Here is a 72,089-nt window from a genome sequence, read left to right as displayed (position 1 = left end):
TGCCAAGTCCTGCATAAATTAGAGACAAACATGTAAAGCAAAATAAAGTTTTTTAAGTCATTGAGTTTTGGATTTTTTTTCCCACACAGATAAAGATAGCCAGAATAGATCACAAGCTATTTTAGATAGCTGATTAGAGAAGAAAGAAAATAAATCTGAGCAAACTTGACATGGCTTCATTTAGATGATTGATTTTGTTCATATATTACCTAAGTCTTAATAAACTGGCTTTGGGGATATTGGACTAATATAGTTGGTCCTTTTATTGATGCCACAGGACCAGAATAGACCAGACCCTTGTGTGTGTGTGTGCGCCCGCGTGTGTGTGTGTGTTTAGGGAGGGAGTTTCACCAAAAAGAAATGTATATTCACACTTTAAATTATACTATGAAGAGACTGATGCTGGGGCAGAAAATCAAGACTCAAGATGTGAATGAGTAAGAGAGTGAATGAGTGAGCAAGCAATTGAGTGAGTGAGTAAAAGGGAAGATCTTTCTCCTCCCTTTATGGTCAGGAGTCACTTTGGCTCTGACTGACACACAAAGATGCCTGGAGCCCTACTGGTGGTAGTCTTGGGGTGAGCTGCCCCTTCCAGTGGTAAAGTTGAGCTTCCTCTTCAAGTAGTAGAGGTGAGATGCCTCTGGCTTCTTGACATCAGGGGCCATTCCAGTGAGAGCACCTGAACTCGTGCACTAGTCTCCATTTTGAGCTTCCCTTTCATTATTTCTAAACCACTAGCAAAGTTTCCTGAAAAGTTACTCCTGTTCTTTGCACAATTAAGCCTATATAAAATCAAGGGAAAAGACCTATTCTATGCTTGAAAGAAGTAGATAAGAAGATGTCAGTGTTTGACACCAGAAGAGAGATGGTAATACTAGCTTCTTGTGAAAAGCGGTACATGGTAGACCAACCATCTCATAACGTTGATTAGAGGCAAAGGAAGCGTCTTGGTGGCATGAGGCAAAGTTTGGGACTAACTAATCGGGAAGGCAGCACTCTAGGGAATGCTTGTGGAAAGCTAACTCACATCTGTTAATTCTCAGAGGAAACTTCCCATGCTATAACATGGAAACAGTATAAACACACCACTTGTTAGATATTTGACCTTTGGTAATAACATCTCTATGTCTCTCAATTTTCTATTAAGATTAGTGATATCTATCTCATGGAATTTGTATGGTAGGTAAATGAGGTACTATAAATGCATTGGCTCAGTTGAGAATTTCTTGTCTAACAAGGCATTAAATTCCTTAAATAAGTTAAGTGTAACAAAATCATGAAGCACTCAGAAGAATATAGAAAGTAATTTTTTCTAATCTTGGATTTGGAAAGGATTGTCTAAACACAAAAAAAGAAGAAAAACACTAGCAAGAGGGAAAATTAATCTGACTTCCACCAAATTAAAAAAATATTTTTGATATTAAAAATTTAAAAGGAAAGTGAAAATAGAAGACACACCATCAAATTTGATAAGAGCTGAGTATATATAACTCACTTAAGATAAATATAAATATTTAATAAAGTACAAAAGTATGTTCAACCTCACTAATAAAGAAGTGAATTGCAAAATACTCCTATTAAGACTATTCCATTGGCAAATCCCAAATTTGGACAGAGTATGATGATACTGGAGCTTTCTTACTTTGATGGAAGGACCATAAATTGATGACAACATTCCAAACTCTAGAACTGTTCTAGAATCTAGAGAATAATTTGACAATAAATAAAGAAAACTGAAAAATGGTACATAGGTCGAGCCAACATTTCACTTATAAGAAAGTATTTTAAGGAAATAAGCAGAGACACAGAAAAGATTTATATGCAGTGATTTTACAATATTTTAAATAAAAAATAGTACAAATTAGCCACAGTACAATATTTCAAATACATTATCAGTTCAATGGCAATATTACCAATGTGGTATTACACTGCCATTGCAAGCTATTTTAGTAATAGGATAAATTGTTAAGCAACAGATTTTTGAAAGAGAGCAAGTGACAAATAGAAGAAAAATATGGCACCATTCCAAGATATGCATGATAAAAAGACTGGAATAAAACATAAGATAAGAGTGATGGATTTGTAGGTAATTTTTGTTTTCTTCTTTAATTTTTCTATATTTTACAATTTTTTACAAAAATATATTATTTCTTCAAACTGGGAAAAAGGTTTAAATATTAGAATTAATAAGCATTTTGGAATAAAACACACAAAAATAAAAATTTTAAATTTTCTCCTGTAAATACTTTGATTTATAGGTTAAATTGCTATTTTAGTTGTTCTCGCTGAAACTTGTTCAGCTGGAACAACTGAAGGTCTTGTTGCAAGGTCCAACTGCCCCAAGTAAAATTACAATTCAAGGAACACAACTCATGAATAAGAAAAAAAAAAGGTGTTCAGCTGATAAATTTCTACTGTAATAAGAGATCTGCCTTTTAGTATCAAAGTATATCTGAAAACTACCAAACTAAAAGTTTATCTGAGTAGAAGAGTCAGGGTTTGAAAGCATTAATTTTGATCCAGTTGCCAAGACAACCATTTCCTTTCACTATATGCTTAGGTGGTGGCTCATTTGTAACCTGTCTTTTAGGATATCTGGACTCCCCAACCTCCACCCTCCATGGCAGAAGAGTGGACAAAGTAAAAGCAACAAAAATGCTGAATACTAATATGCATGTTTAACTGTAACCTTAACAAATTATAACTTGGCAGAATATCAATTCAATATTAAATGCAGTATATTGGGGGGTGATGTCAGCAAGGTGGAAGACTAGGAGGCCCCAGTGCTTGTCACCCCTCCAAAACAAACAAGAACAATGAATAAACAACTACATGCCAATGGAAATATCTCTAGGAGAACTCTGGAATACAATGGGAGAGTTGCAGAAACACTGTGGAGCACAGAAACCCAGGATACTCTCATATACAAGCATAGGAAGTATTTTGCTTGTGTCATCCCATCCCTCAGCCTGGCATAGCTCAGCACCAAGAGGGGTTCCCTCTGTGCAACCTTCTCCCATGGTGGAAATGGAGAGTAGGAGGATCCAGTAGCCCTCACCACCATGACAGAAACCTGCAGCATTCACTACTGAGGACCCCTACAGTCTTCACTGACACTGAACCCAGTTGAAGGAGCTTTCCGGAGGGCATGCCACTTTGCCACCCACCTTGGAGAGGCAGCAAGCACTGCTGTAAGCCCTTCCCCTCAAAGGAGCTGCTCCTGTGCCTCATTCTCACATCCTGGGGCTAGAACCAACCCTCCCCTCTCCTGCACCCCAGATACCAATGTCACTGCTGCTGCAAGCTCACATGGACCTCAGATCCTGGTGCTACTGCCACTGCATGTACACCTGCAGGCCAGACCCAATGCCAAGCAAGATTCCCTTAGCCAGGACTTCCTCCTGCAAGGATAAAGGAAAACAGCAGGACCACAGAAACCTTCAATGCCACAAATATCCACAGCCTAGGCCACTAAAGACCTCCTCAGTCTTCACCGATGCTGGCTTCAGCTGACAGAGCTCCACAGAGGCTATGCCACTGCTGAGGCCCCACAGAGCCACCACACCTCTCCCAGCTAGTGCCCTCACATACACCCATAAATAAGGTCTTTCCCACCAAATCCAGCCCATAAAGTCTGCAAGAGGTGACTGTTCCCTCCAACTTGCAGACATCCATGCAAGGCTTCAAGAAACATAAAAAATTAAGGAAATATGATGCTACCAAAGGAACACAATAAGTTTTCAGTTACTAAAACTAAAGAAATAAAGATCTACAAAAATTCCTGTCAAAGAATTCAAAATTCTCTTTTAGCTTGGTGAGCTAAAAGAGAACACAGTCAACTCAATGAAATCAGAAAAGCAATACATGAACAAAACTAGAAGTTCAACAAAGAGACATCATAAAAAGGAACCAAACAGAAATGCTGGAGCTGAAAAATACAATGAGTAAAATGAAAAATACAATAGAAAATTTTAACAACAAATTCAAGCAAAAAAAAAAAATTGTTAACCCAAAAACAAGTCATTTAAAATTATTCACTCAGAGGAGAAAAAAGAAAGAAAAAGAGTGAAGAAAGCCTAAGAGATTTGTGAGAAACAACCAAGTGAACCAATATAAACATTATGGGATTACCAGAAAAAGCAGAGAAAGAGAAAGGGGCAGAAAATATATTTGAAGAAATAATGGCTTTAAATTTCCCAAATCAGAGGAGGAAAATGGACATCCAGATTCATAAAGCCCAAAGGTTCCCAAGTTAAGTTGAAACTAAAGAGGTCTACACTGAGAAACATTATAATTAAATTGTTAAAAGTCAAAGACAAAGAGAATTTTGAAAGCAGCAATAGAAAAGCAATGCATCACATAAAGAGAAATGCCATAAGGCTATCCGTGGATTTCTCAGTAGAAAGCTTGCAGGTGAGGAGACTGAGATAATATTTTCAAAGTACTGAAAGAAAATACTACCAATCAAGATTACTATACCTGGCAAAATTATCCTTTAAAAATGGAGGAGAGATAAAGACATAACCAGACAAACAAAACCTGATGGTGTTTGCCACCACTAGAAGTGCCTTGTAAGAACTGAATGTGGAGGACACTATGCTAAGGAAAATAAGTCAGTTACATGTAGAATCTAAAATAAGAGAACTCACATAAGAGAGAAGAATGATGGTTGCCAGGGGCTGGGGGGAGGGGTAAATGGGGAGATGTTGGTCAAAGGGTACAAAGTTTCAGTCATGCAAGATGGATAAGTTCTGTAGATCTAATGTACAACAATATGAGTATAGTTAACAATACTTTATTTTATACTTGAAATTTGCTAAGAGAGTAGATTTTAAGTGGTCCTGGTACACAAGAAAATGGTAAGTAGCTAAGGGATGGATATGTTAATTCGCTTGAATGTGGTAATGATGCACTATACATATGTATATCAAATCATCAAATTGTACACCTTAAATATACACAATTGTTAATTGTCAAAAAAAGCAAAAAAAAAAATCAAATAGCAGTATATTGAATTTTATGTATATAAAATAGAAAGTTTAACATTTACATATAGGCACATATTTATGTATATGGAAAATCAACTTTCATAAATACATTTCAAATTCAATTATTAGTTAAAGTACATATATTTTAAATGTCTAAAATGTCTTTTACATCTATTTAGTTTAAAATGTTCAAAATATTTTTACATCTCATGTTGCCAAATGAAAACTTGAATTAAAAATTTGGAAGTGAACATGTTAAATCCACAATGAGGTCATGAGAGCATTTTCTAATTACAAGTATATTCTTGGTTATATATCCAAAATTTATCTCTCTAGATGCAAGGGTATAGTTTTAAATTTCCCACTTATGAGAATTTCTGTGAAGTATCCAAGATATTATAGAATATATACAAAAATATATTTGTAAATAAATATTGCAACTTTAATGTATTAGATATATTAAAATATTGATATTTTAAATTCCATTAATTGGGATTTTTAGTTATCCAGATAAGGCCTTAGCATTGCTGGTATCTCTAGAAGCCTGAAAGCCAATAACTTCTTCCCTATCCAAGTTTATCAGAAAGCCAAGGCCAATTAGAGACTTTTATTATTTGGTTTAAAGAAAGCCAAGGCAAGTTAGAGACCTTTATTATTTATATAGCTAATATTGAAGAATGTGGTTCATAGCTGCAGGCAAATGAAATACCTAATATTGTTCCCAGAATTAAACATGTGTGCCCATCCAAAGACAGAGTTAGTCCAAGGATCACCTTGTCCTGTTTAAAATGTATGGCTTTGAAGAGCAGAGCTAAATTTATGCTGGGAGCAACTTGCTCAACTTGCTTGATACTGGTATATTTTAAAGCTTTTATCTGTTTTATTATAACTACCACTACTAATGAGTAATTAAAAGTTTTAGATAGGCAGATATATATAGTTACAGATATTTTATCTAGTTCTTATCTAATCTTAATAACACATGTTTCAAATAATTAATAGAATATTAATAAATGATTCATATCTATTTATCATGGCCAATCAGAAAAAACTGATTCTTAGGAACATTTCATTAAAATTAGTTTGTACATCTAGAATAAAAGTATTTCAACTGAGGTAAGAAAATATATGCTAAGTCTTTACAAAGGAGAGTCCCATGATTGTGAGTTATCACATTTCTGATACAGGTGGTCCACTTTCTCTGTGTGTTGTTTTTACTACCATAGTTCTCTAAACACCTAAGACTGAAAGGTAAAAGGAAAAACTGAAACAAATGTTTAAAAAGGCAAGTTTTGTGGTTAAAGAAAATAGTAGGTTAAAAAGTGATAAAATAAAAGTATGATTGAAACAAGTGAAAATGATAAAAGATATTTAGGAGGCTTTTTAAACAACAATACTTAAAGATTCTACATCCTGTATCTATTGCATAGTGTATATTGACCTCTTAGATTCCACGACCTCTGCTCTCTAAGAAAATTTCTTTGTCATCCTCCCCAGTTACCGTACCATGAGTTCATTCACATTAATTTAACACATCATCATCTAAAGGATGTGATAAGTTGGTGTTTATATCTCTCAAGGGACCGAAGAGATGAAAACTAGGCATCACCAAAAGGTATAACTTTAGGTTGTTGGGTACCCTTGCATTTTTCTTAATTATTTCTGACATTTTATCTATTTCACCATGAAGTTCCTTGGAGAATACAGATGAAAAAATGTCTTCGTGACACAGAAGAAGAAATACATCTTCTCTTAATAAATCCCACCTGAAATCATATAGGGGAAGGAAAGAAGGAATAACAGTTAACATTTATCACTCATACTGTTTCATTTGCTAAACTCTTTTTGTAACCTGAAAGACAGTTTCTTTTCAGCATGAAAGAGATTTCAGATAAGGTGTGAGGGTCTGAGAAAAAGAATTTTGGATACACTATATAAGGATCTGTCCAAGGGGAAATTGAGATGTGGAAACAACAAGCACTGCCTGTCCTAATCCTAAACTCTGAAGATAAGACAGCATTTTGTTAATTGATATATTCTTAGCACTTAGCATATGGTAGGTATTCAATAAGTGTATCTTAAAATACTTTGAGTTGCATATGGCATTTCAATTAAGATGTCATGAATCCTTTCAGAAATGTGTGCTAAACCAGAAGAACATACATAAACTAAAGACACAGACTGTGTATCTATTGCATACCACACCTACTGCCCAGGGCAAAACTTACTGTTTGTGGTATGTAACAGAGTTTATTGTTGAATCCATGATTTAAAAATTAAAAGAGCTAAGAAAATATTGAGGCAAAGGCAAAAATACATTTCTTATAAATGGTTTCTGTTAGTTTTTCTTGGCTCAAGAGGTTACAAAAGATGGCAGGACCTCTTCCAAGATGGCCCCAGTAAGCCATGCCTCCTGGTATTAATACTTTTGTGTAGTCACCTCCTATATTGAATCTAGGCAGATAATAAATAGAAGACAGTAGAAGTGACTCTGTGTGACTTTTAAGGTCAAATTAGAAGATTTGTTGTATCTAATAGCTTCCTCTTTGCTCTTTTAGAAGGAGCACTTTGGGGGAAACCAGCCACCATGCAAGAAGACTATCCTGAGACTGCCATGTTCTGAGTAAGTCCAAGCCTGCCACGTGGAAAAGCCCCACACAGAGACAGAGATGCCAGCCAGCTTCACAGCATTCTAGCTTTCTCAGCTGAGACACCAGACATATGAGAGAAGTTATCTTAATGAACTAAGCCAAATGGGTGGATAGCCATGCTTAAACTTGGAATCCGTTATTAAACCTTCCTCTGGGACTTGGGATGGGGAGGGTGAGTATTAAAGGGATAGCTTAAAGGAGGTTCAATTACCAAGAATCAGAACACACTCATACCAATCTCTTTGGGTCCAACAGTACAAGGAGGTGCAGTAAGATCAGCAGGCTTCCACAGGTATAGATATTGGTAAACTTAGGTATAATTAAGGAAGTTCCTATAATTTCATTTAATATTTTAAACTGGTGTTAATATAACTAATATCTTAATTTTAATTATTCTCTATATGGCCTCTTAGATTTTAATTTATTCTGTTATTTTCAATTAATAAGATCTTGTAGAAGTTTATGTTAAGAGTAGGTGTCTGCTATTGACCATGGCTTTATTTTTTCTGGTATGTGTCTGGAAATACAAATCAACTGAGGTATAAAACTTCTCCTGCTCTTTCTGACAAGTTACATGAAGCAAAAAGACCATAATGATGTCACATATGTGAACAAGTATTTTACTAATTACCTCTATTTAAAGGTCAAGACTAACCATGATGGCAAATAATCTCAATAACAGATTTGATATTAGACAAGAACTAGAAGGAAGAGAACAAAAATTGGAGAATATATTTTTCACATCAATTGATTTTTTAAATTGAATCATGCAGACTTTTTTTTATTCAACTTTAATTGGGTAGATAATCCCTATTATCTGTTAGGGATGTTGCAAAATGTAGAGGAAATAACTGAAAAGAAGACAGAGAAAGACTTCGTCCCCAAGGAGATTTTAGTGATGGAGCTGGTGAGTAAGGGCAAGTAAACAAACAGAAAGTCAACATAGGACTTTCCTGGTGGAACAGTGGTTAAGAATCCACCTGCCAATGCAGGGGACACGGGTTTTAGACCTGATCCGGGAAGATCCCACATGCTGTGGAGCAACTAAGTCCATGTGCCACAGCTACTGAGTCTGCACTCTAGAGAGCCCACAAGCCACAACTACTGACCCCTCATGCTGCAGCTACTGAAGTCCACGCTCCTAGAGCCCGTGCTCCACAACAAGAGAAACCATCGCAATGAGAAGCCTGTGCACTGTAACGAAGAGCAGCCCCCACTCACTGCAACTAGAGAAAGCCCTGGAGCAGCAAGAAAGACCCCAACACAGCCAAAAATAAAAGAAAACAAATAAATAAATTTATTTTTTAAAAAATCAACATAAATCTCCTTCAAGGTGTCAAATATTGAAGCATGTTAGTAATTATATGCAATCCTCACATAACTGTTGATAATATAATCCTGGAAAAAATATTCCATCTTGGTTGAGTCGTGAAGGTAATTCATTATTAACAACAGATACTGTGGTATGTATATATTGAATATATTTGGAATTTAAATTTTCTCTTTGTATGTGCCTGTATTTAGGCCAATAATCATATTATGTTCTGTTCTTCATTTTCCTCTTGTGTTGTATTCCCTTGTTCTTTGACCATAGAAGCAATGTGGCAATGAACAGTAAGATAATAAAAGTCTTAGGACTTCATTCTGGATATTTTCTTTTGACTTATCTTCTTGTTTATAAATTCTTTCTTCAGTTATATTTAAGCTACCAATAAACCCTCCATCAAGTTCCTGATATAATTTACTATAATTTTTAGATCTGGAGTTTATATTTTGTCCTTTTTTGTAGTTTTTAGGTTTCTGACATTTTCAATTTTCTTGTTTATCTTCTTGAATATATAACATAAATATATTATCATATGCATCTCTCTACTCCATTATCTTGACAACCTGTGATTGTATTTCTACTGACTCTTATTTTCTTGGTTTTCATTTGTTTTCCTTTAATGTGTTTACAGTTAATTTGGATTGAGGGTCAATAATTTATATGAAATGAAATCTGTTGGGTGGCTAGAACATTTGCAATAAAAAATAACTTAATTGCCCTCAGGCTTTAGTACTTGCTAGGGAGGGTCTACTTTTAGGTTCCCTTCTTCCTAGATAATAGCCTTTCAAAGTCGTATTTCAGAGAGTGTTTTCTGGCAGATGCTGTAATACAGTGTTGATCCTCCTAGTTTGGAGGCTGGTAGAAATTTTTCTCAGATTATTAGTTTCTCAGCTTCTTGGCAGATGAATCTAATGCAAAGGTGATAATCCCCAATATAGTGCATCAACCTGGCTATATGTCTTTTCCTGAACTGTGACTTTGTGAGTCCTCACTGCTTTTTTAATTATCTCATGTATTGAAGCAGGTTTTAAAAAATATTTTATCTAGGCTTTCTAGGTGTTCTCAGTGAGAGGTTGGTTCAAGTCACTTATTCCAACATTACTTAGAAGCAGAAGTTCTGCATTCATATTTCTTTGCATTCTTATGAAAATTTAAAGGAAAGGCAAAATATGAATTTATCACTGTTTAAAATTTTCTTTTATATGTATGTATTAGTTTTCATAGACTACATATAAGATTTTATTTTTTACCGGGAAATTTCAAGTTGTTTTTATTTGATTGTTCACAGGTTCCATGTCCAGCTCTTTAGGACACATTATGTTCAGACTGGCAAAATGTTCAGGTTCAACAGTCTGCTCTTTCCTGTATTGGGTTGGCCAAAGGTTCATTCGGGTTTTTCCGTAACATCTTATGGAAATATATGAATTACTAGTTAAGAACAGAGTAAGACCATCGCAAAATTATTCATTAGTAAATTATATTTTTAAATTATAGTTCAGAGTTCTTTGGTAATATACAAGAGAAACTAACTATGATTGCCAAGAGCCTTGGGCAGTTCCAAGGATTTCAGAAATGGTACCTAATGAATAAACTCTTCAGGGGAACTCTTTGGGTTGACGATAGTCCAAACATTTTTATACATTGGGCCTGTCTGCATAAAACACTTGTTTTGCCTTGGAGTCCTATCAACAAGGAAAAGTATGACAACATTTTTTACATAACTATTTACTGAGTAACCCCCTTTTTTTTTTCAAAAAAAAGAAGTTATAGTTTCCTCATTTATTGTAGAGTCATAACAACTCTGCAAGACAAATATTATACTTTTCATGTTATACAGAAGTTAAATAACTTGTTTATTTCCCTGGAGTCAGAGAAATGAGTAATATTGGTCTGTCTTGGGAAGAAAAAATTGGTTTAAAGACTTTAATGTTCCTAAGATCATAAGATCAGTAAGTGACAAACTGGGATTTCCACTTTAAGTCTTTCTTTTATGCCACATTATCTCCTTACATTTGGGGACAGCCTGTTTTCATGAAATTCAGAAGAAAAAGTTACAATAAAAAGTAAGTTTTCTCTGTTGACCTTAAAAGAACGATGTAATATTGAAAGCAATCTTGCCACTATGTTCATTTTTTCACCTCATCTTTAGGATTATGATCTGTATTGTGTTATATCTATCTTACAAGAACATTAATAGTATTTTTTTTAAATGGACGCAAAATAAAATAGTATAAAAATCTGTATATTCCAGAATACAGCTATTAAATCATGTTACTGGACATAAAGACAATGAGATCTACTACTGATGTGGGATAATGGTAACCATTGATTAAAGTAAGTTATTATAAGCTCATTAATAAAGCTGTGGTTTTTCATACTTGGACAGATCTCTTTAGGGAAACTTCTAGATTAAAAATAAATTTTATTATTTTAGCTAAGAGCAAGCCTTTCTAAAGTCACAGGAATTATATAGCCAATTAGTAGTGCTAGTTACCGGTAATGTTAGAAATCCCCAAACTAATATTCTCTAGCCAAGCTTATAAGAATATGGAATATCCTCAAATGGTTACTTTCTCTATGCTTGGCTTCCAAACATTCTTCAAAAGTCATCTCATCTAGTAGCTAAGTATTTGTTTTATTTCACATGATTTTTTTTTTCATCTACAATGAGGTAAATTTGGTAACCAATAACCGAACCAATAATTTCAATAATTTATGTGTCACTTTATTTATTTAAGGTATGTGTTATTTATAAACTGATGCTTGAAAATCTCTACCTAATCAAAATCATGAGCATGGTAACTATTTTTTTTAGTTTCCTCCATGAAACTAAAAAATGTAATTTTCTACATGTAATTTTCTACAAACTTTCTAAGTCAGATGCTTTATTTTGTCATATTCTTGAGTGATAATAATTTAATTTTAGCATTTCTTTTATTTATATTTTAAAATCTCACATCCTAATAGAGTATTATATTAAAATTATTCTTTTAAAATTATAGCATAGCAAAATTGAGCTATTTGTAATGAGGTGGATGGACCTAGAGTCTGTCATACAGAGTGAAGTAAGTCAGAAAAAGAAAGACACATATATATGGAATTTAAGAAAAAAAAATGTCATGAAGAACCTAGGGGTAAGACAGGAATAAAGACACAGACTTACTAGAGAAAGGACTTGAGGATATGGGGAGGGGGAAGGGTAAGCTGTGACAAAGTGAGAGAGTGGCATGGACATATATACACTACCAAACGTAAAATAGATAGCTAGTGGGAAGCAGCCACATAGCACAGGGAGATCAGCTCGGTGCTCTGTGACCACCTAGAGGGGTGGGATAGGGAGGGTGGGAGGGAGGGAGATGCAAGAGGGAAGAGATATGGGAACATATGTATATGTATAACTGATTCACTTTGTTATAAAGCAGAAACTAACACACCATTGTAAAGCAATTATACTCCAATAAAGATGTAAAAAAAAATTATAGCATAGTGAGACTCTATTGGATAGCTATACACATTAAATCTATTTTCAAAATCTGCAAGTACAAATTATAGATTTCAGTGTACAATTAGACATAAGTGCTTTTTCCACTAATATAAATTTTAGAAATGCTAGATTGTTAAGAATGTAAAACTAAACTATTAAATGCAGAGTTATTTGATAAAAATACATTGATTTTTAAATTATTAATAAGGCTTTTTGTGAAATGAAATAACTACTGGGAATAGGGGCCAAGTGTTTTCAAAAGATGAAACGGTACTTGACTGGAAGGTTCTCCTGGCAAACTTGGTGCATCTTGGTAGGTACATCTGATGTGAGTCAGGTAAGATCCAGAAGTCACACAAGCGATGGACCACAGAGAAGGATGGAAAGGAGAGTACGCCACAATCTTCTATGCCAGCCAGAAAAGGAATACATCCTACAGATGTGAGGGTAAAGTTCAGGGACTTTACATGCTGAGGCAGCCCTAGAATTCTGTTTCTAAATATCATCTAAACACTTATATTTGATTTTTGTGTCATATTTTATGTTCATGAAAGTTTCATTATATCTTGCTAAGGGTACTATTTTTCTGTATTTAAAAGAGAGTGATTTTGCTGTCTAGCAATATTACCTGAGACTAATTACATAGACATTTTAGTGTTTCATTTCCCTGAGATAGTTATTATAATATTACACTTAGGTTATTTCTTAATTCTCTTCACTTAATTCTTACCCCTTAAGGAGTGCATTATTATCCTCCTTATAAAAGCTTATGTTTGGTGAGGTAAATTTCCTTTAGACAATGTATTAGAGGAACCATTTTCTAAACACATATTTTTTTGACTGAAGTCTATCTTTTTTTCAACTCATCACTATGGAAAAAGTATTTTGTTTCCCAAAAGCTGAGAATACTTTCAAGCAATGTGCTCTTTTCTCTACCTAGAGATTGTGTAACCAGTCATCACTCTAAAGTGAGTCTACCTTTAATTTTGTTTTTTTAAATCCTCCAGAGGTGGTTTTATCATTCCCTCTATTTTATTTTTAATTTCTTGTTTATGATGTATTTGGAAAATGGCTGAGTAGGTGGTTGAACACGAATGAAATTGTATGTTTTATTGGGGATTAAATCTGTAAGCTTAACCTCAATAACACCTTGCTTTTAATCTTAGTGGTGCTATTTTTGCACCAAAGATCATTACACATATTTTTCACTATTATAGAATGGCTGAGCCTGGATAGCCCTTGAAAAAATACATCTTTGGCCTGCCACATTTTTTCATTATTTTCTATGGTCCTTCATGTCTTTTTCTCTTTCTCCCAGCCTATTTCATCCCATGTCATGTTTTTCCAGTCTGGTTACCATTTTTAAAATATGTTAACTGAACATATTTTTTAAAATATGGTTTTACTTAAAATTCTGAAGAATGAAACTATAACACTAAAGTATCAAGTGATAGAGTTAGATTTTAGATGCCTTCCTTGGTGCCCCCTTAAACACATATAAGTGGCTGCCTAATCTACTAAACTATGCATTTCTTGAGCAAAAGAATTTAAGTACATTTGTTTTTGTATAAATCGGTATGTGTGTGTGTACTCATATATACATGTATGAGCATAAGACTAATTTTATGCATCACTACATTAACATATATACTAGCAGTTTATTGTAAATGTGTTTGAATAAAAATCTAATTTATCTTATCAACTATCCATAAGACAAGTCCTAATTTGAAATAATTTAAGGAGGACTTTGAGAAAACAAACAAATCATCCTTAACATATACAAAGCAAATATTTCATTGAGGCAGATAAATATCAGAATAAAACTTACAGAAAATATCAGAAGTCAAAAAAATCATAGATCTTTCAGCCAGTTCCACATTAATTTAGGATTAAAAATTTAAAAAGCAAATCTAGGTTTTATTCAGACATCATTCTCATCCTATTATATTCAGTGTTAGTTGCACCATCTAAATTAAAGATAATTAAAATTTTTAGTTCAGCAATTTGTTAATAGCACTCATGAGGAAAAAATTATACAAACTGATAAAAACCAATGTTTTCTTTTGTTATTTCAAAGTTATTTGCCAACAGGAGGTTTAAAAAAGAACATGCAAATGGGAAAACTGTACCAACTAACTACTATATTTAAATGAAATCTATTTACCTTTTATCCAGTCTGAATAGATGCTTTTTAATTATTGCTAATTGTTTAAGAAGGCTTTGCATCCCCGGGAAGATTTAGTCTGAATAAATTTAATTCCTTTAAAATCTCCTTCAGTTACAGGCAAATACAGTAAGAAGCCCCATAGATATGGCTGTAAATAGTCATAAAGGCAGAAACATTTAAATAAGTAGAGCAAGGAAGTCTTCCCCAAAAGAGGCAGAAAAGCTATATGGTTAGGATGTAAGAGCCAAACATGAAACACAGAGTTGAAACATTTGAGATGGCTGTGAAAAAGGTCTATGTTCACTTGTTAAAGAATGCGCTGGGGCAGACGAAATCATATGAATAGTTCTTTCACAGGTCACAGCGTCCATTCAGCCTGTGACATTGTTATTACCCACAGAAATAGATGTGCCTAATTAATATTCTGAACATACCTGGGAGAACATTCTTAAGGAAATCATCCTCTGGTGGTTTGAGAATTAAAAAAAAGAAAGAAAGAAAACAGTAAGCATTAAAAATTGGATCTAGATAACAAAGTCAACTGTTTTCAAAGTTTAATGCCAGCTGCAAATAGGAGTCTTGTTTGTGTACATTTCTTGGTATAAATGGTTGTGCCTTGTGAAATAAAGTTCAACAGTAGTTTGAATTTATTAGTAATTATATTCTTGCCATTTCAACAAATAACAGGCAAAAGTCAGCTACAGAAAGTTTGTCATAGTAAACTGTGCAAATTCATATAATAATGAATAATGTAGCAATTTATAAATTGAGCATTAATTAATGTAAAATGCTTAGAGTGAAAATACAGTATCAGGAAAAAGAATTTAGTATTTTCTTGAAAAAGTAGGTATGTCATTGATTGGAGAAACAATCACCTGGAAATAATGTTTAAGATATTTCTAAATAAATTATTAATTTTCAATATATGATTAAATCTAAATTTCTCATACACAGCTACAATACAATAAGTCATGAACTTCTCAGTTTTTTTATTTTGAACATTTTACATTTACAATAGCATTTATGGAAGATTAATTATACTTAAAATTTTACTTTTGCAAATTGGGATCTAAAACCATAATTAGTTTAAAAATATAATAAAAAATAGACTGTAGGACAAATTTTATGAGCTATTTTAATATATAAATTTAACATATGCATATTTATATATAAATGACATATATAAGCCCACATATATGTATAACGCATACATATATACATATATTAAAGAAAGAACTGAGGATAACACTATAGAATATTCAATAAAACAAGATAAAGGTACTTACTGAAGAATTTAGTAGTTAACGTACTTTATCCTGTTTACATACCTGCATTTAACAAAGTAATACATTCTGAAATGGGAGTCAGGTGTTTAGTGCCCAAACTTAATACAGTATGTATAAAACAAAATCCCTATTGAAATGAATGGAGCCATTCATTTCCCAGACACAAAAAGCTGTAGTTTCTTTGTCTTGCTACTTTAAGGCCCCTTGGTAGCATTTTTCCTTTTTTATGGTGCTTTAGGTATAGATGCTTCTCTGCTCAAAAATCATGAAAAAACTACAAGTAGCAAATACCTAAATATGTAACAGGTATATAAATGCTCCTCAGGATAAATAGATTATGGACAATTAATGGTCATCGTACCTCTGTCTTCATTTCCACTTGTTCCTGTAGTGTACACTAGTGGCTTATTAGGAATATAACCAAAGCAGTAACACAAATTCCAGGTTCAAAGTTAACTGAGGAAAATCTGGTTCCTTGCTTCTTGAGTGTTCCTTGTGAAAAGAACAATAAGCAATGCAGAAACAAAGTCATAAATGAGTATCATTCAAGGGACCACTTACAAAAACCCCATGTTATATTTTTGTCTGGTTGTAAGTATATTTCAAATTGGATGATCAAAGGAGGGTTTAACACCACTTCAAAAGTTGTTAAATGCAATAGGTGGTCCTTGTTTGGATTATGATTCAAACAATTCAAACCAAATGTGATCATGTTATGAAAAAAGAAATCAAAGAAATTTGAGCACATTGGATATATGATGACATTTTAAAAATTATCTTTTTTAGTTGTGAGAATGAAATTGTGCTTTGGATTTTTTTAATTTGTGGGTGAAATGATGTATTGTCTGGAATTCCTTCAAAATAATTGGAATGGCGTGTAGAAAGTGGGTGGATGTATTGTGGTGATATTTGAAATATGTTCAAAAATTCTTTGATATGCCTCCTTTCAAGATGTGGAGCTTGATTCCTCTCTCCTTGTGCGTGGGATGTGTGTCATGACTTACTCCTAGCAAGCAGAGTATGGCAGAAATGACAGTGTGTGATTTCCAACACTAAGTTAGAAGAGTCATTGAGCCTTCCTTTTTGTCCTCTCTCTTGTAGATCCTGCTCTGTGGGGAAACAGTGGCTGTCATGAGAACATTCCAGCAACCCTATGTAGTGAAGAAGTGAGTCTTTCTGCCAACAACCCCTGAGGACCTGAGGCCTCCTGCCAACAACCATGAGAGAGAATCACCTCGGAAGTGAATCCTGTGGCCCTGACCCTACTACAGATGACCACAGTCCACGCCAACAGCCTGACTGCAAATTCGACTGACTCTCAGAGCCGTCCAGCTAAGGTGCTCCCAAATTTGTGACCCACAGAAAAGGCGATGATAAATGTTTACTGTTTCAAGCTACTAGGTTGTTGTTGTTTGTTTGTTTTTGTAGTAACATATAACTAACAGTATCTATGAAACCAGATTCTCTATCTGTTAAGTTTTTGATGCTATTGAATAATGAAACATGAGGAGTTATTATAATATTTCATCTACTTTCATGTATATTTTAATAACTTGATAACTTTTTTATAATTAATTAATTAATTTTTGACTGTGTTGGGTCTTCGTTGCTGCGCTAGGGCTTTCCCTAGTTGCGGCGAGCAGGGGCTACTCTTTGTTGCGGTGCGCAGGCTTCTCATTGCGGTGGCTTCTCTTGTTGCGGAGCACGGGCTCTAGGTGTGCAGGCTTCAGTAGTTATGGCATGTGGGCTCAGTAGCTGTGGCTTGTGGGCTCTAGAGCACAGGCTCAGTAGTTGTGGCACACAGGCTTGGTTGCTCTGCAGCATGTGGGATATTCCCGGACCAGGGCTCGAACCCGTGTCCCCTGCATTGGCAGGTAGATTCTTAACCACTGCACCAACAAGGAAACCCAACTTGGTAACTTTTTAAAACTTGTTTTCATTTTTCTTATTCCAAGCTGTCATTTAAATGGAAATTATAGACATTTTGTTAAAGTGTAAGAACTTACAGTTTTCTTTAAAAAGAGTTCTTTTAAACCTTTTCGCTATTTTTTTCTCCAATAGTCCATAGATACATTTGGATCATACTCACCATTTTCCAGCAACTTTCCGAAAAGTAGATCTCAATGAAAAAAAAAAACACGCTAACAAAATCATGTAGGGCTATAAAATAGAGCCAGCACTAAGCGGGGACTTGGAGAAGTGATTTAGGTCCTCCCCACATCATAATTTTTATCACACTCTCACAAATAAGCATACTCTGTGAGTAAAACAGTGTGTTTTCTTGGCAAACACAGCTTCCAGATAAGACCCCTTGAGCTCTGACTGTACCAAAATAAGACTATACATGTGAAAGACATTATCTTTAAAGATTGCTGTGATATGATTACCTAAACCTCTATCTAAAATGAATATAATCAGTGAATATATATTTAATAGCCTTGAACTAAGTGTTAAATGAAAATGAAATATATTTTAACCTAAGAAAAACAAAGTTTTTTTTTTTTCATAGAGTAAATTCTGAAGGGATTAATTTCTAAAGTTTTGTGTCTTTGGTCTTCAAAAATGTAAGTTCAGCATATCATATTAAATAGAAAATGTATCTATTATCAACTATAATCAGGCTTTTATAGAGGAAAGTAATGCATATTAGGCACATCATGTTTGATACATTTTATTATGTTGATTTCTCACATTTTCCCTGTGAGTTACTTGTTTTTTTCACATTTATAGAGGAGGAAGGAAAACTTGAAAGATAAATTCTCTTGCTAGGATTACACAATTAAAATTAATGGTTCCCGGGCTTCCCTGGTGGCGCAGTGGTTGAGAGTCCACCTGCCGATGCAGGGGACACGGGTTCGTGCCCCAGTCCGGGAAGATCCCACATGCCGCGGAGCGGCTGCGCCCGTGAGCCATGGCTGCTGAGCCTGCACGTCCGGAGCCTGTGCTCCGCAACGGGAGAGGCCACAACAGTACCACAAAAAAAAAAAAAAAAATTAATGGTTCCCTATTTCATATTTGAGCTTCACTGAGTCTAAATTCCCAAATCACAGGGAGAACTGTTATGTACCTAGCATTGTGTTCTGTTCCATGTGGACAGAAAAGAAGACTACAGCATAGCCTCTGCCCTCATTATATATTTAAATGTAAGGAAACAAAATATTAAATGGAAAATATCAGGGCATGAAAATATTAATGGTATACTGCCTGGGTCTGCTATCATTGAAATGGAAATCTACAGGAATTAGGGATGTGTGTGGTCAACAGCAGGTGAAGAAATTTTCATTAAGGAGGTGAGATTTTAAGTAAGCTTTGAGAAAAAAAAGTATAATTTAGATAGACAGAATGTAGTGTGTGGGTATTATTGGTTAACTTAATCCCCACTCCCAGCCACCTTTCAGTTGAAGGAACTGCGTAGAAGAGTTCTAAATGATGATATTTAAGAAAAAGTCAGCTGTGAGATTTCTGGGAAGCCTGTTGCCTTCTTCACACTCCTTTCTCTTTTCGCTTCTTGTTGGAACTCAGATGTGATAACTGGAGCTGCCTAGAGAACATGCAATGCCTCAGGGTCACGTCACTGAGCTGCTCAACTAGCACCAGTAAGTGCTCATCAGAGCCTTCTTGTTATATAACAAAAACAAACCCATGTTTGTTTAAGGCTCCATATTTGGGCTATCTATTACTTCTTGCACAAACATTCCTAATAGATATGGAGTGGTATACACTATTCCAGGTAAGAGAAAAACCCTGAAAATGCACTCATCCTGCGCATAAAAAGTTTAAACTTCCATGACTGATAGTATTTGAATATAACTTAGTCTGATTCCAAGTCTAATCTTTGGCTAATAAATCCTGATGTGTTGCCTGAGAGAATCGGGCTTATTGTTTCCTTTAAGGTCTCATGTATTAATCTTCTCCATATAGTTGTATCTGAGATCATCTGCTGAATATAGGGTGGAATGAAGATTATGAGATTGTGTGAAGTCCTGAATAATCTCTATTTGGAATGTTCAATGGAATCCCTGGACCCACCCATGAAATGAAATAAAAAGCTGGATAAGCAACTGTGGAGGTCAGTTGGAAGTTAGTAAACTAGTATTTATTACTTTCGAGAATTAAGTTCTATACTCAACTGTGGTGACTGGGTTTAAGTTAGTTCGTGTAATTTTCTTACTTCTGGTACATTTGGAAGGGATAGACGACAGTATTAAAATTGTTTTATATAAGAGATGAAGGAAAAACATGACCTGGGCTTCAGTTTAAGGGATTGATAATGTTAATACTTCTGACTGAAAGGAAGCTATTTGAAAGGAGTGTTTGTCTTGGAGGGAAAGAGATAATTTCCCTGTTGGATGTATATGCATTTGAGTACCCCTTATGTGGACTTAGTAAGCTGCTGAGAACAGGCACAGAGACAAAGGCAGTGGGTTATGAATGGAGTTTGACATTAAGAAGTAATCAGGAAGAAAAGCAACAACAACTAGAAAAGTGGCTGATTTAATTAGACCGGCAAGCTAAAATTGCAGGTATCAAGAACAGATGTGTGAGCTTCCATAAGGGGAAGGCAGCAGTGTGAGGAACGAATATCGTGCATGGAGATAGAGCAGCAGTTAGGAAGATGAAGTGTCAAGAAAGCCAAGGGAGGGGACTTCCCTGGTGGTCCAATGGTTAAGACTCCGCGCTCCCAATGCAGGGGGGCTGGGTTGGATCCCTGGTCAGAGAACTAGAGCTTGCATGTCACAACTAAAAGATCCCGCACGCGGCAACGAAACTAAGACGCGGCGCAGTCAAATAAGTTTAAAAACAAAAGGCCGAGGGATACTGGTTGGGGACTCGGGAGAGCAACACAGTCAAGGGTAGGGCTGGGATTCAGGAAAGACCCTGCTGTTAGAAGGCTTTGGTGACCTGTAGGAGAATAGAGTTCTGGTTGTGGTGCGGATGGTGAAGAGCCTTCATTCCAGGAGTGGGGGAATGAGTGCAAGGAGAGAGAATAGACAAAGCCTGCCCAATAAACAGCCGATTCCAAAAAATGCATGTGCAGGATTGACGTGAAGTTTCAGGAGGATGGAAGGGGTTTATTCTCAATGTGGCAGCTGTTGGAGGGTGCAGATCCTGGAAGCATCAACTCCGTTTGACTTAGCAATTTGGGATAATATATTTAAAGTCCTTTGCTTGTTTCACTGTGGTAATTGCTTCTGAATTTTTGAAAAAAATGTGTGAATATTTTTGAGCTGTACAAAGGTTATAAAAAATTATTTACTTCACTTTATAATAATTGCCCTGAATTACAAGGCACAATTAAGGTGCAGAAAGTTGCAAGTATTCAGCTCTTAATGAGAAAGTTTCTTCCTACTTTTAAAGATCAAACAAAAATTTTTACAATATGTTTAGACAGAAAAATGTGTTTTGTTCATGGAAAAATTTTCAGTGTATTTTTAAACTTATGCTTTTGTATCCAACTTTATGAAATGTAACTATTCTTTGCTATCTACATTCTAATCATTATTGTATGGCATCAGAAAGCTGCAAAAACATCTTATTATCATGGCTCCGCACAAAATTGCCTTTATAGGATTGAACACAATAATTTGATTTTAAAATAATGCCACTACTTTCATCTAGTATGTATGTAGAAAGTAATCATGAACAAAATATCTACATTAAATATTAAAATAAAGACAATAAAATGACTGAAAAAATGATCCCATTCCTTATGCTATTCATTATTTTTTATTTAAGGTTCACATGATTAATTCTTCTTAGGACGCCCATGCTAAGAAAACAAAGAAAGTAGCAAAACCATTAAAACAGTGTATGCCATGTGTTTTGTTTCTGATAAATAAACAAAAACAAGGAGACACAATCTCTTTTTGTCTAATGGGAGCTCTAAAACCACCATGTTCCTTGATTCCCCTCAGTTCTCGGGAAGCTCAGTTGAAATTTTTTGAAAGAGCCTCCAGCAGGTTAGCTTTTTTTGGCATGATTATTTCTCCATCCTGGCTTTACTACTTGGCTTTTCTATTCTTTCTCATGCTTTATTGGTTTACCATTCTATGATATCTTCTTTAATATCATCAGTTTTCTTATAGCCATTTTGGAAGGGGGCAAAACATAAATAATGAATTATATCATTGTCAAATCATACTAACGTTCAATAAATAAATTTGTTTTGTTTTGTTTTGTTTTGCTTTTTTTTTGTGGTACGCGGGCCTCTCACTGTTGTGGCCTTTCCCACTGCGGAGCACAGGCTCCGGACGCGCAGGCTCACCGGCCATGGCTCACAGGCCTAGCCGCTCAGCAGCATGTGGGATCTTCCCGGACCGGGGCACGAACCTGTGTCCCCTGCATCGGCAGGTGGACTCTCAACCACTGAGCCATGAGGGAATCCCAATAAATGTGTTTTAGGGAAAATATTAAGATAAGTTTTAAAAGAATTAACTAGTCTTAAGCTAAAATTACAGTTTTAAATACCATTGTTATTTAAATGAATTTAGTTGAATGTTGAAGTCAGTTTATTAATGAAACTTACATTACTATTAAAAATAATCTAGAGACAAAAAGAGGACAATAGATTAGACTATTAATCAGAAATGTTCTAGATTGTATAGGGTATGAAATGAAAATAAGTATAACCAATTAAGCGTAGCAGATAATTTCCTGATCTGGGAGACTGTAAATCCACTTCTTACTCTGACTAGACCACTGAAATGTATCTGATCTTGACTAAGGCTTGACCTTTTGAGATTTCAGTTTTTTCATCTGTAAAATGAATAAATTTGACTTACCAGTAAGGCTCCTTCCAACTCTAAAACTTCTTTCCTGGAATGGTTTTTAAAATCTTTCTATTTTAGATGCACTACTTATCTTTGTTTTGTTTTATCTTGTTTGACTGGATATAATAATGGGTTAGGAGGAGCAAAAAATTGCATAGAAACCACACAGGAAAAAAAATATAGATATCTCTGGTGTTCCAGAATTTCTTTTGAAAGACTATGCTTAATACACTAGTAAACTTAATTTGGAAATGTTTAACTTCCAAAAGTTTGTGAAATTTTAAACAGTGAACCGCACTTAAAACCAGTTGCATTTTGCTGTAAAAGATAGAGGCTGAGAGTCTTTTAAGCGTACTTATGATTTTGGTATCTTATAAATTTACATTTGGTTTGCTGGGTTCTCTGTATAATGTGTTTTTGCACACTTTCTTTCAGAATTTCAACAGATTCAACCAGTGGGAATCTGGAAAACAGAGTTCAATGGAAATGAAAACTACATATTTTAACATCATTCTTCACTTTTTCTCTGAGTTTCCAAAAAGATTTGATTCTAATTTGATTTGGGAGTGAGTTTACTAGATTGCCCATCTTGATTTCAGATTGACAGCTGGAGGGCATTCAACAACCACAGACCTAAGGCAGAACTACCTAAAGTAGAACTATAGTTGGAGGGAAACCAAGGACTCTGCATCAGTAAAATTTCCATGTTACTGATGGTTTCTTGTTTCTGTCCTTTTTCAAGTATTTGAGTGTTTTTTTTTACTTTTGTGTTTTAAAAGCTTTGTGCTTATATAGAACCTCTGGTAAAGGAATGGAATCCAAAAGAGCAATATCATTTTGGCTGAATTGTTATGGAAAGCTGGTAAAAATCAAGTTTTTATAGTATCCCCCTGACACCATCAGACTATTGAGAACTTTCCTTAATAACAATGTACATTTTAATTATAATAGCTCAGCTTCTTTAACATTTTTTTTTTTTTACTATCTTCTAACCTACTGACATAGTTGTTGAGAAACTTATGAATGCTTCAATGGAAGAAGAAAGTCACTACTTAAAACACTAACATAGATGTTAGAACAGTTATTGAAGTAATTGACTTTCTGAAGCTGCATAATTGATAGCCTCCAAATGTTAAATTAATTTATGTAAGAGCTATCAAAAAGCTCCTCCTGAGTTTTCCTTATTTTTCTGGGGAAAAAAATATAATGTCACCACCAACAACCCAAAGATGATTAATAGAGAGAGTTAACAAAACCAAAGATGATTATTTGGGAAAGTCAACAAAATTGACAAACCTTTAGCTAGACTAAGAAAAAAAGAGAGAAGATGCAAATAACCAAAATCAGAAATGCAAGTGGGGACTTTATTATCAATCTTACAGAAATTAAAAGAGAATAAGAGAAATTAAGAGAATAGTGAACTATTGTATACCAATAAATTTAATAATCTAGATAAAATGGACAAATTTTTAGAAGCACAGGATTTAACAAACTGACTCAAGAAGAAATAGAAAATCTCAACAGACATAAAACAAGTAAAGAGATTGATGCAGTAATCAAAAACCTCCCAACAAAGAAAAGTTCAAGACCAGATGACTTCACTGGTGAATTCTATCAAATATTTAAAGAAGAATTAATACTAATCCTCCTCAAACTTTTCCAACAAAAAAAGAGGAGGGAATACTTTCTAACTCATTCTATGGGTCAACATTACCTTGATACCAAAGACAGATAAAGAAACCACAAGAAAAGAAAGCTATAGAGGAATATCCCTTATGAATATTGATGCAAAAATTCTCAACAGAATACTTGCAAACTAAATTCAACAGCATATTGAAAGGATTATACATCAAGTGGGACTTATCCCAGGGATACAAGAATGGTTCAACATAAGAAAATAAAGTAATGTAGTCCATCATACACTTAGAATATAAGATTAAAAACCCACATGATCATCTCAATTTACATAGAAAAACATTACACAAATATGTGTATACACATGTAGACTATTGGAGTATGTTAAGGCTTCAAGAATCCCATCAGTTTATCAAGGGATAACTTTATTTTTTCTAGCACATGCCTCCTATCATTTTCTTCCCCCTTTACTTCTTTATTTTTTTGTCTCTTTATCGCCTAGCCATCCTACAGCCTCTTCATGTGTTGGCTTTTATTGTTGACTTCGTTTTATGATTCTCTAAGTTGCATAGAGGATTTAGAAGATTTTATCCTACTTCATTTAGTACTTACTTCCTAGTGTAGTTAGGATTAATGTTTATTTTTCTTTCTTTCTTTCTTGGAGAAAGGCATCCCAGAAAATCAACCTAATATCCTATATCAACTTTCCTAAAGGCTAGTGATAGCCACATTGTCAAGAGAGATATGGCAAGATATCACAAACTCTACTAACTAAAAGCTCTATTACAAAGCTCTGAGGGGGATGGAGGTCCCTCTAATGAGCAGGAAATAACCTGCCAGCTGCATGGCTGGTAATAATATGGATGTGGAGCTGGGTCCAAAGAGGAATGCAGAGTTCTCAGAGCCTGTTGATAGAGCTTGTTGAACTCTGTGGGGAGGGTGCTTCTAGAGACAGGGCTCATTTTGTCCATTCCGAGATCCAGTCCTACAAGCCTCCTAGGATCTGGACTCATCATGGGGCAACCACGAGAAAATTTGTGTTACAAAGTCTCCCTTCATTTCTTCGTTATCATATTCTTTTACACTTTTTTAACACAACAGGTTCTAAAATCCTGCTTTCCTCATTTTTTCCACATATGACTTTCATTCTCTCCCCTGGACAAGTCATGATTGGTCTTGATCTCTTGCTTGTTAGATAGAGACTTCATGACTAATAATCTCTACATCCCAGTACCTGCTATGATGTCTAGGACACAGTAATTATCCAATACATATTAGTGGATTGTTATAAGATATTAGCTAGTTGGCTTAAATACATCCTCTTTTTCTTTTCAGAATCAATTTCCCAAACATTACTAGTCAACCAATTATGACTGTAAATATTAAACAAGGTGCTTGGCTGACGCTGTAAGGATTTCAAAGATGTACGTCCTTTGACTTTAAGGAAATTGTTTTAAAAATAAAAATACAGGGCTTCCCTGGTGGCACAGTGGTTGAGAGTCCGCCTGCTGATGCAGGGGACATGGGTTCGTGCCCCGGTCCGGGAAGATCCAACATGCCGCAGAGCAGCTGGGCCCGTGAGCCAAGGCCGCTGAGCCTGCACGTCCAGAGCCTGTGCTCCGCAACGGGAGAGGCCACAACAGTGAGAGGCCCGCGTACCACAAAAAAAAAAATTAAAAAATGAAAATAAAAATAAATAAAAATACACTTAAACTATGAGATGAAATTTAGTTTTGTCAAAAAAATATTTACTATGGCTTTATGCTTTAAACCACAAACCGGATCAATACTGAAAAACATTAGAGGAGGCCATTATAGGGTATAAGCAATTAAGTGTTATTATAATTATTATATAATATGATTTTTAAAATAAACTTATTTATTTATTTTTGGCTGTGTTGGGTCTTCGTTGCTGCGCATGGGGTTTCTCTAGTTGCAGCAAGCTGGTGCGCGGGCTTCTCTTTGCAGTGGCTTCTCTGGTTGCAAAGCATGGGCTCTAGGTGCGCAGGCTTTAGTTATGGCATGTGGGTGCACGGGCTTAGTTTCTCTGCGACACGTGGGATCTTCCAGGACCAGGGCTCGAACCCATGTCCTCTGTATTGGCAGATAGATTCTTAACCACTGTGTCACCAGGGAAGTCCCTATAATATGATTTAAATGTGTAGCTAAAACTATTAATGGAAGTGCAAGAGGTAAACTAGAGTTACAGAGAACACTTCTAACAGAACACCTGAGCCTCAAAGGATTGGTAGTTATGACATTAGAATGCAGAAAATGCAGAGCATTCTAGGTGAGGGCAGGAGCAAAAGTTCTAAAGAGAGAATTTACAATGTGTGCTTGGAAAATAGGATATAATAGAACAAGTAAAGGATTCCTTAGAACTCTGCATCTTAGAAACATTCCCTTTAAAAAAAAAAATTATGGCCAGAATGGGTATCTTAAGAATATTTATATATGAGGAGACTCCTTCTCTGGCTTTACTTGCTGGAAAATGAGCTGAGAGACCAACAGGACTAGCTCATGTGGACCAATAGGAAAATGACAAAGATTGCTAGTTTCCTTAATCCCTCTTTTTGCAGGAGAAAAACTTATAAAATGGTTAGATGAAGGAGGCAGGATGTCCTCCTGATGAAAATCCTTCCCTAGGTAAATTTATGTCAGAGAGATGGGGCTGGGCCCAGGAAAAGGTTCACCCCCTGATGGCCGCTCCTTCCCCTGTTCCCTGAAGAATCACGTCCTTTCAGCTGATGCTTAAAAGACCCTTGCCTGACTGGGGTGTAGTAAGGAGAAAAAGTGCCCTAAGGGGAGGGCGCAAAATGTCTAAACAGCCAAGCCAAGGAGGAAAGCAGATGTTATGGGTTGAATTACACTGAAGTCCTAACCCCCAGAACCCCCCAGTACCTATATTTGGAGATAGTCTTTAAAGAGCTAATTAAGTTAAGATGAGGTCATTAGGGTGGGCTCTAATCCAATATGACTGGTATCCTTGTAAGAAGAGGGGCAAAAACACACACAGAGGGAAGACCATGTGAAGACACATGGCCATCAACATACCAAGGAGACAGTCCTCAGAAGAAACTAGCTCTGTTGACAACCTGATCTTGGACATCTGACCTCCAGAACTGTAAGAAAATTAATTTCTGTTGTTTAAGCCACCACGTCTGTTGTACTTTGTTATTGCAGCCCATGCAAACTAATACAGCAGGATCCCCAAATGTGCTTAGTATAGAATTGATTACACCTATTGGCAGAAAAGGAGGTAGGTTGATCCAAGAGTTAAGTGCCTCCAAAAAATTTCATTATGTATCTGTACATTTACCCAAGGGTTGAAGAGGAGCGCGACACTTTTCTGAGGGCAAAGTGAGATAAGACACCACCCTCTAATAAGGGTAAATTTTAATGTCTGCCCATGCTGAGCATATGGCAAGAAGAAGATATATGCAACTGAAGGTACAAATTAAGAGGGAGCTAAATTGTGCTGTATAAGGAAGGAATGAGAGGCCAGAAGACAAATTTTTATGTAGAAAGTCAGAAGTCTGGGAGGCCAAGGCCAAATGGAGGAGGGGGAAAAAGAGGAGAGCCAGTGGTGACAGGTGGGGAGGTCATTTGCTTGGGCTTTGCAGTTGACCCTGCCGACACTATCTGAAATTTCCTAAGAAATTTCTTTACAGGTCTTGATGTGAGTGGACTTATTTTTGAGACTACAGAGAAGTGTTGCACCAGTTGGCAAGTTTGATGCAGGCAAAAACAGACTTTTCTGGGGGATGACTCACAATTTGACCTCAACAGTTAGGGTTATCCGGGAAGTAAGAGGGATTATGTCACAATTTTGTGAGGCACTGGTTTGAACACGTGGAACTGAACAACATGGTGGATGTCAGGCAAATATGTGAACTTGACTCTGTACAAAGGATCTGGGTAAGATTCACACATGGGCTTTAGATGTTGGCAACCTAATAGCGTCTCTGAGAACTCAACTTGTTTTGTGAGCCTCCAGTGGGGCAGCCTTAGCTGTCACAGGAAGCATGGTAACTCCTCATGGGATGTCAGTCCTGCAGCAGATCTTACCCAAACTCATTGGCCAGTGAAAAAAAACCTTTTCCCTCTCTTACCACCCTTGCCTACCCTAAAAATAAACATTAAAAAGTAAGAAAGAAGACCTCTAATACCATTGGGGTGAAGGAAGTATTGCTAATAACCCATCCAGGGCTCTAACATATGTCACTCTCTACTGTAGAAGCCCACACAGCCTTGGGCTGCTGATCTCTATAGGACATTGGTCGTGGTGCCCAGAAAAGCCATGTCCAACAGAGTAATGGTGGCATCTCAGCATCGGCAGTGCCTGCCTGCACTGTGGGGACTTCCATGACCTTCAGAGTAGCCAGGATCCCCAGCAGGCGAATAAGGTGACAAGGAAAAGATGATGAAGCAGGGCTAATTTGAGAATGACATTTGGTTTGTAGTCACTGCATCTGGCTACTTGGGTGCTCAAAGGAACTGTGAGCTTACCCTGCCCACAGGCCTGAGGAATAAGAGTAGTAGAATGAGATAACTATAAATGGGAGCAGGGTAGCAACCTTGCCCAGTGAAAATGAACTCGTTTGAGCAAAAGTGAAACATCCTCTGGGGACTCCTGGAAATACCTGGGTGGGGTATGTGCTTTGCAAGGGGCTTCGGTCCTGTGTAATGCATGTGAGGCCAGAAGGTAGTAAGATGCTAGTTATTAATGTTAATGTGATCTCATTTGCTTCCATAGGCTCTTGTGGCCTGGGGAAATTTTGGTTCTATTGTGTGTAATAGGGAGCTTCTGATTTTTAAAAGCAAAATAGTTGATAGAATAGAAATAGTGTTTTAGAAAGATTAAATTCCAATTTACGAGGAAAGAGAAATGACTTTAGCAGTAGGAAAACATTAGTTACATTGCTTTAAAAATTGAGGAAAAAAATTCACTGTAGGTTTTAAACAAAGCTATCCCGTTTAATATGGTAATTAATATACATACCTCAAAGAAAAAGAAAAATGCTCCAAACTTTGGAATGACTCACAGAGGTCTACAAAACTCCTGCTAATTAAGGTCCTCAGAAGTTCTTTAGCTTGAAGCAAAGCCAACATAGCTTGACTTCTAGTCTGTGCTAACACCTCTGAATAATTGCTAATGTCTTGTTTTCATGTTTATATTGCCAACTTCATGCTCCTTGAGCTGGTTTCTGAATCTTACTATATACACACAGCTTACAATGCTTCTCTTCAAGCTGTATAAGTGGTGGGGAATGACATCGGGCCAGTTCCCTCTGCATAGTATAGGACAAACAAAACAACTGCAGGTTAAATCATTTAATCTAGCCTAAATACTTCTGTTTAACTATCTTAAACAAGTTACTGATTCTCTCTTTGTTTCATCTTTATTCTGTGTAAAATAAAAGGTCCAGATGATCCCCCAAGTTTTTCCATCATAAAACTATATCATTCTAGAAAAATAATGATATAATTACTTGAGAATCACTTTATTTTCCCATGTTGACTAAATCCTCCTGTACTTTTCTCTCAAGGCAGGTTGAAAAGATTCAGAATTTCTCTTTAGTCTAACTAAAATTGCTCTATCTTCCAATAAAAGGCAGACAGCAGCTTTAGCTTACAAAAGGGAGCAGGAAGCAAGCGAGGAGTAACTTCTGCCTAAATGAAAACTTCATTAGGAAAAATGAACTAATCAGTATGCTCTGAGGGAAAGTCATCTGTTCAGGAGGGCATAGCCTCTGCTGCTACACGTACTTAATTTATATTATTATTAAAATTGCTACATAAATATATATACATATATTTTTATATATTTGGAACACAGCTAATGGACCATATTTTACAACTTGGTATTTCTATCAGGAATTACTAGCTATTCTGATATTACATTTGAATATGGATGAGATAACATATTCAAGCAAATATGTGCACTGTGGTGTTAGGAATAGGAAATAAACTCGTTAAACAGAACCTTCTGCAAAGTTCCACATTCTGTGGTGAGTCAGTCAGTACATAATAGCAGGGCTGAAAGATCAGTCCAAGTGTCATCCAATAGCAATATTTTGCATCAAAAGAATATCCTGAACACTTCCACCAGGGAGGAGATGCACTGGTAGTAGAGGTTGAGGCTCTCCGGAGACTCAGGTACTCGATGCCCTCTAGACTAACAAAGGAGTTTCGTGAGAGATCTAGAGATTTTAGACCTCTTAAATTCATCAAAGAATTTCCTAGGTTTTGGAATCATGGAGAATTTAAGAGCTTCTAAATGAAACCATGTCACTGATAGGGCCTTGGTGCTCCGGCTGGGTGTCAGGCCTGTGCATCTTAAGTGGGAGAGCCAAGTTCAGGACATTGGTTCACCAGAGACCTCCCAGCTCCAAATAATATCAAATGGCAAAAACTCTCCCAGAGATCTCCATCTCAACGTTAAGACCCAGTTCCACTCAACAACCAGCAAGCTACAGTGCTGGACACCCTATGTCAAAAAACTAACAAGACAGGAACACAAATCACCCCATTAGCAGAGAGGCATCCTAAAATCATAAGAGGTCACAGGCACCCCAAAACACAACACCAGACATGGTCGTCCCCACCAAAAAACAAGATCCAACCTCATCCACCAGAAAACAGGCACTAGTCCCCTCCACCAGGAAGCATACACAAGCCACTGAACCAACATTAGCCACTGGGGGCAGACACCAAAAACAACAGGAACTACAAACCTGCAGCCTGCAAAAAGGAGACCCCAAACACAGTAAATTAAGCAAAATGAGAAGACAGAGAAACACGTAGCAGATAAAGGAGCAAGGTAAAAACCCACCAGACCAAACAAATGAAGAGGAAATAGGCAGTCTACCTGAAAAAGAATTCAGAGTAATTATAGTAAAAATGATACAAAATCTTGGAAATAGAATGGAGAAAATGCAAGAAACGTTTATCAAGGACCTAGAAGAACTAAAGAGCAAACAAACAAAGATGAAAAACACAATAAATGAAATTAAAAATTCTCTAGAAGGAATCAATAGCAGAATAACTGAAGCAGAAGAATGGATAGGGACCTGGAAGATGAAATAGTGGAAATAACTACTGCAGAGAAAAATAAAGAAAAAAGAACAAAAAGAATTGAGGACTGTCTTAGAGACTTATGGGACAACAATAAATGTACCAACATTCGAATTATAGGGTCCCAGAAGAAGAATAGAAAAAGAAAGGGACTTAGAAAATATTTGAACAGATTATAGTTGAAAACTTCCTTAATATGGGAAAGGAAATAGTCAGTCAAGACCAGGAAGAGCAGAGAATCTCATATAGAATAAATCCAAGGAGAAACACACGAAGACACATATTCATCAAACTATCAAAAATTAAATACAAAGAAAAAATATTAAAAACAGCAAGGGAAAAACAACAAGTAACATATGAGGGAATCTCCATAAGGTTAACAGCTGATCTTTCAGCAGAAACTCTGCAAGCCAGAAGGGAGTGGCAACACATATTTAAAGTGATGAGAGGGAAAAAACTACAACCAAGATGACCCTATCCAGCAAGGATCTCATTCAGATTCGACGGAGAAATTAAAACATTTACAGACAAGCAAAACTTAAGAGAATTCAGCACCACTAAACCAGCTTTACAACAAATACTAAAGGAACTTCTAGGGGCAGGAAAAACAAGAGAAGGAAAAGACCTACAATAACAAAACCAAAACAATTAAGAAACTGGTAATAGGAACATACATATCGATAATTACCTTAAATGTAAATGGATTAAATGCTCCAACCAAAAGACATAGACTGGTGGAATGGCTACAAAAAAAAAGACCTGTATATTAGCAGTCTACAAGAGACCCACTTCAGACCTAGGGACACATACAGACTGAAAGTGAGGGGGTGGAAAAAGATATTCCATGCAAATGGAAATCAGAAGAAAGCTGGAGTAGCAATTCTCATATCAGAGAAAATAGACTTTAAAATAAAGACTATTACAGGAGACAGAGAAGGACACTACATAATGATCAAGGGATCAATCCAAGAAGAAGATATAACAATTGTAAACATTTATGCACCAAACATAGGAGCATGTCAATACATAAAGCAAATGCCAACAGCCATAAAAGGGGAAATCAACAGTAACACAGTCACAGTAGGGGACTTGAACATACCACTTTCTCCAATGGACAGATCATCCAAAATGAAAATAAATAAGGAAACACAAGCTTTAAATGATACATTAAACAAGATGGACTTAACTGATATTTATAGGACATTCCACCCAAAAACAACAGAATACACTTTCTTCTCAAGTGCCCATGGAACATTCTCCAGAACAAATCAAATCTTGGGTCACAAATCAAGCCTTGGTAAATTGAAGAAAACTGAAATCGTATCAAGTATCTTTTCTGACCACAACGCTATGAGACTAGATGTCAATTACAGGAAACAAACTGTAAAAAAATACAAACACATGGAGGCTAAACAATACACTACTTAATAACGAAGAGATCATTGAATAAATCAAAAAGATAAACAAAAAATACCTAGAAACAAATGACAATGAAAACACGACAACCCAAAACCTATGGGCTGCAGCAAAAGCAGTTCTAAGAAGGAAGTTTATAGCTATAAAATCCTACCTCAAGAAACAAGAAACATCTTAAATAAACAACCTAACCTTATACCTAAAGCAATTAGAGAAAGAAGAACAAAAAAGCTCCAAAGTTAGCAGAAGGAAAGAAATCATAAAGATCAGATCAGAAATAAATGAAAAAGAAATGAAGGAAACAATAGCAAAGATCAATAAAACCAAAAGCTGTTTCTTTGAGAAGATAAACAAAATTGATAAACCATTAGCCAGACTCATCAAGAAAAAAAGGGAGAAGACTCAAATCGTAGAATTAGAAATGAAAAAGGAGAAGTAGCAACTGACACTGAAGAAAAACAAAGGATCATGAGAGAGTACTACAAACAACTATATGCCAATAAAATGGACAACCTGGAAGAAATGGACAAATTCTTAGTAAAGCACAATGGGTCGAGACTGAGCCAGGAAGAATAAGAAAATATAAACAGACCAATCACAAGCAATGAAATTGACAGTGTGATTAAAAATCTTCCAACAAACAAAAGCACAGGATGAGATGGCTTCACAGGCAAATTCTATCAAACATTTAGAGAAGAGCTAACACCTATGCTTCTCAAACTCTTCCAAAATATAGCAGAGGGAGGAACACTCCCAAACTCATTCTATGAGGCCACCATCACCCTGATACCAAAACCAGACAAAGATGTCACAAAGAAAGAAAACTACAGGCCAATATCACTGATGAACATAGATTAAAAAAATCCTCTACAAAATACTAGCAAACAGAATCCAACAGCACATTAAAAGGATCATACACCATGATCAAGTGGGGTTAATCTCAGGAATGCAAGGATTCTTCAATATACGCAAATCAATAAATGTGATACACCATATTAACAAATTTAAGGAGAAAAACTATATGATCATCTCAATAGATGCAGAAAAAGCTTTCAACAAAATTCAACACCAATTTATGATAAAAACCCTCCAGAAAGTATGCACAGAGGGATATAAGGCCTTATATGACAAACTCACAGCCAACATCGTTCTCAATGGTGAAAAACTAAAACCATTTCCTCTAAGATTAGCAACAAGACAAGGTTGTCTACTCTCACCACTATTATTCAACATAGTTTTGGAACTTTTAGCCACAGCAATCAGAGAAGAAAAAGAAATAAAAGGAATCCTAAGAGGAAAAGAAGAAGTAAAGCTGTTTGCAGATGACATGATACTATACACAGAGAATCCTAAAGATGCTACCAGAAAACTACTAGAGCTAATCAATGAATTTGGTAAAGTTGCAGGATACAAAATTAATGCACAGATATGTCTTGCATTCCTATACACTAATGATGAAAAATCTGAAAGAGAAATTAAGAAAACACTACCATTTACCACTGCAACAAAAAGAATAAAATACCTAGGAATAATTCTACTTAAGGAAACAAAAGACCTATATGCAGAAAACTATAAGACACTGATGAAAGAAATTAAACATGATACAAACAGATGGAGAGATATACTATGTTCTTGGATTGGAAGAATCAACATTGTGAAAATGATTATACTAAACAAAGCAATCTACATATTCGGTGCAATACCTATCAAACTACCAATGGCATTTTTCACAGAGCTAGAACAAAAAATTGCACAATTTGTATGGAAGCACAAAAGACCCCAAATAGCCAAAGCAATCTTGAGAAAGAAAAACCAAGCTGGAGGTATCAGGCTCCTGGACTTCAGACTATACTTCAAAGCTACAGTAATCAAGACAGTATTGTAATGGCACAAAAGCAGAAATATAGATCAATGGAACAGGATAGCAAGCCCCAAGATAAACCCACACACATATGGTCAACTTATTTTTGTTAAAGGAGGCAAGAATATACAATGGGGAAAAGACAGCCTCTTCAATAAGCGGTGCTGGGAAAACTGGACAGTTACATGTAAAGGAATGAAATTAGAACATTTCCTAACACCATATACAAAAATAAACTCAAAATGGATTAAAGACCTAAATATGAGGCCAGATACTATAAAACTCTTAGAGGAAAATGTAGGCAGAACACTCTATGACATAAATCACAGCAAGATCCTTTTTGACCCACCTCCTAGTGAAATGGAAATAAAACAAAAAATAAACAAACGTGAACTAATGAAACTTCAAAGATTTTGCACATGAAATGAAACCATAAACAAGACGAAAAGACAACCCTCAGAATGGGAGAAAATATTTGCAAATGAAGCAACTGACAAAGGATTAATCTCCAAAATTTACAAGCATCTCACGCAGCTCAATATCAAAAAAACAAACAACCCAATCCAAAAATGGTCAGAAGACCTAGACATTTCTCCAAAGGAGATTACTGTTTGCCAACAAACACATGAAAGTATCCTCCACATCACTAATAATTAGCTAAATGCAAATCAAAACTACAATGAGGTATTACCTCACACCAGTCAGAATGGACATCATCAAAAATCTACAAACAATAAATGCTGGAGAGGGAGTGGAGAGAAGGGAACCTTCTTGCACTCTTTGTGGGAATGTAAATTGATACAGCCACTATGGAGAACAGTATGGAGCTTCCTTAAAAAACTAAAAATAGAACTACCATATGACCCAGCAATTCCACTACTGGACTTATACCCTGAGAAAACTATAATTTGAAAAGAGTCATGTACCACAATGTTCACTGCAGCTCTATTTACAATAGCTAGGACATGGAAGCAACCTAAGTGTCCATCGACAGATGAATGCATAAAGATGTGGCACATATATACAATGGAATATTACTCAGCCATATAAAGAAACAAAATTGAGTTATTTATAGTGAGGTGGATGGACCCAGAGTCTGCCATACAGAGTGAAATAAGTCAGAAAGAGAAAAATATATAATGTATGCTAACACACATATATATTTGAAATGAAAAAAAAAAGAAAATGGTTCTGAAGAACCTAGGGGCAGGATAGGAATAAAGACACAGACATAGAGAATGGACTTGAGGACACGGGGAGTGGGAAGGGTAAGCTGAGACGAAGTGAGAGAGTGACATGGACTTATATACACTACCAAATGTAAAATAGATAGTGGGAAGCAGCTGCATAGCACAGGGAGATCAGATTGATGCTTTGTGTCGTCCTAGAGGGGTGAGATGGGGGGGGTCAGAGGGAGATCCAAGAGGGAGGAGATATGGGGATATAGGTATATGTATGGCTGATTCACTTTGTTATAAAGCAGAAACTAACACAACATTGTAAAGCAATTATACTCCAATAAAGATGTTAAAAAAAACAAAAGAATATCCTAATGACTTCTATTTATCTACGTTTAGACATATCTGCAGAAAAATTCAGTACACAGAAATAGGAATGCAAAATATTTATGAACAGTTATTTGGTTTGTCAAATACCCAAATTCAAACCTTAAACTGCACTGGATTTCACAAAATCTCAGTGAGTGTGCTTTAAAAATTTTTTAAAAAGAAGAAGAAAGGAAAAGAAGGAAGAAAAGGAAAAAAAAAAGAAAGAAAAAAGGCAGGTGCAATCATAATAGATATGGCTCTCAAGAAACATCGGAGAATTGTGCTACAAAATAAGCAATTTAATCGTGGCATAAATAGAAGATAAACTTTATAGAATGCAGAAAATAATTTTCTAAGTATATTCCTCTAATTTTACAGGAGAAATGGGAGCAAAAGAGAACTAATATTTATTGAAGTCCGCTATGGACTTGGCTCCTTTATTTAACCCTCAGCACCATCCAGTGATGTCAGTATTATAATTCCTTTTAAACTGAAACATAACAGAGAATGACATGTGATAAACATTATAGGAAACCACATCTGAGGACCAGAGGGAGATATGGATACATGCGAACATAGGTAACGAGGACAAACTACTTACAAATTGAACAAAAAAGAAAACAATCAAAATCTTAGCTTATGCATATTTCTCCCATAAAAATAAGAAGTACTAAGACAGCTAAAACAAGCAGAAGAGGCCAATGTTAAAAAGGTCTTTGGAACAACATTGAGTTGTTTTTACTAAAGAGAAAAATATAATAAAGTACCTGGAAAGGATCAGGCAAACATCATTCAATGAAAAGAGGAGGGATTGATTTTCTTCTCCCTCCTTATTTCCTCTTTCTTTATTGAAGGCAATCTTTTGTCCTGTGGATTATGAAAGAAATGTTGTTTAGGCCACCCAGACTATGGTATTTTTTTTTACAGCAAACATGGCAAATTAAAGTAATATTAATGGCAAAATGGAAGCCAATAGACCAAATGCAGTGTGTAACCAAATTAAAAGACAACAGAAATCAGAAGAATCACTTTCAAAAGTCTTTGCAAAGTATTAGTAAAGCAAATGTTTAAGTCAATTATATCAGTAATAGTGGAAGCAGAAATATGTAGACACAACAAAAGTTTATATGGAAAATAGAACTTATGAAACACACACACACACACACACACACACACACACGGGAGAGAAGAAGCAAAGCACTGTAAAGGAGAAAATAAGGTACAGTTTAATTTAACTAAAAGTTTTCTAATAATTAAACCATTTATTTTTATTCTACCATGTAAGTGTAACAATCTAGTTTATTACTGATAACTCTTTAATGATAATAAAATCATTGTTTCTTTTTTATATTAGGAAATATATTTTTCTTTATTACACAGCAAATATTCTTGTAAAATAGATAAGCAAATACAGATAAACAAAATCAGCTCTATATTAATTAGACTAGGCTAGGTTGTGCCATGGTAACAAAAAATTCCCCATATCTCAGGGGCTTAAAACAAACAAATCAACCAAAAAGATTTACTTTTCTCACTCATGCATTACTGCTCCTGTGAATTATTGTGTCAGGTTTCTTAGGCTGCTATAACAAAATACCATAGTCTGTGTGGCCAAAGCAACAGAAATTTGTTTTCTTACAAGAAGTCCAAGATGAAGGTGTTTTGGTGGAGTTGATTTCTGAAAAGAGAAAAAGTGGAATATTGAAAAATACCCCAAATGACAATGACACTGTGTATAATTTTCTATTGTAACATTGTTCTTATAACTAATCTAATAATGCTATGATAAAAATCACTTTGTCTTGTTATGATCTGTCACAGTACAAAGACATTACATAATTATTGACTATATTCCTCATACTGAACATTTCATACCCATGACTCATTCATTTTTCAACTGGAAGTTTGATCATTTTTAAATGTATAGAAATATTACATCACTATGTTGTGTAACAGGAAATAACATAGTATTGTAGTTAGCTCAATTATACTTCCAAAACCAACAAATATAGAAAGATCAGATTTGTGGCCACTAGAAGAGGGGAGTAGGTGGAGGGGGAATTGGATGAAGGCAGTCAAAGGGTACAAACTTCCAGTTATAAGATAAATAAATACTAGGGGTGCAATGAACAACATGATAAATAGAATTAACTCTGCTGTATGTTATATATGAAAGTTAAGAGAGTAAATCCTGAGTTCTCATCACAAGGAAAAAATTCTTTCTATTTCTTTAATTTTTTAAAAAAAATTTTATTTTATATTGGAGTATAGCTAATTAACAATGTTGTGATAGTTTCAGGTGCACAGCAAAGCGACTCAGCCATACATATACATGTATCCATTCTCACCCAAACTCCCCTCCCATCCAGGCTGCCACATAACATTGAGCAGAGTTCCCTGTGCTATACAGTAGGTCCTTGTTGGTTATCCATTTTAAATATAGAAGTGTAGACATGTCAATCCCAAACTCCCTAACCATCCCTTCCCCACTCCACCCACCTTGGTAACCATAAGTTCGTCCTCTAAATCTGTGAGTCTGTTTCTGTTTTAATTTTGTATTTATATGAGATGATGGGTGTTCACTAAACTTATTGTAACAATTATTTCATGATATATGTAAGCCAAATCATTATGCTGTACACCTTAAACTTGTTCACTGCTGTGTGTCAATTATACCTCAATAAAACTGGAAGGAAAAAAGAGAAATAAAGCATTAAGCTCTCTTGACACTTTTTTTTAAAGTTGTGTTAAAATAAATATAACATAAAATTTACAATTTTAATCATTTTAATGCCACTGTACACTTCAGTGGCATTAAATACATTTACATTCTTGTGCCACGAGCACCACTATCCATCTCCAGAACTTTTTCATCATCCCATATTGAAACTCTGTACCCACTGAACACTAACTCCCTAGTCTCCCTGCCCCCAGCCCCTGGTAACAATTGTTCTACTTTCTGTCTCTATGAATTTGGCTACTCTAGGTATCTCAGGTAAGTAGAATGACATAGTATTTGTTTTTTTGTAACTGGCCAGAATAAAATTACTACTAAAGAAAACTTTCCAAAGCATATTCTTCTAGTATGAATTCCAAATAAAAAAATTTTAGAAGGGAAATAGATGTATTAAACAGTGTGAAACATTTTGAGCATTTTATTGTGTCCTGGCAAATATTTTTCCTGAAATATATTGTAGAATCATCCCAATTCCTTAAATCCTTGTGAACATTAGACATTACTTAAGAATAAAAAGAGAAGGGCAAGGAGGAAAAAGAGTTGAGGAAAACTTTTTGCTAAGTATACCATCAAAAACATCACTTCTTTGTTTTAATTTTTTTTAACCCCAAAATCCTATTATTATCTTTTTGCTTGCATATACTTTTAATGATATGGATAATGTAGTCACTATTTTGGTTAATTTTTTTTTTCTCAGAGAAGCATTTGCTGTTCAATTACAGACATTTTACCCATTCTAAGTTATTCGCTACTTTGAGGAAGAAGTCTAAATTCTAACATATTTAAACATTTGTGCATACATATGGGCCAAAGATTCCATACAAGAAATTGATATTTAGCAGCACCTTATCCTGACAAAGTCCCAATGATCAAGGTTAAAAAGTAGATGCAATATTGTCTTTCTCTGAGCCTGTTTTTATCATAAAGCCAGAAACTCACATGCCATCACCTGAAAGAGCACATCTGTACTATCAGAAAGGATGCACACTTTTTCCAAGAATAGTATTAGAATGTGACAGATGATTAAACATCTCTGATCTTCATCAGAGCATCTTTACCTCTTTACCTCACCAGAGTGCTGTGTTAAAGGTGGACAGCCCCTGAAGAAGGTACAAGCCCATGAATCCACCAAGTGCTGAACTTCTTCCTGGCCCTAATGTGCTCGGTAGACTTCAGCTGGATGTGAGCTCTTGCCTCAAGCTATTTACACCGTGATCAGCCTAGTAATTAGCAAAATGTTTAATATAATATAGAAGCAATTAGGAGGTGATAACATGCAATTAAGATGTGTTTTCAGATTAAAGATTTTATAGTGCTCTTTTTCTTGAAAAGATAAAGTGCCTATCTCAAAATGTCAAACTGCAGTGATTTAATCTGAATTATTTTCAATTAATATGCATGTATTCTTGCGATGTGTTCACCGTTGTTATTGACATTGATAAATTAAGCTCATCCCAGCTGAATTTATCCTTGAGTCACTCTATATTTCCTGAATGTCAGCTCTTCATTCGTATTTTTTTTCTTTGCCTACAAGCTGTGAGTGATCTAACTCTAAGTCCCTTGATTCATCCCTGGGATTACAGTGATGTGTCAGTCTGGAAGAACAATAATCTGAAAGGGCACTGTTATAAATAGAGTGTTAGAATATAATTGTTTGTCATGTCATTTCTCTTCTTTAAATTCCCTTGAGTCCTGTTGAAGTAATTTAGACAGCTAAGATGACAAGAGTCTTGAGACTGTACTTATAGAGTTGTCCAACACATCTTTAGCCTATTCTGCCTTTTGAGACCATCTTGTCTGCAAAGTAGGAAAAGCAAACATCAAATGAGTTTTGACTACAGTGTGGATTTAATTTGAGAGTTTACACAGGCTACTCTTTGTACAGTACAAGCATTATGCCTCCTAATTCATCTGTACGTGTTGGGACAATGGCTGTTAAATGGCATTTAAAATTAATTAGAAATTGTCATGAGTGAGCACTGCAGCCGTTGAAGATAACTTAGAGGAATTAAATATTTAATGTGTAGGAGTTTATTGGTGTTGTCTTTTTTGTAAAGACAATGTGCAGATGAATGGGTTGGGAGTAAAATATTTAATTTTTAGCTGTTATTATTTTATATCAATTTCACTATTTGTAAATTAAAACTAATATTAATGATTACAGCAGTAATACATGCCCTATAATATGGTGATAAAATTAGAAACAAATCTAATATTTCTTTCTAAACAAAATGTACAGAAATGCCTCACATCTGAGAATTATTATTTATTAAGAAGCACTTCAATTTACAGTTGGTTTAGTACTTAAAATTGTATCTTTACAAATTATGAATGAGTGTAATTTAAGAGGTAACAGTTCATAGAATAATGAAAATACCTTATGCCATGATGGATTTACAAGTACACTTATTAGATCTAGTAAATAAACATTTATCTTAGGTTTAACTGAATTTTTTTACCTATCCAAGTTCACTAAAATGAAGAAAATGAATGTTTTGACAAAAATTGTCATCTTTGTAAAGAAAGAATTTAACATTCTTTACTTGATAGGTTTTGTGAGTTTGACATTATCAATGTTTGTGGCCTATGGTCTTTGAAGTGGGGTGCATCCCCCTAGAAGAGCCAGACAATCCTTGAAGTATGCAAACAAAATATTATATTCTTTAAATTATATTTACATTTCATCTAAAAATAAGAAATACATTTAACTTTCAATATGTAAATGACATCCCTGTCCTCACTCTGTCCTGTGTCAAGGGCTCACACAGAGGCCATATGTTATATATGCATGTGCAATGTATCCTAGGCAAGAGAGCAGTTCACAGCGTAGAGGTATCAACGGAGGAATCATCAAGGCATTTGTTTGCTTGTGTTGTATTTCCATACAGAGCATAGTTAAGTGGATTTGTGGACTATGTTAGTTTTAATTAAGCTAGCCCTCAATATTGACAAGTGACTTTATAAGTTTCCAGCAAAGAAAATGCAGCTGAATATATTCATCATGCCAGTGTGAGTGAATTTAAACAAAAATCTTGTCATAATTGGAGATGGGATTGAAAAATTAGCATCCTGATTTAGTAAGAGGGACCAATAATGTACCTCTTCCATTTAGGACTACTTGTCTTTAAGAAGTATCTTTTTTAGTGGTGACAACCATTAAGCAGGTATCAAAATAAATTAAACTTATTTATAATTTATAAAAAATAAGAATGTATATTCATAAATGTATATAAGTATATATAAGCATATGTATTTATAAAAGTAACTAAACATTTATTTTTTCTGTACAAACAAAATGTCATTTCTTCCATTAAATATCGTTCTAGTGATAAAAATAAGATTTGTAACATTAATAAATAAAATGAAGTAGACATTTTAAGTTTTTTTTTCTAGATGAATTTCATTCTAACTTTCAGAGTATCTTTTATGCATTCATAGAACGAATATGCATAAACAACAATAAAATATATTAGCTCAACTAGATAAGTGCACATATTAAAACCAAACAGTCATTTTTGTAAACATTTGGTCTAATCAAGCAAATAATGTTTGATCAGGAAAGTTTACAGACTACTGTTATAGACAGCCAATCCTTTGCCCATTCAATATACTGAGGTATGTAAAGTGTGTTTAAGTGTATGTGAGCTTAAACACACACACACACACACACACACACACACAGGTGCACAAAAGTATATTCCAGAACCCATATATAAGCTTATGTAGAAATGTACTTTCATTTAATATACCTTTATTAAATATCAAGGTACTGTACTAAGTACGGGATAGAAAATATGCAATGGGTTTTGCTTTCAAAGGAAACACAGTGTGAAATTCTCACATGGTTGCTGCAAAATTATTTGAAAAAACATGATGGAGAGAAGGTCAGTATAATAGTGAAAATTATGTATTAGAAAAATATCTGATAATTATCCTGCTGTAGGAAGTAAACACATTTTTCTGTACAAATTATAATAATAAATTATTATTTATATTATTTATATTTATACATTAATTATTATAAAAATATATATGAAAACAAATATAGTTAGGCCCTATGCTATTGGCATCTTTTCAGGTCAAAAACTGTCATATTGGTGATGTATGTCCACTAAACGTCATAGAACAAAGTTTCCCTTGACTTTATACAGCCCCCATTTCTTTCTAAGACTGTAAAAACCTAGAACAATGTCTTGCCTATGGTAGGTGCACAATAAGTATTTGTTGAATATTTATCAGCACTGTTATTAGCACAGTATTTCTCATACATTGTTATTACCTAGTCATGCTAATCACCTTCTCCCTACTCTCAACCTCTTTTTAGAGAACTTATTGCTTGCTGGCCACAGCTGATGGACAGCTAACAAGTGCCCAGTTTGAATGTCTCTCCAAAATGAGAAACTGGCGTCCAAACTAGGCAGGGGCAAAGCATCTAATTAAGCTTGGTGAGATCTCCTGGGACCCAGACCACGACGAGGATGTGAAGCACTTGGCAAATTCAGAGAATTAGGATGATTAAACATGGTTTTGTAAAAGTTGCTTTGAGGATTCTGATGAATAGTATCCTGGGTCACCAAGTCACATAGACCTTAAGTCCATGCTTTGCACTGGACTAAGTTTAACTGGCAGTCCAGAGACAGAGAATGGGCATTCAGACTCTAGCTATTTGATTTTTACACTTCAGTGAATGATGTCCTAGTGTAAGAACGTTTCTCTGTGGCTGATCAAATCAGACTTTACTTAAAAATTTGATTGAGCTGGTTTTCTAGCTTCAGAAAATTTCTCAAATGGTTTTTACTGCTTAAAGGAATGTAGATAAATACTGTGTCTGATGTGTACGTCCAATCTCTCAGTTCTTTCTGATTCTACAATGTACTTACAGGTAATCTGAGGAAGACACACCAATCAACAAATTGTGTTGGCAAAATGATAAAGAATATTGATCCATTTGAATGATACATTTAAATAGATTTATTTATATACCAGTCATTCAAAATAATCAATATAAATTTTTTAATATTAACATTTTGTGCATTTGATAAAATCATCTTGAATTCAATCAGATCAATAAAGTATTGCTTAAAATTTCTAACATTTAATTTTTAACTGGCAAAATAGATTCTTTTAAGTTTATTCATGTCAATAAACAAAAATGTTTTATCTATAAATCATTTCACACATTTAAAAGTTTATATTTTAGATAAGTGCCTCAATAGAATATAATTTCTGCCATTATGTTACTATTAAACAAGAAAGTGTGTTTTGAGGTTAATTTTTAGAAAATGTTCTGCAATTATTTTAAACAATCTAAGCATAAGATGCTATATGAAAATTGCCATTACTTTTATCAGAGAAAGAGCACCCATCAAACACTAAAAGCAGTTTCTAATATTTGTATAATTTGAGGATAATTTTTCAGCCACCTTCTTATATGGAGGTGATCATAAAAAGGACACTCAGCCCTTAATTAGTATTCTGCATATTATCAAAATGATGAATAATCTACTGGTATTCAGGATAGACTCATGATTTTAAACTTATGTTTATCTGTTTGTTTTTAACCAGTCAATAAGGAGTTAAGTTCCTCTCCACACTACTCAGGTTTTTGGCTCATTGTGGCTAAACAAAACAATGGAACAATAATACTTATCTTCTTAAAATAAATGTATATTAGATATTTTCATAAACACTTGAGAACATGCAGTGTTTTTAACAATGAAATATTTCAGTGCATCAGCAGCTAAGCTAAGAATCTGTAATGTAGCCTTTTAAAATTTTCCTGATCAAATTTAATTCTACTGGGTGATATAAAGGATCCATTTACATTTCCAACATTTAAGGAAAATTGAAAGAAGAGTTTTAACAGCTGTGCAGTTTAGTTACAATTGTTTGCTAATAAAATATTGATTTTATTTCAGAGCAAGTAAAAATTACCAATAGCAGCAATGCCCCCAACTAACACACAGACTTCATTATGTCCTACCTAGACTTATGCATGTGTTTATAAAATGTGGGCTTTCCGCTTTACAATACGTCAAATAACTAACTAATTTTGAAAATCCGATCTTAAAACCTAATTCAGGGGGAAAACCTCTCAACCTAACAAAAGGAATTATTGCCGGAGATTAAACTGCTTGATGCTCTTCATTGTTCTAGTTGAGTCAGGAGGGAATATTAATTGAGATGTGCCATGGATTCCGGTGTGTGTTCCATAGTGGTTCACAGGTTTCCTGGTGGTCCTTCCAACAGGAATAGCATAAATGAGTGGAATAAGACAGATCATTCTGAACCACAGTAGTTAAGCCATTGTTCTGTTTGGCACAAAAGGTAATGGTTGGTTGATTTGCTTTATTTCTGTGCTGTTCTGATTTTTCCCTCATACACCCTAATCTCTGCCACTTCCTCTGTGAGTCATCAGCAGCTGGACCCAGTGAGACCACAGGAAATGGATCCTAGAAAAGAGCTCTAATGGAGCTATTACTCAAGTTCAATTCTCTTTAAGTCTGGTAAGAACTGAGAGTAACAGAAGATAGAAAAAAAGAATTATTTTGCATTTTCTGCTTTGAAGAGCCTCCAAATCATGCTGACCTATTTATATTTCTCTGCAGACACACGATAGATGTATTTATCTCAGTAGTTCTTATGCACAAATACACTGTAGATGAAAAAAATAAGAATATTTTACACTATTACCCACAGTAATTTAATTATTTCTGCTGGAGTTTTTTTGTTTATTGGTTTGGTTTTGTAGTAGTTTATTTTCTTTTGCAAATTCCAAAAGCAATATCTTAGTACTTTTTTTCCCATGTAGAATCTATCCAACAGTTTCTGCTAGTCTACATCTGATACAGTTACTATGATAACCTCCATTAAACATAAACATCCCTATTTTCTCACCACACGAGGGGATCTTGAATTGGATTTACAAAGAGCAGCTTGATTTATGGTTGTTTTCTCTCCACCTTATTTGAAAACAAAAACAAAAACTTAGCATGGCATCAGGCTTTGATATGAGGGAGTTCCCATAGTCTACTGGCAAAATCTCTAGCTTATCTTGACTAGAGATTAGGCTAGAGATTTTACTAAAGAGGAAGGTGTCAGGTACACCTGAAACTGTGGCTATGGTGCTAGGCTATTTAACAAGACTCTGAATAAGACAGCCCCATATCTCAGGCTTCTACTATCCCTTTACTCCTCAAGTGGAATCTCAGTCTCCTTCAACTAAAAATAGATATTTAAAAATGCGCAAAATATTAAACAAAGCTTATTTGTTAATACATTTCTCCTACACATGGTATAAAGGAAATCTGTAGGAATTACAACCACAGATGATAGTGTCTCTTCGTTGACCAGAAGTATAGGGAAATAAGATGAGATCTCTGAAAACAATTATGGACATAGAGAGAGTGTGCAGTCCTCTAGTGCTGGAGGCCCCTCTCCCCACTATACCCTCTCTACCCATGCAGATTTGCCTTTTTCTATTACTCTCACACAGTACCTCTTTGCTGCGGTCCCTACATCTGTCTTCTCAGCATGCCATGTGCAGAACAGAAGGCTCTATCTATTGAACCCAACCTGACCTTCATTCCACAAGGGTCATGTTTCCTGAAACTCTTTAGGCATCCTTCCCTTCCCTTCCATACTTTAATGGCAAAATTGTTGTAAAAGATCTAATGATTTGCTCTACTTAGGAATATCTTCAGCCAACAGAAGACTCCAAGAGTTTAAAAAAAGGCAGTATAATTCTCTCATACATCTACATTTAAAATCTATTCCCCCTGAAGGGGATTAAGTCTAAATTATTGTGTCAGTAAGAAAATGACTTTTTTAGCCTTAGTTATATTAGGAATTGGGAAGTTTTAAATATCGTATATGTTAGTATTAATTCATTCTAAAAGTGTATTTTTAGTACCACAGAAATGCCTACAAAAATGTAATGTTACTTTTCCAGAGAATTTTATGCTCTCTATCTAATTTTAAAAAAATCTTTGGGAAGTTGTGAAATATTAGGGGATCTAAAGATTCAATATTTATAAATCCCACATCTGTCTTCAGCGATGGGTGCCTTTAAAAGTAACAACCTCAAGTCCTGAAAATAACTCTGTTTTTTAAAAATATATGTGTTTTACATTTTATGGCATCACCAGATATTCTGACTCATAATTACATACCAGAAAATATCACTATACCTTTCTCAAAATGAGTGACATGGTAGACAAGCCCAGTTTCACCAGTTTAAATGTAAATTAGTTTTTGGTTAGGAAAAAATAATTAAGATTTATTCATGTGTTTTGGAGAAATTCACTAAGTTTTATAGCATCTCAGTGCAAATTAATCCCTGATTAATGCTCATTTGCTTTCATGCGTGATCTCTGGTACTAGGGACTCAATACTTTCCCCCATATGTTTTAGCTTTTATTCATACAGCATGGATTAGTTTTACATAATAAGACATCTGACAGTTTTCAATCTTTTGATATAATGAGAGGTTAGGATAAGCCTGAAAGCCTTCCGGTTATACTTAGTTTTAACAGATTTGTTTGTTTTACAATGGAAATGGTTTTTTTCTTTAAAATTTTGAACTATTTACAGTTGCTTGTTTTCTTTTACTATTATAATATTTACGATAACATTTGAAATACTCTAGAATTATAAAGTGGCCTCAATGACCTTTGTTTTACATGAAACACAAAACAGATCACAATGAGAATTTCCAAAAGGGATGCATGTTTTGTAACCCGAGGAATAATGGTGATAGAAAATGACCCTGTATTAATCACTAATGCCTTTTTCTCATTACTTACTCATTTTCTCCATAAAGATTTGTTAAGCATCTGTAATATATAAGGCATTTTGCGAGGTACTTTTTACTTAAACACAAGCAGATAATACTTCAGCTTTACAAAAAATTATTAATAAGAGAATAACTACCTTGATATTTGCTGTATAATTCTTTTTAAAATGTCCCTTATCCTCCTGAATAAGTTTGCAAATATTTTATTTCATGGAACCTCTGTACTCCAAGAAAACAGAAAGGAAAACTCTTCTGTTATCTTCTCCAAGCTCTCCCACCACAGAGCTTTTGCCCATGCAGTTTTCCCAAACTAAAATGTCTTATCCCTTTACCTTTTCTTTACATTCTAGCAATAGACAGTGTGAGGGAATTAAGTCTCAGTCTCTCTTGTCACTCATGATCAAAACGATGATAAGTTAAAACTAGAAAACAGAAGGGGTCCTAAGAAGCCATCTCTTCCTTCTGGTACTGTTTTGTATCTATCTCAGCAAAGTAGGGATGAAGACCAGTGATGACTCTTGGAATACATGCTCTTCAGCAACCACTCCACAGAGAACCAGGTATTGGCTGAAGTCATAGACAAATAGTTTGGTAATAACGGGTTCAGTGATGAGTTTGGGGGTGGGTAGTGTAGAAAATTGGAGCAGGAAATTTGAGTAATGGAGGGGAAAATGCTAGGAAACTTTCAGGTTACCACAAATGGGATGCTCTCACCATCACTGTCTGTAAAGACCTGCTTTACTTTGTACCAGTTGTATTTTTTGGATGCTAAGGCATACTATAGAAAATATGAGCCTAAGAGATATTTGGTCAATAAGGGATTTGGGCACTGAATTAATGTTGGAGACAATAACAACATAAGAATAAACTTATGGGGAAATTCCATATTTATTGCATTTTAGGAGGAATAGGACAGCCTTCCAAATATATTGAGATCTATTGGGAGAAAGGAAGCTTTCCAAAGTGTGATAAAGATTCAATGCAGGGCTTCCCTGGTGGCGCAGTGGTTGAGAGTCTGCCTGCCGATTCAGGGGACACGGGTTCGTGTCACAGTCTGGGAAGATCCCACATGCCGCGGAGCGGCTGTGCCCGCGAGCCATGGCCGCTGAGCCTGCGCGTCCGGAGCCTGTGCTCCGCAACGGGAGAGGCCACAACAGTGAGAGGCCCGCGTACAGCAAAAAAAAAAAAAAAAAAAAAAGATTCATTGCACCCATTACACACTTAGAATAAGAATGACAATATGGAGTATGGAAGTATTACCTATGAGACTACAAGTTTCAACTTACAGTCATCTATAAAAATATCAATGAATATGAAGTCATATCATAAAACCAGGGAAATTAGAAAGGGTGTCTCACAGGAAGGAGCAGTAAAGATGTAGTTCAAAGCATGAATCTAAAGTCAGACAGGTCTAGGTTTAAATCCAAGCTCTACCTTTATTAGAAATGTTACTTTGGACAAATCACTTCTCTGTTTCAGTTGCCTCATCTGTGCAATGGGAACAGTATTAGCCCCTGCCACATAAACTAGCAGTGACTATGCAGTGATTAGCTCAGTGCCTATGATGAAGTTGTCACTACAGACAAATCTTTATTACTGCTTCTCAGAATTCCCACAGCAATTTATTAGTACCATTGCAATGTCTATATTGCGTTATAGTTATTTATGTATTTACCTTTCAATTTCTACAAAATTCTTGCTGCAGCTTTAATCCACATCAGTTTCAGCTTTGAACCAACACATTGCCTCAAAAACTGTCTTTTCCGGAAGAATTATTTGAAGTCGTCAGAGTAATGTCGCTGAAATGGCAGCATAGAAGACCTCAGCCTCCATCCAACTTTAAGAAGCTAAGAGGTCATCCCAAAATTTCAATCCAAAATGTTCTTCTCCAAGACACATTATAATAAAACTGTTTAAATCAAAGACAGAAAGCAAATTTTAAAAGCAAGAAGAGAAAAAAAAAACCCATCTCATACAAAGGAATCCCCCTGTGGCTATCAGAAGATTTCTCATCAGAGACCTTGCAGACCAGGAGAGAATAAGATATATTCAGAGTGCTGAAAGAAACTGGCAACCAAGAATAGTTAACGCAGCAAAGATATCCTTCAAAAATGAAGGCGAGGACTTCCCTCGTGGCGCAGTGGTTAAGAATCTGCCTGCCAATGCAGGGGACACAGGATCAATCCCTGGTCCGGGAAGATCCCACATACTGTGGAGCAACTAAGCCTGTGAGCCACAACTACTGAGCCTATGCTCTAGAGCACACATGCCACAACTACTGAGCCCACGCCACAACTACTGAAGCCTGAGCACTCCAGGGCCCACGTGCCGCAACTACTGAGCCTGCGTGCCTGGAGCTCATGTTCTGCAACAAGAGAAGCTACCACAGTGAGAAGCCCGTGCACCACAGTGAAGAGTAGCCCCCATTTGCCACAACTAGAGAAAGCCCATGCACAGCAACAAAGACCCAATGCAGCCAAAAAAAAAAGAAAAAAATTATAAAAAAAAAAAATGAAGGCATGATAAATACTTTCCCTTAAAAAAAAAAAAGCTGAGCTCATCACCACTAGACTTACAAGAAATGCTGAAACTTCTTCAAACTGCAACAAAAGGATGCTAATTAGTACCAAAAAAATGTATAAAAATATACAACACTCTGGTAAAGGTAAGTATGTAGTCAGATTCAGAATACTCTAATATTGTAATATGGCAGTGTGTTAACCACTTGAATATAAAGGTTAATGGCAAAAGTATGAAAATAGTAATAACTACAATAATTTGTTAACAGATACACAATACAAATAGATGTAAATTGTGAAATCAAAAATATAAAAGAGGGTGTAAAAAGACTAACTCACAGAAACACAGAGTAGAATGATGGTTACCAGGTGTTGGGGAATGGGGGAAATAGGGAGTGTTGGTCAAAAAATGTATTTGATAATTTGTTGAATTTTTTAACAATCTCTTTTCAAAAAGGATTTGAAGAGACATGAAGAATATTTATAATTTCATTTAAAGAAAAGTATGTGTTAAAGTATAATCAATATTTATTTAATGAAATATTAACAAATATTTGAATTCATTAACCAATCAAATAGGTTGTATTTATGTAATAAAAGGGTTGAGTTAGAGCTGAGAACACCTGATTTTGGATCTAGGTTCTGCCCCTTATTTCAGTGTTTGAGAAAAGGCTTTATAGTTCCTGAACCTCAAAAACTGTGAAAAATAATTAAAACTGAATGAGATGCCATTATGTGAAAGCAACCATTCATAGTGCCTGGCAACCAATGACACTTAGGAAAGTTTTAGTGATACTGCCTTTAAATGGATACACAAAATATCTCAGAATTATTTTATTGCATTGTCGGATTTTTATGTCTCTCCCACAAAGTATGTATCCATGAAGCTAACTCATCTATGAGGCTGTACACAAATAATTTGAGATTAGTTATGGAAGAATAACAGGAAAATGAGAAAATTCCCCAAAACAAATAAAATGAGATAGGATGTTTTTCTTAGATCCTTTCATTTCCTCCAAAGTAAATTCATCCTGTATCTATTGATTAGAATATGCTGATACATTTTAACAAGACTCTTAACATGAAAATATAATTTATCCTATATTTTATTAAACAGTTATTTACTCAGTATTCTATTAGTTTCCTAGGACTGCCATATCAAAGAACCACAAACTGCGAGGCTTACAAAAACAGAAATCTATTCTCTCACAGTTCTGGAGGCTAGAAGTCTGAAATCAAGGTTTCAATAGGAACATGTTTCCTCTGAGACTCTGGGTAGAATTCATTTTTGCCTCTTCCTAGCTTCCAATGCTAACTATCAATCCTTGACGTTCCTTGGTTTGAAGCTGCAACACTCCAATTTCTGTCTATGTTGTAACATGGTGTTTTTCTCCTGTGTCTATGTCTTTTCTTATAAGGACACCATTTTATTGGATTTAGGGTCCACCCTAATAAACCTCATCTTAATTTAATTACATCTGCAAATACCTTATTTCTAAATAAAGTTACAGGGCTTCTGGCCGTGCTCTGCAACAAGAGAAGCCACCGCAATGAGAAGCCCGTGCGCCGCAACGAAGAGTAGCCCCTGCTCACCGCAACTGGAGAAAGCCCACATGCAGCAGCGAAGGCCCAACACAGCCAAAAATAAATAAATAAAACAAATATAAATAAATAAATAAATAAAAAGTTACATTCACAAGTACCAGAGCTTAGGATCTCAACTTATCTTTTCAGGGATACAGTTGAACCCATAACACACCCCTATTATATAGCAGGTAATATTCAAGGCATGGAGGACTAAACAGTAAAAAAGCCAAAAAAAGAAAGTCTTACAATAATAATATCCACCTCTGTTTTGGGAAAAGAAGGTTTGGGCTCCATATCTGCTCAGGAGTTCCTCCTTGCAGAATTTCTCCATCCCAGCCATTTATCAGATACACCAGTGTTCTTTACAAATTCAGTTTCCTTCCAGATTTGTAGATTAGAAAAAATGGCTCTCTTTTTATGTTCAGCTTAGTAGGTGAATATCTAATAGTAGATTAAAGCTAAAAAGTATCAAGAACACATAACCACAAAATTCTCTTGTATCTGTTTAACAGATGTGGAAACTCTACCCATCTTATTACTCTGATTGTATCACACTTGTTAGGCAGTAACAGTGGTGTGCACAGCCCTCCAATTATAGAATTAGACATGTCCTGACTCAGTTGGCAAGTTGGACAAAGACAGTGCAAACAAACATCAGGAGGATGTGAGTAATAATAGGGAAGAAAATTCAATGAATTACTGTTTGTTGCCAGTATTATTCCATATTATAAATGTCAAAATTCTGAGAGTTAAATGGAAAAAATGAAAAATCATATTTAGATCATTAGAGGAATCAGTACATACTTCTTAGAACATTTCAAGAAATTTATAGGAAAAGCTAATTTCTCCCTAATCACCTTTCAGTTCCATACCCTTTTTTGTGTGTTGTTGCATGGTTTTATGTGTGGATATGTGTATTGTTTTAAAGAAAACAAAATAATGCCATTATTGTGTACAATTTACAACTTGTTTTCTTTTCACTAGCAGTTCTATCACATACTGAGAATGATATAAGATCACCAGTGATTATGAATTTATCAATTTATCCTATTGAATCTGTCAGGTTTTGTTTTTTATATTTTGAGACTATATTATTAGTTTCATACATATTTAGGATCACAATAACTTCTCAGTAGATTAACAATATAAAATCATATGAGTTTATCATATAAAATATCTGTCTCTAGTCCTACTAATACTTCTTGCCTTAAAAACTATTTTCTCTGATATATGAAAACTAAATAACTTTTCTTTTAGTTAATGTTTTATGTTGTATTTTTTTTACCATCTTATTTCTTTCAAACTTTTTGACTTTTTCTGTTTAGGGATGTCTATTATAGACAGTATACAAATGAGTTTTGTTTTTATTTTATCTAGCTTTATAATTTTTAAAAATCAAGTTATTACATATTTAATGTGATAATAATTTAGCATTAATTCTACCCTTTTAGTATTTGTTTTCTATTTCTCCCACCGAATTTTTTTAAAGTCTGCAATTTTATTTTAATTAAACTTTTTATTTTGAGGTAACTGTAGATTCACATGCCTTGTAAGAAACAATATAGAGGGATCGCATGTACCCTTTACACAGTTTGCTGCAATGGTAATATCTTGCAAAACTATAATACAATACCACAACAAGTATACTGACATTGATATAGTCAAGACAGAAAACCTTTCCCTTACCACCAGGGTCCCTCATGTAGCTCTTTTGCAGCCACATCAACTTCCCTTATACTTCCACCCCTTCCTTAAACCCTGACAACCATATATGTTCTCCATTTCCATAATTTTGTCATATCAAAATGTTATGTAAATAAAATAATGTAATACCATGTAATCTTCTGAGACTGGCTTTTTTTCACTCAGCATAATTCTCTGAATATGTATCCAAGTTATTTTGTGTATCAATAATTTGCCTTCTTTATCGCTGAGTAATATTCCTAGAGGATATGCTGCAATTTGTTTAATCATTCACCTGTTGAAGAACATCTGTGCTATTTCCAAACTGAGGCTATATATGTTCATGTATAAGTGTTTACGTAAACATAAGTTTTTTAGTTCTCTGGAATAAATACCCAGAAATATACAGTTGATCCTTGAACAACATGGGGGTTAGGAGCGCCAGCCCTCTATGCAGTCGAAAACCCACTTATAATTTACAGTTGGCCCTCCATTTCGAAGTTCTTCCATATCCATTGTTCCGCATATACAGATTCAACCAACTGTGGATTGTGGAGTACTGTAGTATTTATTGTTGGAAAAAGTCTGAGTGTAAGTGGACCCTCAGAGTTCAAACATGTGTGGTTCAAGGGTCAATTGTAATTGCTGGTCATATTGTAGTTGCATATTTAGTTTTCATACATTTTTTAAAACCGCCAAGCTGTTTTCCAAAGCAATTGTACCACTTTACATTCTCTCCAGCAATCCAGTGATCCAGTTTTTTTTTGCATCCTTTGATAAGTTTATAGTGATATCTCACTGTGGTTTCAATTTGCATTTGCCTAATGGCTGTGATGTTGAGCATCTTTTTCGTGTGATTTTTTTGCCATCAGTATACTTTCTTCAGTGAAATGTACCTTTATGTTTTTTCCCCAGTTTTAACTGACTGCTTTTATTTTTACTATTGAGTGTTGAGAATTGTTCATGTGTTCTAGATATTAATCTTTTGTTGCATGTGTGATTTGCAAGTATTTTCTCCCACTCTGTAACTTGCCTTTTTATTCTCTTCACAGGCTGTCACAAAGCAAAGTCTTAAATTTTGATCAAGTTCAATTTATAATTTTTTTTTCCTTTTATAGATCATGATTTGGTGTTAAGTCTAAGAACTCTCTGCTTAATCCTACATCCCAAATATCTTCTGGTGACAAATTTTTCTAGTTTTCCTTCATCTAGGAATGTCTTAATTTGTCCTTCACTTCTAATGGATATTTTCACTGGATGTAAGATTCTAGGTTGACAGTTTTCATAGAGCATTAAAATTTTTTCTCTTTATAGTTTCATTTTAGAAATTTCTATTGACATTTCTTCAAGCTCACTGATTCTTACCTCGCCTGTGTCCAGTCTATTGATAAGCCCATCGAAAGCATTCTTCACTTATGTTACAGTGCTTTTGATTTTAGGCATTTCCTTTTATTCTTTCTTAGTTTTCATCTTGCTGCTTACATTTTCCATCTGTTGTTGAACAAATGGACTATTGCATGTAATTGTCTATTATATGGAACAGATGATGTCCACTTTTTCCATTAGAGCCCTTGTCACATTAATAATCATAGTTGTTTTAAATTCTCAGTCTGATAATGACAACACCTCTGTCATATCTGAGTCTAGTTCTGATGCTTGTTCTGTCTCTTCAAACTTTGTTCTCTTTTCGTATGCATTGTCATTCTTTTTGAAAACTGGACATGATGTAGTGGGGAAAAGGAATTGCACTAAGTAGGTTTTTAGTATGAAGTGTTTTGTTTATCTGGGTAGAAAATTAGGCTGTATTTACTGTTTACTATAGCCATAGATGTCAAAGGCAAAAATTCCTCTGGTGTCTTTGTTTTTCTCTCCCTTGTTGTCTTTGGTTTTCCATAGGTATGTTTCCAAATATGTTTCAAATGACTTACCCTACTTTGTGGCTAGCTTTTTCACACCCTTAGAGTTATCATGTGACCAATGGAAGTTTTTTTATTTTAATGTAGTTCACTTACCAATGTTTCCTTTAGAGTTAGTGCTTTTTGTGTCCTGTTTAAACATTCCAACTCTGGGTTCATGATGGGATATTACTACATTCTCTTTTGAGTGCTTTATTTTTTTTCCCCCATTTATATTTAGTTCTACTATCTGCTCAGAAGTGGTTTCTGTGTATGGTGTGAGATAGCAATCAAACTTCATATTATTTTTATGTGGAAAACCTCTATGATTTATTCTCCAAAATGGGACACTCTGAGAGTGAAAAAGGATGCAAGAAGTGATTACATTGGACCAAAACCATCCCCCACAATATATTGAAAAGCCCCTCCTTTCTCATTTCTTAGCAGCACAACATTTATCATGTGACGTATGTGTGATTCTGGTTCATATCTGTCTATCCTTGTGTCAGTACTACCCTATATGGTACACTACCCCCTTATAAGAGACCTTGATATATTCTAGAATGAACTCTTTAATCTTCAAGTGTGTCTCGGGTGTTCTTGACACTTTTTATACAAATTTCAGAGTTGATTTGTTAAATCCCACAAAAAAATCCTTTTGGAACTTTGTGAGATGTGCTGATTTTATATGTAAATTTTGGAAACATTGATATCTGTACGATGTTGAGTCTTCTGATTCATCAGTGTGGTATATCTCTTCATTTGTTTAGGTTTTGTTTAATTTCACTTAATAATGCTTTATAATATTCTGCATTTTTTCATATCTTTGTTAAATTTATTCTTAAGTATCATATTTTTGCTATCACTGAAAAGTAGAGAAATGTTATCTCTTTAAAACTTTTCAAAACTATTTTCTATTTGTTGCTATTATGAACCTGTGTGCATTGATTTGCTTTTAGTAATATTAAGTTCTCATTAATTAAATCATTTATGTGTAGAGGGTTTTGGATTTGTTCATGTAAATAATTATTTCACTTGAGGATAACGAATGTTCTCTTTCTCCCTTTCTAGTCCTTCTGTTTTTTTCTGCTTGTTATTCTGCACTAGCTGGATATTCCATAATTTGTAGGTGAAGGTAGTATTCTCACTGTTATAAGGATTACTAAATCCATTATAAGATATTAAGTGGCTTTTGTCTAAGGTCACTGAAGTCATGAACATGTCTCTAGTGTTTTCCACTATACCACATCAGCTCTGTCAACAATGACTGCATTCTTAGAAAATTAGAAAGATGTGAAAATGAGCAGTTAATGTACTGAGTTGTAACACCTCACTACATCTACCACCACAACTACCACCATCCCTATAGGGGATAAATTAATGTCACTTTTAGTGACTCTATATTTTGCTTTATTTCTCCCATCCTGACCTTTCTGAATGCAACTAGATTCAGCTAAACTGGAAGTCCCAAAATGAACCAGCACTGTGACACATTGCATTTGTACTCTTAGTGTTAGAATAAATACTCTAGGTTGTTTTTTTTTTTAGCTTTAACAGTTCAAAATTATCCCTTTTATTGAATAAAAATTTACCTCCTTGTAATTTTTTTTTCTGAGAGAATGTCATGATACAGAGAAAAGATATTAGTCTTTGGAATTAGAAATCATGCAGTTCACAGTGGGGTCTGCTGTTGGTAGGCCTGTTACCAGAAGCTCAGGCATATGTGGATCCTGTCTGGTTCCTGGGTGTATGGGACTGCCTCTAGGACTTTGTTCAGAGGGTTTGGGGACAAGAGTCTGTTCCAGGGTCTGCAGTTGGGTCCACAGACAGCAGGGCTGTTATCAGTTGTATAGACGGTGTGGCCCCTGCCAAGTCCCTGAGAGTGCTCCTGCCAGGTCACTGGATGGTGCCTGGGCAGGCAGGACTGGCCCAGAATGAGTCCCAGGGCTGCTTTAGGATTAACAGCCCAGATCAAAGTCAACCAACCTGGCTCTAGAGGCACAGACATGAAGGTCTCCCAGCAGGCCCCTAAGTGGGCTGGACCACACCTTGAGCACAGCTGGGAGAGCCTGGAGCCAAATTAAAGGACCATTTCAGGATTCACAGGAAGACCAAGGTTAGTGTGTTCACCTCCAAGGACACTTATGGGTGTTTCTCCTGGTGAGTCTCTGAGTGGGCAGAACTGTTCATGGACCACAGCTGGGAGGTGCTGGAGCTGAGTCACAGGGCTATTTCAGGATCTGCTGTCGGATGGAGATTGGTTGTCTTGCTTTCAGAGGCACAAACAAGCATGTCTCCCTATGGCCCCCATGCTGGCAAGACTACTTCCTGGACTGTGGCAGAGAAGAACTAGAGCCCAGTTACAGGGCCATTTCAGAATGGGAAGTTAGACTGAGTTTGGCAAGCTTGCCTCAAGGGGGTTCCAGATCACAGCTGAGTGGGGCTGGAGCCCGGGCCAAAGACTGTGGGTCTATTGCCTGATGCATGGGTATGCATGACTCCTCCTGGGTCCCTTGGCATATGTTGCTGGTGGCAAGACCAAGACCAAATGGGATTGTAGTTTAGTCCACAGGGGTATGGAGCTGTTCCCCGGTCTGTAACTTGGACCACCCAGCTGGGCACAAGTTTGCCCTCTCAAAGAGCCCTCCTTGGTCTTGGACTCGACTGAGTTTCACAGTCTCCTCTCTAGATCCCAAAACTCCCACAAAGGCACATTTCTTCTGTGAATGGCTGCCGAATTATTGTTGTTGAGAGGGGACATGAGTGAGGGACCTCCATCTATTCCATCATCTTGCTGACACCACTCTCTCTCTCGAGGAAACTTAAATGCATATTAGTAAATGAAAGAAGCCAATATGAAAAGCTACATACAGTGTGATTCCAACTATATGACGTCCTAGAAATGGCAAAACTATGAAGATAGTAAAAATATCAGGGGTAAAATTTCCACTGGTTAGGGGAGAGGGACGGATGAGTAGCACAGAGGATTTTCAGGGCAATGAAACTACCTTGTATGATACTATAATGGTGAAGACATGTCATTATATATGTTTGTCCAAACCTAGAATGTACAACACAGGGAGCGAATCCTGATATAAACTATGGACTCTGGATGACAATGATGTGTCAATGTAGGTTCATCAATTGTAACAAATGAACCACTCTGGTGGGGGATGATGATAGTGGAGAGGCTATGAATTTGGGTGGGCAGGGGAGATATGGGAAACTCTGTACCTTCATTTTTGCTGTGAACCTAAAATGTCTCTAAAAAATAAGGTGTATTAAAAATTATCTAGTCCAAAACTTTATGTAAAGTGTTTTTTTCCCATTGGTCATGACAATATATTGAAAAAATTATGAAATAAATTTCTTAATATTAAATCACCCTTGCGTCTTCTGTTTGTGTTTTTTTGTTTTTTTTTTTACAAAGCCCAACTAGATGATGCTGAAGCAATGGTACCTGGATACATTGATAAGTTCAGTTTATTTCTTTAGTTCCTAGCCATTTTACTGAACAATTGCTTTTCAGATGAACTTTGTTTTCCTGGGCAGAAAATCAAATTATTGATCAATACAAAGTATTACTCCTCATTCTTAATATTTATACAGTTTCTTTGTTTTCATAAATAATTTTATTGGTTAGAAACTTCAGAAAACATTACATAATAGTAGCTATAATAGTTTTCTTTCTTTTACTTTCGTGGAATTCCTTCACACTTGTTAATATTTCATTTAAGTTTTTACATTTATTATATATAATTTTGTACCATAGTGTTTTTGAACTATATTGCTTATATTTTATCAGTTTAGCTTTGAAAACAAATGATGAAATTTTAATTTGTAAAATAACCTCTCAAAGGTTTTAAATAGAAAAATTCTTTTTAGTAGTGAAATTCTTTGTCCATTGCCTCCTGGAGGGCTGTTGTTTTTTTGTTTTGTTGTTTTGTTTTTGTCCATTCCACCTATTAAGGATTTTTTAAAATCCCTTATTGAAGATTTAGAGTATCCATATTTTGCTATAAATATGGTCCACTTTACCACAGTTCTCACATTCACTTAGTGTGTGTACATGGTATTTCTCCAGAGGGATGCCAGCTCTACTGGGATGAGAAAGTGCCTCTTCCTGTATCACAGACAGAAAGTCCCATTTGCTATCCTCTTCCTGGGGAGGTGGTCTCACTGCTATTGTAGCACTACATGTTTCACTTAATATCAAAAGCTGAAAGTAGCAAAAAATAAAGGCAGTAACATTACACAAAATACAAAAATCAGGTAGGACACCAGCTTGAGGGACCTACAACCAAACTAAAGAACAGTGGAAAAAGGTAGCATTGACAGGCTAGACTAGAAATTGATTGATTGCAAAAGAACACATGTTGTAACTGACATATTTATTCCTCTGAGCTCTATTTTCCTTTAATTTACTCTCACACTGCATGATTGGGGCACTGAATACGTATTTGCCTTTACCAGCTTTGATGCATTCACTTATATTTCAGAAGCTATAATTTGACAAGCAGTTCTTCTGAGTAAGCTTAAGAGTGACCTCTATTTTATTGTGTAATAAAAACAGTGACTTAATTGAGTTTGCAATTCTGCAAGGCCAGTATTTACAATAAAAGTACCTTTGTTTCTATTTCCCTCTCCTCTCTGTTGAAGTATATTTTTGATTACCGATAAGAGGAACCTTAAAACTTGGGGCAGAAGGCTCTTTGAAAACTCTACGGAGGGATTGAGCCTTTGAGTGAGTGATCATCAGACTGAGCCCATGACAGGCTCTTCCCCAGCTGGGGAAAATCGGAAAGTTACTGTTGAATGGAAAGAAACTTCTGTGAGTCAAGTCTTGAGGATTAAGGTCTTTGCGGTTGAGGAGAGATCCTAAGGGAATCACCTCTGCCTATGTGACAACTGTGGATTATCCCAGCTCCCAAATTTCATCTCCAACATCTGAATGCAGCTGGTGAACCAGAAGAGACGAAGTCCCATATATGGGTGCCGCACACACATAGCTGCATATGCTACTGTACTTTGGTTGAAGGACAGTTAGCATGCTTATCATCTCAAGTTAGCTGACATTTACCTGAATACAAACTAGAATTTATTCTCTCATACCACTCTATTTACTCCCTTCAGTCTTAGCTCATTCTATACTAAAATGGACTGCTAATTTGGCTTCTGCCAATGATAGCAAATATGGCCTGGGATGTAGAAGACCCAAAATGAAATTTTGATTAATGGAAACTTATTCTGTGACCAGAAGTCCCAGAAACTAACACAAGCAAGTGAGGGTTCTGATTTTCCTAACCAGGAAATGACTAATCATAAGGATTGACATGTCAATAAATTCTTACCAAACTGATAAATAAGGAAATTAAAGTGCATTCTTCTCTTCATCCAATTACGGTAATTTTATTTTATTTTAGCTAACATTTTGATATGATCATTGTGGCTAGAAGGTAAATAACAGACCAGGCAGGGAATCATTTTAGGGAAGAGGTTATTTTCTTTACTAGCAAAATATTTCTGGAATCTTTGCTGGCTATAACCAGAGCAAACTTAACAAAGATCATGTTTATTAAAAGTCCCTTTGGTTTATCCCAGATTACTTTTCAAGATCTAGTACTTTACTCCCCTTACTATTTCCTCTTTACCATGTTTTCCCTCATTTTAAATTCTCCATTGAGACTGCTTACCAAGTTGATTATCCCCAAACTCTCACTTTATAAGTTAAAAAAGTTGTATATTCAATAACCCTAGAACAAATATAATTTATAAAAATAATAATTTGCAGTGCCAGCTCTTGGAGGGATTCTTTTCCCTCCTCTGTGAATGTGTCTAATGAGACAATGTGTATCAGGAGGGGAATATACCATTCGGGTTCCCAGATTGCTTGCCCTATTTAGCATTATTATTTTCTTAAAGTTGCAATTAGTATTAGCCTTAAGAAATGAATGAAAATTGGCGATGAATGAAAAAGTTAATAGATGTTAGTATTGTAATTAGCAAGGGTCTGATCTTGCAAGAGCAGTTTTACAACTGCCGTCTTTGGAGGACACGCAAGTCTCCAGCCTGTCTGCCTGGAGCTTTACGCCACACATGAGGGAAGGGTTTCAGTGGAAAAAGGATGAATTGCCCTCCTCTGCCTCTTATGATGATGGGGATGCAAGGAAATGATAGGAAGTCTGAGCCTCATTCAGCTTCACAGACATAGTCCATCTTTTCCCCAGACAAGTGAGAACAGAGTCCATTAGAAGTTTAATTGGGCTGTGGCAGCAGACATAATGTAATTGAGATGATGTTTTTATCACAGGACAAAAAAAAATGGGACTCTTAGGTTGGAGAGAAGAAACATCTAAATAAGTTGCTGGAAAAGAGTCAGCCCTTTATGGAGAAGAAACAACCTGAATTTCCCTTTGTGTATTTTTTTCTACCATTTACCCAGAGGGTATCTTTCTCCTTGCCGTCAGTCCTATGTCTGAGTGGCCCAGGAAAAACGTTTAAAGTAAAAAGTACTGGAAAAGAAGTCTAGAGAAAAAGATACAAAGGCCTGGGAATACATAATGTCATAAATATTTGTTCTAAATTTGAGTGTGAAACTTTACAATTGGAAAATATATTTAAAAGTAACAGCACTCAGCATTGGTAATGGTGCCAAGAAATGACATCTCTTGTGTATTGCTTGTGGACATGTAAATTGTTACAATGTTCATGGAGGGACACGTGGCAGGGCTAGAAATGTAAAGTATTAAACACAAGAATGCTATCTGACCCTGTAATTACAGTACAAAATAATCTACCATAAGGAAAGAGACATGGCTAAAATAATGTATGTAAAATATATGCATGTTCTTTCCAACACTGACTAGAGTTTAAAAAAAAAGGAACCAAACACAATAACCAGTGATTAGGATAGGCTAAAAAAATTATGATCATCAATAAAATGGAATACTATGCACTATTTTTAATAAAAGAGTTTAAATATAGGGGAATTTATTCAAAGAAAAATAAAATTGTAGAGGCTGAAAGCCTTTCTAATTAAGATACAAAGTAGTTTTTACTACCTTAAAATTTAAAATGTTTGCCTGCAGAAATGGAAATGAACAGCATCAGTAAAGAAATGGCAATCTGGGGAAAGCTTATTGTAACACATATGACAGGCAAAACAATATTAATGTACTTAACATGTAAAGAGTTCTTGTAAATCAATACCAAAAACAATAAACACCCAACAGTAAAATGAGAAATGTTCATAAACAGTCAATTTTCAGATAAAAAAATGCAAGTTGTCAGTAAGGATTCTTTACTTATGATTTGCAAATTTTAGTTAAAACAACGATGAAGTACCACTCTATCACATATAGTGGTGGAGATTTTTTTAAATGGTTGTATACAGTGTAGTGAAGGTAAAAGAACGTAAATGGCTTCATTCCATTTTTATGCATAGGGAAAACGGTAACATCATTGGTAATCTACATGGTAATAGCTGTAAATATTTTATTTATTTTTAAATTTTAAATTGAGGGCTTTATTTTAAGAAGCTCCATTTGTCTTAAACTTTGGAGCTATCGTTTGATGGGAATGTCAGATCTGCTCTATTCAGCAGGTTCTGTTTCCTGCATAAAGAACTGACTCACATAAGAACTCAATTTTAAAACACTCTCTAATGGCTGACTATTCATGTTCTTATTCTTTTGAGGGAGGGATTTGGTTTAGTTAAAAGAACAATTTTTGTACTACTTTTGTGAAGATACAAACTTTGATAAAGCGTTTAAAACAAGTTTGTGAGAATACAGTGTTGGTTTTGTTTTAAATTTTCTGCAAGTTATTTTAGAAAAATACAGTTAAATGTATTTACATTTTTACCCCACAATTGCATTTCTAGGTATTTATCTTGCAGAAATACTTACACATAACTTACATTTATATGCAGGAATATTGATTGCAACATTGTTGGAAAAGCTAAAGATAAAAAATAAGCTAACTATACTCAAGCAAATTGTAGAACCACCTTTCAATGTGATACTAGGTTACCACCAAAAAGAAAAAAGTAGATCTATATTGTCAACGTTTGATCCTTTGAGGGTCTGTAAAAAAATGGATTATTAATGGAAAAAACTTTGTTTATGATATATTTTCATTTGTGTAAACACTTGGAAAGATACACAAGAAAAAGAGCCTGAGATAGGAAGAGGATGAATTTTTCACTCTCCACAATTTTGTTCTGTGTAATTTTTTCTACCATAACCATGAAAGTATTTTTCAACATAAACCTTATAATTAATAATTTATAAATATATAGGAAAATATACTTAATATGTTTAGTGTAAAATTCATTTCCCAGTACAATCCTTTTTTCTTGAAATATATACTATATATTTTATTGTATATTATATTTTATCACATATAATATTAAATTATATGTTATATATTATATTATACAGAAAAATTGAAACAATGTTAATAATGATTATCTCTGGTGGAGTTATGAGTGAATTTTTTTGTGTTTTTTTTCTTTATATTCTAGGTTTTATTTATCTTTATAATAAAATAAATATTTGTTTATATTGAAGCTATTGGTAGATGCTTACATGACTAATTCTGACATTTTTAATATAGTAATTCAAGTCTTTCATTTCAGGAAAGTTTTCTTGCATTATATATTAAAATATTTCTTGTTTCACTATTTTGGATTACTTTCAATCTTCATTTATGTATACATTAATATCTTTTCCCTCTCTTCTATAAATATCACTTTTCCTAAGACATTTTAGCTCCTTATAAATTTCTATTTAATTTTGGCTACTTTTAAAAATTCTTCTTGTATCTTGCTGTATTTTACATAATTCCTATTTTCCTTTGTTTCCCTGTATTTAAAAAAAACTTTATTTTGTATTATTCTTTTACATTATTTCCTCTTCTTTGGGAGTTCTGGCAGACTGTATTTTATTTTACTTTATTGACTTTCCATTTCCTCCCTGAATTTCTGCATTTCTACTTTGAGGTCTTCCTTCAAATAGGCAATTACTTCAATATTGAAAAAAACCTGGGTAATTATTTTTCACATCATTTATAAGCTGAGTAGCAACATTTTTCTGGTAAAGTAGCCTTCCTCTGTTGGAAAGTTCTACTACTTCTTTTCTGTTCTTTTATAATTATGGTGATTTTGTATCCAAGCTCTGCTTTTAGAAGATTTTGTATCCATTGTTAAATTAGCTAGGACCAGCTATTTGCAAGATGTTCCTTTGGGCAGAGAGGTATCTTAGTAGTATCTCAGATGGTTGATTTTCATAATGTGAGTCTAACTTTGTGGGTTGCTCCACATTCTATGTCTCCATGATAATTCATAGAACCCCACTTTTCCTGTTTCTATAAACTAAACCAGATCTAGGAGTCCTGCTGCCCACAACTCATCTCTGTTCCTGCTCCTGTTGTTCAGAAAAGGGATATAGATATTTCAACTCTGGTTATGCCCTTCATATTCAGAAAGTACACGTTTGCTAGTGTTGCTGAAATCTGTTGTGACAGCCTCTCGCAGAGTCCTGTCTCTGTTGTTTTTTCCTCTCCTCTTCCTCCTATGAAGCTCCTTTATTACATTTTCAGATTTCCCAAAATTAACTTGAAGTCATCATTATTGGAACTGAAATAAGCTAATACATAAATGTAATAAACATTGACTTAAAAATGACTGAGTCCTATTATTGAGTAAGCTTCAATGCTCACCATTCATCATTTTGTAGCACAGGTTTGCAATTCATCTAAGACAGCTGGATCATTGTTCAATTAATATATCCTCAGGAAGAATATATGGATACTTTCTCAGATGCTGCATATTTAGGAATATGTATAATGAGTTATATTTCCCCTCAACAGTCAGACTGTGTATGACAGATTTTGTTTCTCAAAATATAGAAGGTAATCGCTGTTGACTCCTTGCATTTAAAATGATGACAAGGATGTCTTAGTTAAACTCAAGTTTTCTTTATTTATATGTAACCGAATTTGTTCCCTGGTGGCATTGTCATTTTAAAAGATGGACAGATTAGATGGACATAACTGCATTTACTATGATCCTATCACTGCTGTATCCACAGAACTTTATCGTAATTTCTTCTCCAGGCTCTAGGATTTTTCTTTACAGTCTATCAGTTATATATATTTGTGGGGATGTGGGCAGGGATCAGCTAAATACCTGTGTTTATAATGCTTGCCCACCTGACATCTATACATTTATTCAAATGAAGCTAAACTTTAAAACATTTATGTAACTTTTATTTTAGAGTAACCTTCCTTTATGATAAATGTTAATACCTGTAAATGATTTATTTTTTCCAAACCACTAGATGAAGAACATAAAAAATCACATTTTAATCTCTACAAAGGAGTTTATGATGAAAATGTCCAGAGAATTTCTTGTTTGACTAATAATCTTACTTTTAAGTTAATTCTAAAACATGATTCTCAAATGTTCTTAATTGCTGGAATCATTATTGAGGTAAATATACGGCATCTCAACATTCTTCTCTTTACAAATAGCAGTTCTGAGGGGTTTTATGTTCAAATATGCATATAAAAATCAATCTCCATACTTTACAGTCATATCTCAGGTAAAATTACACAGAAAATGAATTATTTAATACTTATGAATCAGATTCTTCTAATTCATACACTATTCACTGTTTTAATGAAATGAATAGACCTCTAGTTGCCTGAAAGGGTTATTCAGCTTCCAAAAGTGCTTGGCTTCCTCCCAGAAAGGAGTTTATACAGTGACACTTTATGAGTGATAAAGTGATATGAAGAGGTACTTACACACTGACAGGACCACACATCTGCTAATAACTGGAATTGCTCTCAGTGTCTTCAGCAGCTTCTTTGAATGTCTTCAATACTGCAAATTTTCACCTTTTTAGGGTGGACCTGCTTTTTGGCATCGTCCCCTAGGAAGAAATGCCCAGTAGCATTGTACAAATTCCAAAAGTCACAGAAAATCTTCTAGTAAACTAAACATAAATGTATCTTATACCAAACTGCACATGATAACTTTAGGACATTATTGGAAATGCAAATTAAGAAACTATAGACATTTTAGGATATAGAGTAGATAATCCTTTATGTTTAAAAACATTTCCAAAGCATGATACAATATCTTAAATTGAAGCCCAATAATAAAAAAATAAAGATTTACCTACATCTTATCTAGTAATGAATTTTAATGCCCTATGGCTACATACACTATAATCAATCACAGTTAACATAAAATTTAATTGAAACTAATTACAAAGGGTACATATTCATGTTTAAATGTAACTCCTTTTTACACTTTTTGGTTTACTAGGAAGTGTGTCTTTTCTCTTTTATACAGGTAAGCTATACCTATTGACTCCTCCTGAGATCTTCATTCTTCCATTACTACCTTTCTTTTTAAGATAGCTTTAATTTGTTTCTCGAGAATGTAGAGTTATCCTCTATGCTGAAATACCTTTCACTTTACGCATGACCCTGAATGGCCAACCCCCTAATCTCTTTGGGGCTTATAGATCAGTAGAAAAGAGACAAATCATTCTGAGTCTTGTATGCTCTATTAAATATTTTAGTCATTCTAAAAACTTAAGGCATTTAAAATAGGCAAGAGGAGGTACTGAAAGTAGACAAAGTTATATGATGAGTCAAAATCAGTTTTCTGTATTCAGTCTTATTTCTCCTTAAACTCTGTTTGATGATGATATTAAGTACTCTTTTTTCTTGTTTATTATTTCTTTCTAATGCCATAGCTCACTTCCTTGGTCCTTTTCTGGTTTCTACCTAGGGTTTCCTTCTTCATTTGGTTCTCTCTTCCACTAGTCTGTCTTACAATTTTTCTTTGTATTTGCCAAGATACCTTGAAGACCATAATAATTGCTTAGAATACTATTGATACTATCACTGCAGCTTAGAATACTATTGATACTATCACATACTAGTGGCAGAACAATCTAACACTGATAATGCTCTTCTAATTTTTTTTTAATTTTACCTACAGGAAACACATTTTTCATTGTATTTCTCATTAGTTAATAATTTATGGATGAAACTGTAAAATCTAAGTTGTTCTAATAAAAATCTTAATAACACAAGAGTCCAATTTTGAGAAGGCCTAGAATATTCTAATCAATCAAGATTTAGAACCACTGATTTAAACAAAATTTTCTTTCAGATTTTCAATTATGTGATGACAACAAAGTTTGAAAACTGATGTAATTTTGTATTTGAAGAGAATGTGAACAGGAAGAGTAATATTGAGCTCCTAGTGTAGGCAGATATTGTCCTAGTTATTCTATGTGTTTCTCATGTAATCTTTTTCTTAAATTTTTATTGGAGTATAGTTGATTTATAATGTTGTGTTAGTTTCAGGTGTACAGCAAAGTGAATCAGTTATACATATGTCCACTCTTTTTTAGATTCTTTTCCCTCATAGGCCACTATAGAGTATTCAGTAGAATTCCCTGTGCTATACAGTAGGTCCTCATTAGTTATCTATTTTATAGATAGTAGTATGTATATGTCAATCCCAATTTCCCAATTTATCCCCCCCTTTACCCCCTGGTAAGTATAAGTTTGTTTTCTACATCTGTCAAATATCGCATGATATCATTTATATGGGGAATCTCATTTAATTTTTACAAATTTCTCTTTTAGGTAAATTTTACTATTTTTTGTTTCAAGTCAGGAAATTGAGACTGGTTAATCATTTTTACTCAAGATGTAAAGCTAATAAATTATAAAAACAAGATTCAAATTTAATTCACTAAAATTTCTAATTATATGCTTTTCTCACTATTATACTCAGCAGGTTTTTTCAAAGTTGCACAATATTTCCAAAGACAAGAAAGTATAGATGGTCACATTGAGATCCTAATACTTTATTCAAGAATTGAACTGTAAAAGAATTTCCACAAGTCAAAATTTTAAATAATTTAATTTTGTTATATTTGGTAACTTAGTATCTGTGTATATTTTATAGTGAAAATGGATGGTTTTCTTTTGAGGACATACCTAACCATGGGAGTCACTGTGTTTCAAATACAATGAAGTCATACATTAAACTTTGGCTCAGAAATCACAATGCAAATTATTCCATAAATAATCTTCTCTAGCTATCAAGTTCTAAGCATCAGTTTTTAACCTTTCAATTTCATTAATGATTAACTATCAAAAGACCAACCCTCCAGTTGCATCATTATAGTAGTTTGTGCATTTATAGTTACTAATAATATAGCCTTTTAATATATAGCACATAAAAGAAAGGCTTGTGATGTCAATTTTCCTTATTTCAGGATGCTTTTGTTACTTCAAGATTCTGTACAAAGTGAAATCATTACTATTGTGTGAATCACTGTTCCCCAAAATCAGGCATTATCAATAACATGACAAATTCAGTTTACTCCTTAAGTAAAGGGTAGGGGAGAACAAAACATCTCCTCAACAGGTATGATTATTTTTGAGCTGATATCAACAGTATCAAGTTGATATCCTTTAAATGTTTATCCTAAGATTTAAAATTGTGGTTGTAAGTGCTAAATGTTAAAAATTAAAACAAAAGAGACTGATAATATTGTGTATCTTTAGAAAAGAGACTAGGTGAAATTTAGGACTTTTTGACTTTTTTCTGTTGTTTCAAAACTTTGGTGATTCTTGGGACTTAACTGGTGGTCCAGTGGGTAAGACTCCACACTCCCAATGCAGTGGGCCTGTGCTCGATCCCTGGTTGGGGAACTAGATCCCGCATGCATGTCACAACTAAGAAGTCTGCATGCTGCAACTAAGAAGTCTGCATGGGCAACTAAAGGTCCCGCATGCTGCAACTAAGACCAAGTGCAGTCAAAATAAATAAATAAATAAATATTAAAAAAAAATCTTTGGTGATTCTTGCAATAATGTATATTTAGAGTTTACATATTTCCCATACTTAATAGAAAATAAGTGTTTTCTAAAACTTACTAAATTTAAAATAGTTCATTTTCATTTTAAAATTTAAAATAATAGACTCAAAAATGGATTCATAAACAAGGATTTCATGGATAAAATTTACATTACATTTCTGAAACTAATGATTTTTCAAGTAGCAATAGGTTATTTAATTGTTTCTGTCTTTTGGATTTTTAATAATTCATTATTTTTTGTTCATAGGCATGAGTAGTCACCTAACTACATACCTGTTACACATGTGTAATACATGCTGTTTCCTTAGTGACCAACAGTGATTATGTGTTTAAAGTATATTGTAAATTATTATGAAAGTGTTTAAAATATACCTACAGTAAAATATACTGAGTTTCCATTTTTGCCATTTTAAAGTGAAACCAAATCTTTCAGATTAAGAATGATTTTATATTTAGGGTCTATTGCAATTTATGACTTCACTCCACTTCTTTGTTTTGCTTTCCTGTTCCCAAGTTACTTTAAGGAATGCGAATCTCATTAAGTTACATTTATTTTGAAATAAAACTATAGTTCAAAACAAGTTTCATTGCCAGTGGAAATTTTCTAAAGTTGTCTGTATTTTTTTAAGAAACTGTGATTTATTTACACATTCCCTCTCTGTAAGCCACTCTGTTCTATCATAATAAAACCTACAAATAAAGGATCTGCTCTATGGAGCAAAGTTGATATAATACTAAGAGTACAAACACAGGACTTGTTTGTCAAAAGAGTTTCCAAAGATTATTTCATCAAAGTAAAAATATAATACTTAACAGAAATTTCCATTGTACACTTGAAATGTTGAAAATATTCATGGAAGATTACAATAACACATTTTCTTGCACGTCTAGTTAAGCACTGCTACATATCGATCAGAGAAACTAATAATTTTATTGTATGTTAAAATGACTTTGAAAAATAACCTGACTTTTCATCTAAAATAATTACTTTCTCATTGAATTGGCTTCTTAAACCGTTCACATGGTTTTTGCCATTTATCCAGAAATTTTAATTTCACTTTCTGGATTTTGAGAGAAAAATTATCGGTCCAACTTCACTTTCAAATCTAAGCCAGAACCACATAATAATATATATATGTGTACTTGTGTTTGAATTTAAGACATGAGTAGTACAGTTGACTGTTTCTATTCTAAACAATAAAATATACTAAGTCCTACTTTTTTTTATCTGGGGAATATCAAAATAATTTTTTTTCAGAGTTACTAGTTTATAATCAAAATTTTCAGTTCAGCTAACTTGAATATTCTCCTTTTTATGTTGCACAACACAACCAAGCATGACTAAAAAACTCTGATTAAATTTATATCATATTTTATGTGGTATTGGTACAAACTCCTTAGAAAATCAAAGGCTAGGTAGTGAGTAAAGAAGGTAGAAAAAAATATAAAATCTTTATAAGCATAATCATAGCAGAACTGTAAAAATGTAAGTGAGAGCTCTTTTAAAGCTTGTTGGGGATGTTCAAGTTGAAATAGTCTGAGTAAATATTAACAAGGTGAAGTTAAGAATCAATGTAATATGCAAAATTACCAGGCACAAGTATCTGGACTATAGGAGGTATTCAATAAATATTTGTTGAATCAATTGAAAGAAGGTGCCTTAGTAATTAAGAAGTATTTGTATGTATTTTGAATGTATGTATGTATGTATTTTAAATGTATGTATTGGTATAGCTTTCATATGTTTGCATTTTGAGAGTTTCAATGAAGGTTCTTTCTTTTAATTTACTCAACTTTGCTTTAACTGATTTTTCAGAGAATTCCTTATGGTGGCAATGGTTCCTCCGGGTGCCAATTTTGAATCTTGCTATGCTTAATTTTTTAAAAATCAACTTGCTTAGGAAAATGCATTCATCAATCTAGGAAGAAAAATATCAAAATATTTCCTTTTAGACTGATACCTAAATGCTGCGAGATTTTCTTCTCCTAAATTAGGCACTTTAAAAGTTTTAGTATACTGTTTATAGCATTTATATCTCATGTATTCATCAAAGGTATACTTAAAATTATTAATGAAGGCAATATTAAGTGAGGTTGACATTGAAGTATGTTCTGACTGATTACACTGAGAGAGATAGAAATGGTTTCCAGATTGAGTTGTGTCCAACAGTGGGTTTTGTTTGTTTGTTTTTGTTTGTTGTCTTGGCATTCTCACCTACTTTCCCCACTTGACTCAGACAAAAGCAATAATTCATTATATTGTGTGCAAAGAAACTTGGGTAAATAATAGGGATAACAAATAGAAGATTATATATATGTATATAAAACATATATATCTTACAAAGTGCTTTGTTAAAAGAGAAATCAGTATAGGGACTTTCACCAATATTATCTAATTTAAACCTTATGCACTGTTGTACAGGATGGAGCGAGCTCCTCTTGGCCCATAAGAGATGATTGTTAAGTTTTCAAGAATGTCATGAGCTGAGTTGCTGAACACAAATATTATTATAACATAAATAAACTATAAAACCATGAAATAAATTATACTAAAAATGAAGATAATAAACTCATCAATTCCTAATTATTTTAATATATTCCACTATTATTGAATATATAGTATTATACATACATAATACTATATATTATATATATAATACTATATATTTGCTTTTGAGGGTTTTTGCAATTACTACATCTGAATGGTGAAAATAATATCATGTAAAATAATATAATGTGAAATGCT

At 34.6% G+C, this 72,089-nt stretch overlaps 1 long non-coding RNA gene across 3 annotated transcripts; it reads right to left on the bottom strand.

Moving 5' to 3' along the window:
- Positions 1-15,049: 15,049 nt before the first annotated feature.
- On the bottom strand, positions 15,050-66,360 carry LOC137224725 (uncharacterized). 3 transcript variants are annotated; one of them, XR_010943476.1, is made up of 5 exons: positions 66,234-66,360; positions 37,849-37,887; positions 36,977-37,076; positions 16,265-16,395; positions 15,050-15,081 (listed from the first exon to the last, which is right to left on the bottom strand). It is a non-coding gene; the product is annotated as an uncharacterized lncRNA (long non-coding RNA). The 3 variants fall into 3 exon arrangements; XR_010943477.1 differs by lacking the exon at positions 15,050-15,081 and adding an exon at positions 49,416-49,649 and having other exon boundaries at positions 15,741-16,395; positions 66,234-66,347; XR_010943475.1 differs by lacking the exon at positions 15,050-15,081 and having other exon boundaries at positions 15,741-16,395.
- Between the last annotated feature and the right edge of the window lie 5,729 nt (positions 66,361-72,089).

The sequence above is a fragment of the Pseudorca crassidens genome, chromosome 5 (assembly GCF_039906515.1).
Source record: "Pseudorca crassidens isolate mPseCra1 chromosome 5, mPseCra1.hap1, whole genome shotgun sequence".
NCBI lineage: Eukaryota > Metazoa > Chordata > Mammalia > Artiodactyla > Delphinidae > Pseudorca > Pseudorca crassidens.
This window is presented reverse-complemented; position numbering and strand designations above follow the sequence as displayed.